Here is a 72089-nt window from a genome sequence, read left to right as displayed (position 1 = left end):
CATGGATTATGACGCAATACCATTGTTCGGTAGATTGACTCTTTTGCCTGGGGACTTTAGTAATTTATAGTGGAGCGGTAACATTTTGGACAGTTGTATTATGAGGTTTTGCCCTGGTTGTGGGGACAGGTGGACTGGATAAACCACTATAAAGGCTTATAACTCTTTAGCAGTGTTTGCATGTATGGCAAGGTAAAGGAAACTACACTTAAGATGCATGAATATTAGTATATTGTGGGTAAGTGCTTACCTTCCTGCTAAGAATGCTTAACCTGACTTTCCAGACTAAAGCTATGCAGTATTTAAGGGTTAATGTATGTTGCTGCTTGGCATCTCTGAAAAATGTTCACTTTTTAAGAAGCAGTGATCAATGTTCTTGTTAGTTTTTGATAACTAACAGATACTCTTAATTTTGTCAATTACCAACTGAATAAAAAATAAAAGAAAATGATTTTTGAAGTAAATAAAGGTTGAAAATGAGATGATAGGAAAATGTCCCTTCAACCCATGAACATTTATTGAGACTGTAACATATAAATTTTTCTATAAATATATTCAAATACATTAAATATATATTCAATATTTAATTATTTAGAAATGTTATATGGAAAACCTGGCTTTGAGGTCTTAGGATTCCATGCCTACAATTTATTTTTATTTTTATTTTTTCTTTGTCCCCAATTTTTATGCCTTCACCTATAGAATGAGTAGTTGACAAAGCAAATAAATCTGGGTATTCATCCTGAATGAAAAATCTTCAAAAAATACTTCAGAATTATTTATTGAGAATTTGTCCTCAGACATGATTAAAAAATGGTGCCGATTTTTCAGCTCTGCAAGATAAAATAGTGAGACATTGTACAAAATCAGAAATGGAAAAGTGGAAATTGAGCAAGAAAAAATCAGTTGGTGGAAACTAAGAGACAAATAAATATGCTGAATGTATTTGCAGTTGAATTTTTAACTATTCTTGTTAGGTAGGAAGAAATTGATGAAAGCTATTGCAGAGGAAATGAAAGGATCTATCAGGCAAACAGTAGGCAGAAAATACATCTTGCAGTGTAATTCTGAAAAACCGAGGGGAGTCACTTCTTAGTCAAGTGGATTAACCCCTGGGGGAAGGGATGCAGGTAACTAAGTGAGAAAAGTTTGTAAATTTCAATAGTGTGCAATCCAGTATATCATCAGTGTATCTCGTAATCTCATAAGAAGAGAGTTAGTGTTTGGAAGGTAGCCAAAAGAAGGAATTTTTTTCTTTAGCTTCTTAGCTCTACCAATTTCTCTGGAATTTTAATTAAGAGTCAGATAACTAGCCATAGAATTCAAACAACCTACATTGACAGTATCAATCTATATGTTAAGCTCAATGTAATCAAGCCTATTTCTTTTCTTTTCTTTTTTTTTTTTAGACTATATAGTCGAGACTGACCTGGAAGTCACTATGTAGCCCAGGCTCATCTCAAACTCACAGTGATCCTCCTGCCTCAGCCTCCCGAGTGCTGGGATAACAGGCGTGCACCACCATGCCCAGCAAGCCTATTTCTTTTTAAAAAATGACTTTATTCCTAGTACTTGTGAAACAACTTATGTTAATGGTGTAAATCTATATATTAAGCTCAATGTGCTAAGCCTATTTCTTTTTTAAAATGCCTGTTTATTCCTAGTGCTTGTGTTCTGTAAGACATGATCAACAATCATGGTAAAATAATTTTGTATGTCATTGGCTCCACTGAGTAATAGAAAAGCTATCTAATTGCTGTAAATACTTTCAAGAAGGTTTCTCCACCTGCCTACCTTTCTTGGTATTTTTATTTTGCTTAACTTTCTAGAGTGTATATAAAAATCTAGTTATTTCTGTCTTAAATCTTCATCTGCAAATTTTTGGTGTATTTTATATAGAATTTAACGAGCTACCTGCATAGATAGCTTTTATATTGAAATTGTATTCTTTAATATAGTTTTCTTTTGTCATTTTGAATAAATTATTTTAAAAAGCAGTTATCTATACATGCTTCATTTTTTTTTTCTTTTTGGTACTGGAGCTTAAACTCAGGACTTTGCGCTTGCGAGGCAGGTGGCAAAACCACTGAGCTACATCCTTGGCCCCATGCTTAAATATTTTAAGAGAACAATTGGTACATAGAGCAGATTGCTTTTCTTCCCCAGGTAAAGTTATATAATTTCTTATGTTATAAATTCTGAAATGTAGAATAGGCTAACATAATAGAAAATTGCACTTAAATAATGAAAAATTACGAGCCGGGCGTGGTAGTGCATGCCTGTAATCCCAGCACTTGGGAGGCTAAGGCAAGAGGATCACTGCGAGTTCGAGACCAGCCTGGACTACATAGTGAGTTCCAGGTCCATCTCAACTACATAGTGAGATCCTGTCTCAAAAATCCAAAAAAAGAGGCCAGGGATTTAGCTCAGCGGTTCGGTGGTCTGCCTTGCAAGTGCAAGGACCTGGGTTCAATCCCTGGTACCAAAAACAAAACAAAACAAAAACCCCCCCAAATTACGCTTAAAATATAGATGGATTTATCTGGATGTGTTTGATTGCAATTTTAGATAAGGGCCAAATGGCATTTTAGAAAACTCCCTGCATGAAGTGTTTCCTAATATGTTTACTTGAATTATTATTCAACTGTATTCAGTATGAGAAGAAAAATATAAATCAAGCTATATCTAAGTATGTGACACTACAGCAACAATAAATGCAATTCTAGAAAAGTGACAATTGACAAATTGTTGTCACACAGTTCCAGAAAATATCTGTGAGCAGGCAGGTTATGAACAGAATCAAAAAGTGCTGTGAATGTTTTAGTGCAATATTATTGCCAGATATTTCCCAGTCACATTTCTAAGTATACTTTTACTTTCTTTTCATTTTCCTCTCTTCAGTGTATTAAGTCACTCAAATAAGGCTTTGATGCTATAAGAATACCTTTAAAAATAGATATTATTATCACAGCATCTAAAAGTGAAAAGAACTTGAATTCTTTTATTCTTTTTATATATTCAATGATGCAAAAAAAAAATGATCAGAACAAGACCCGTTTACGATGGTCTTCATCAAGTTTTGCTTATTCCTGAATTTATATGATAGCTTATGATTGCCAAAAAGCATTTGAATTCTTTTATTCTTTTTATATATTCAATGATGCAAAAAAAAAAAATGATCAGAACAAGACCCGTTTATGATGGTCTTCATCAAGTTTTGCTTATTCCTGAATTTATATGATAGCTTATGATTGCCAAAAAGCTTCCACAATCCATGTGGCTCTGATTTTAGTGGAAAACTGCTAGAATGTTGATTTATTTAGGATAGTTTTTATAAGCAATCTGCTAAATATCAAACCAGTCATCAATATATATATATATATATATATAATTTTTTATTTATACTGAAATTATTTTTAGAAATGTGTGTGTGTGTATGTGTCTATAAATCATCTCTTGAGTAGAAGCAGTGGCAAATTACTTATTTCGAGGATAGTTTTTGTTCTTTTGTAAAATATAAGTTCTGGTTATAAAAGAAATTGGTGTTTGTCATAATATTGGGAATTATTTCTTTCATATTACGAGTATCTTCACTTAACATTATTTTATAATTTCATGAAAAAATTCTTTAAAACTATGATTTTTAAAAACATAAATTTTAGTCATATGTGATATATAATCCCAATGACTCAGGTGGCTGAGGCAGGAGGATCACAAGTTCAGTGCCATCCTAGAGAATATAATGTGACTCTTCTTAATATAAAAAGTAAAATTAAAAATAAAAACAATGAATTTTAAATATTCTGTTTTGTAGCTATCCCATATTTAAGCAGTTTATAATTTTTTGATAAACATTTTGGTTCAATGACCTTTGACCACTTTTCTGAATATTTTTTAGAATTCCAAAGTGAGACTACTTATCAAAAGTCTGCAGGAGAGCTGGGCGTGGTGGTGCATGCCTTTAATCCCAGCACTCCGGAGGCTGAGACAGGAGGATTGCTATGAGTTCAAAACTAGCCTGGGCTACATTGTGAGTTCCTGGTCAGTCTCAACTACATAGTGAGACCCTGTCTCAAAAAAACCAAAAAAAAAAAAAAAAAAAAAAAGTCTGCAAAAACATATGAAGCTTTACAGCATTGTGTTTGAGTCTTAATTAGAACTCTGTTCAATTTGAATCAAGTAAGCTGTCTGGATTTTACCAGATAGGGGCAGGGATTGAAGAATACAATTTCTTTCTCTTTCCACTTAAAGATTAAGTGATGTTATCATGGTTAATTATTCAGTTATCTATTAAACAGAGTCATCGCTTGTATTCCCGTGGAATAACCTTATTTTTCTCCTACTTGACATATAAGACCAATCTTATTTGATCTTAGAGTATATAAAATATACATTTGTGATATTTTCAGCAGGTACATAATAGTTGAAGCTATATATATATTGACAAGATGATCTTGTATATAGTGAAAAGAAAGGTCTGAAGTTGGAACTCTTGAGAATAACAACATTTAAAGGTCAGGCATCTAAAGAAGACTTCGTTATGGAGACCAAGAAGTAGCCAACCTTGTAAATGATAGCCAGAGAGCAGAGGATCAGAGATTCCAGGAAAAGAGAACATTTCAACTGTAATGGAGGAATCAGGAGTGTCAAATACCTCAAAGAGATCCAGCTAGATAGTAATGGAAAAGTATTATATGTCAATACAATTTTTCTGATACATCTCTGAGACTAGAATCAGTAAAGAAGTGTGCAAAATAAACAAAATAAGGAGACTGAATGGGGAGATAAAGATGAAAATGTGGAAGCCACAAGTGAGGCAAATTTTTCTTAAATCTTTATATTGAAAAGAAGGAAAGGGGAAAGTATTGACTTGGGAGGCATTTTAACTGTAAAATACTTCTGTCTCTTTGAACAGCAAGCAGTGTATAGACAGGGAAGAGTTGAGGAACAGGAAAAGAGAGTGAATGGAAATCTTTGAAGAAGTCAGGGAAGAGTGTCAGATTTATCTCAAGAACAAGGAAAGATATCTTTTCTAGTTGACAGGAGGAAAGTTGCCCCACATGTTTGAATTGAGGAGGGAGATATCTGAATAAATCCCTGAGTGATAACTCTTTTTTCCCCCATGAAGTAGAAGATGATGCAATGGCCAAAAAGTAAGAAGGGAGGAAGAAGAAGAGCTTTTAATGAGTGTCAAATGTGGGATAGAACTAGCCAAGATCACAAAATGCTTAGAGCTGAAAAAAATCGATTTGTCTTAGAAATCATGAATTTGAATTGACAGCAATCTTTGAAAAGTGGGTTAGTTTTGAGTGTTGTAAGGGCTAGGTTCATGTTTTTCTTGTTTAGCAGTATATCTTCTAACCTGGCACATAATAGACAATGCTTTTAAAAAAATTTTTTTTTCTTTTTATTTTCTGATGGTGTTCAACAGCATGTAATAGGAGATGAGATAGCAGAAAGTATATGCAGTCCAGAGGAAGTTCTTCCCCTAAGTCTCAATGTTTTATATCTCAGTGTGTGAAAATATATTACTAAAGGTGGCTGTTGCAATTTGTGTTATTTTTTTTTTTATTTTTGTACTGGGGATTGAACTCGGGACCTTGTACTTGCCAGGCAGGTGGCAGAACCACTCACCTAAATCCCCAACCCTTTTTATGTAAAAAGAGAAAAGAACCACCTGTCCAAATTAGACATTAGATAGTGACAGTTTGTATCAGAAATATAGCAGGGATTATTAAAGAGAGCTAGTAAAGAGTGGAAAAGCTATGGGTTTGAACATGAAATTATGATTCATTCAGTCATTCTAGGGATCAGTCTTATGAAAAATATACCCAAAGCCACATTCCAAGTTTTGATGTTAAACTTTGGAGAATTCTTGAATTATATGAAAAGGATTCTCTAAAATCAAAATGGGGGAGGCTACAGAGGAGGTGGCCAGGGCACCCAGAGACCCTGAAACTCACCAGAATGACATTTATCTCTCAGCCACATCCATGTCTATAGATTTTGTGTCCTGATAATTGCTGACCAACTGTGAGCCTGCTCTATGTTTTGTTTCCTCAGCGTGGAGCAGGAGAGGCAGCAACGGAGAAACCCGGAGTGTGTCCATGGCTCCAGGAAAGAACAGATCAGGCCAGCACAACTAGGCTCAAGAAAGTCCCAGTAACTGACTCCCTCACATTGCAGGCTAGAGTTGGGAGATGAAATCCAGAACCGTCTCTACCATATTTGAAAGGGTATAATTAGGAGCTGGTTTTGGGAGGGTTAATAGTTTATGACTGAGCCACAGAATACTATAAAATAATTTCAGGGCTTCTAGTATTATCCTACCACAGTGACTGGGTGAGAGACAGACACGAGACAGTTGTGGAGGGGGTGCAGGCTAGACAGATCCACTAAGTTTAAACTCACGCTGGGAAGGACACAGGTTCCTATCCTCAGTGAGAAGCTGGAACCAGCACATGTGGCCTTCCGAGGTGGCTGGACCTAAAAGTGCTGACTCAAGTTCAGCAGTCTGCTTGAACCCCTGTCTTGCTACCTACATCTAGCACAGAAATGAGCAGTCTGAATGCTCTCCTCATCTGTCAGTGTGAACAAGGACATGCCTTGGCTTGGAAAGTTGCTACTGTCTGGAGTACATGAACAGAGGGGCCTCTCAGAGCCGGGTGGAGGACCTCACAAATGTATAGGCCATAAAGTGAGGTGCTAAGAACTGTGACTTGCTGGATTCCAAGACTTTAGATGCTGGAAGGAAACCCCTCATTAAATTCCTGAATTTCTTTTGTTTTATTTTTGTACCGGGGATCCAACTTGGGTCCTCATGCTTATGAGGCAGGCGGCAGCACCACTGAGCTAAGTCCCCGGCACCTGAATTTCTTTTGATATCTTTTCCTGGATTTTTCTGTTGGTTCTAACTTTTTACTAAACTGAACATTCATTTTGTTTATTTTAGAAGCTTTTTTCTTAGTGTCTTTTTTTTTTTTTGGTGTTTGGTTTTTTGAGACGGTCTCACTATGTAGTTGAGACTGACCTGGAACTCACAGAGATCCTCCTGCCTCAGCCTTCCAAGGGCTGGGATTACAGGTGTGTGCTACCATGCCCGGCTCTTAGTGTCTGTTTAAACTCAGTGATCATTTTGTCTTTTAAGTCCACTATCTGGCTTAATAATATCTTCTTTCAGCTCACCAAGCACATTATTTATCTGATTTTATTGTTTTCTCTTTTATCATTTTAAATAATTCAGCTGTTTGGCTTTGGCTTTCCCCATTGGTTTCTCATAGATCAGCTTTGGGGAAACTGAGTTTTTGGAGGAAATTTGTTGCTTTGGTTTCTCATAGTATGTATGTATGTATGTGTGTATGTATGTATGTATGTTTGTGCTGAGGGTCATAAGTGGAAAGACTGTTTTGAAATTATAGAGATCCCTTTAGTTAATATCTATTTTCCAGTGATGTGCTATGGACATAGCTAACTGTAGGGTTTTGCTTCTGTCTGAGATCTCACCATTATTATTAATTAAGGGAGGGAGATGCAGTGAAACTAGCCCAGTACACAGGTGTCCAGAAGCAAACTTTAATAGTGTTGATTACATAAAGATAAAACAGATATTTTCAAATAGTAAAAACCAATTAATAGCAACAAGTATGTCACCACACAAGAGCAAAGAAATTAGCCACAATATGATCAAAGACAAATTGAATATTGACATTCTATAAGACTCAATAATAGCTATGACTTTACTGTTAATAACAATAGAAAAGAGATCTGCAATAATAATAGACACAATGACAAAATAAATATTGACAAACTGTGAATACTAAATGCAACAACTATACCACCAATAACTATAGAAAAATAATGAACTTTAATAGCATAGAGTCAAGGAAGTATCTATAGATTAAACCAATAAAAATGGAGGAGTTGGAAAGGAGAAAATGAAAAAATATTTGAAAAATAAAAAATGAGGAGAGAAAAGTGATATGAGGGATTGAATGAAAAATCCAAAGACTATTAAAGTAACAAAAAACAGTAAAAAAGAAAAAAGAACAAAGAAAATAAAAATAGAGGAAAACAACAACAACAAAAAAATAAATTAAAAATCCTCCATAAAAACCAATGAAGGAAAAGAAAAATTAGTCTAAAAATTTTTACCATGTGTTTGAATGAGTGGTTTCTTTCCAGGGTTGCTGTATTGGAATCCAGATGTAGGACAGGGCTAGTGAGTTATTATTACGTCCTGTTTTGTTTTTACCCTTACATTTTTGTGTGTGAATGCTGCAACCTGCTAGACATGGTTAGTCAACTATGTCCACCCTAGGGCCGTATTCACTCAGTCCATTCCCAATTTCTTGTCCCTTTGTGTGCCTCTGTTGCAGTTCATGACCATGACATGGCACAAAAGGATGAAAAAATTACTGGAAGATTATTTAGAATCAATGTGCAATCCATACTCCAAGAGGGCCCAGAGGGGCTACCATTAACTGAGATTCCTTAGCAGGAGACCCAACTGAAGCCTCTGTGGCCTTTTAATGATAGAACCAGGAAGCAAGGATCAAAGAAAAAAGAAAAGCATTTGGGCAGGGACAGGGGAAGAACCAAGGAAGGTCAGGATGGTCTGTTAAATAACTGACAGTTAGCACTAATTTAAATGATAAAGCAGTATGGAGAGGCTAAAGGCCAGAGCATTCACTCCTTAAGGCAGTGCATTTTGATCCTACAGTAACTTGTGGACTAGCAGGCTATCTTAATCTATAACCATGAACTCCAGGAGATTTGGGGCATGTGGCTCCAAAAACCCCTTACCTCTGCATATCTATTTCATACATACCTTTGGCCCCTAGTCATGGCTTGGTCCACTTATTTTTATGGCCTATGGGTTTGTGAGGTGACCCTGCCTAGGTACTTCTGTCTCTACACCCCAGGCTGTGGCAACCATTCAAGCTGGTGTTTATTCCTGATCACATTGGCAGATGGGAAAAGCAAGCAACCATTAAACTTGATGGTGACTATAGTCAGTATGGCAGTGTGTGTGGGGGTGTGTGAAACAATCTGTTGGGCTTGAAGCTGGCACTTTCAGACTTATCCCCTCAAAAATCACAATGGGCCTGTTTTCTCACCATGGAGGGTAAGACCCCTGGGTCCTTCCCTGCTTGAGCTCAAACTTCTCATGGAGTCTATATTTAGCCAGCACCCTCTCTGTGCCTGTATCTCATGGCTGTCTCATGGCTGGCTAGTCACTGTGGTAGGATGACTCTAGAAACCCTGTAGTGTGGTTGTTTTGTAGCATGTGATTTTTAGTGTAGCTCAGTGTTAAATAACCTCTTCCTAAAATGGCATCTGGTTAATTCCTTTCAAATGTGGTGGGTGCCGGGCTGGGGATTTAGCTCAGAGGTTCCGCTGCCTGCCTTGAAAGAGCAAGGACCTGAATTCGATCCCTGATACCAAAAGCAAAACAAAACAAGTATGGTGGGTGCCACACTTGATTTCTTCTCCAATTCTAGCCTGCTATGTGTATGGAGTGTGTTTCAGACTCTGTTTTCACCATTTGTAATAATAATGGGCTTTTGTTGGGGCTAGTGCTTCCACCCTGATCTGTTGTGTCTCCCTTGGGCCACTGACCCTCTCTAGGCTTACATTGTATTTTCAGGGACAGAGATCCCAGGAGCCAGGGCTAGGTTGTTGTTTCAGACCACTTCATTCTTTTCACTGTATTGTTTTCAGGTTCTCCAGTTTTTCTGTAGTTTTTAGTTTTCCTGTTGATTCTTTCTTAATTCTTGGAGATCTATTGCTTTTACTATTCTCTAAATTGTTTTCTTAGTATCTCAGTTCCAGGTCCCAGAATATCCCAAGAGGCTGTATTTTGCTGCTGGTCTTTCTTTAATTTGCCATTTTCAATCTTTGAGAATGAGATTTTGTGGTGCATTGGTGATCATGAGGTACATTGTTATGCTAAGTAAAATAAGGCAGACTCAGAAAAATTTATTGCATTACCTTGCTGATATTCATAATCTAGAAAACTTCAAATATACGGATATTTAGAACAAAACAGTTATTGCTAGGGTAAATGGGAGAGGAAATAGGGAGATATAGGTAAGAGGATACAAACTAGCAGATATGCAGGATGAACAAGGCCAACACCTAATGTACAACATGAAAGCTATAGATAATTACATTGTACACGTTTCATGCTAAAGGCCTCAATTTTAGCTGCTCTTGCCACAAATACAAAACAAAAATGACTATGTGAGATGAGGGATGTGTTAATTTGTTTCATTAGAGTGACCTTCTTACACCTTTTTGTATCCCATAGCATTATGATTTGTACTTGAAGTATTTATAATGAAATTTATTTAAAAAGAAAAGAAAAAAAAGTAAGGCAGAGACCCTAGTTAAGAATGGCACACATACAAAACTGGAATTCTTTTATTTACCCATTCATGTGACTTATAGCTATTGAAAAATGTTTAAGGTTCCGTGTAAGGCAAGAGAAGAAGGTAGGCACTGGTAATTAAAACCACAGCATAATGATAAAAGAATTGGAGTTTTAATTTTGGAAATTGTTCACCAGCAGGAAAGATCCAGAGTTTAGTCACTAACAGGTTTGGACTGAGCTTTCAGGTAATATTTTACATGCCTCAGTCCAGTTGCTGAGGTCAGAGCGCTAAGCAAGGCAGTGATAAGTCACTTCTTTTAAATTGGTTTGGAATGTATTGTATACCTAAAATGTACAATAAAAGAATTTAAGCGAAAAAAATTTGGTTTGGAAGATGGTATCTTAAGGTGGTCAAAGCAATTGAGTTCTTCCTTATAGGACTATTATCCAGAGTTTTATTTCTTTGAAGCCAAAAGACAAGACTGAAAAGAAATATATTAAACAAAAAGACTTGGGACACATGATAGAAGTATATAGTGAATGTTTAAAATTCAAAAACCAACTGTTATAATAAAAGACGTATTGTCCCTAATCTCCTTCAAAATACTTCCCCTCTCTTTGAGCACACATCATTCCTGCCACTTTTGAAACAGTTCTGGAAGTGCTCTTTGTTGAATATCTTTACAAGGTGTGATTACAAATACAGTGAATGCTGTTGCCAAGTGTCATTCAACAGAAAGACTCATAAAAGCATCGCAGTGTATTTTCATCTACTCTATTCACCAAATCTGGTACCATGTGACTTCTGGCCTTTCCCCGAAGTCAAAATAACTATGAATGGTAAATGTCTTTAATTGAATCAAGGCATTGTGACTGCCATAAATAACAGTGTAACTAAGACCCTCCTGAAGAGATTTCCAGAACTGCTTTGATAAGTGTGATCAAAACAATGGGTAGTATTTTGAGGGGGATTAATGACAATATGTCTTTACTGTAATATTTAAAATAATTAAACATTCACCATAGGTTTTGATCAAATAAGTCTAGAATGAGTAAATATAACCTGTCTGTATCACAGTTGAATCTCTGTCTTATATGAAAAAGAGGTCTCTTCCAGTTAGTCTGCAAGATATTATTTACAAATTTTTTTATTGTCAGAGTAGATCCTTGAAATTTCTCCATTAATCTCAATAATTTCTAGCCAGAAACATATCGGAATCTGTGCAAATCATTTCACTATGATCTTTTATTATTTAGATCACTAGAGGAGGGTAGGAGATGGACTTAAATATCAATATAATCTCTAAGGTAGAAAAGAACAAAAAAGGAAGAATGTAGGATGCCCCCAGACTATCTTTGATTATTTAAAAATTTCCACCTTCTAAAGAGGATAGAATCAAAATTCTCCTGTGAACTCTTCTTCTCCTATGCTCTGTGAAATGGTAACTATATTTTACGTTATGCCACAGGCATTCTCATTCATTCAGAATCTGCTGGCTAACCTGAAATCTGTGACACTGCATATGGAGCCCAGTGAAATAATGGATTTTTACAATGTTTATGTGGTTAAACTCAATTCACTGAATAAATTAATAAAATGAATAAATTATAAATGAATTGAAACATAATAAATTAATAAAGCCTCAATGTAATATGCTGTTTAATATGTTCAGGAGGGAGTGTTTCAGCTGTGAAATGAATTGCAGTTAAATGAATTAAAAAGAAAATAAATTTTAAAATGCTCTATTATTCATTAAAGTACTTTAGTGCCTCATTAATCTATTTTAGATCACTCAGGCCCATAAGTGCTTATTGTCAAAAGCTGATAAAGTGTGAGGAATTACTTTTCATACCCAAGAGATAACTGAATACAGTAACAGTTCTAAAGGTGTTAAGGTTAAGTCTATTGGGTATAAAGTAATGTCCTTGCAGATTGAAAACTTTTTAAAACAAATATTAAGAGAAGCTATATAATTGCACTTTGAAAGTTATTATTTAAAAAATGTTTGAGTCATTTGTTGGAAAATGAATGCACCTTGAGACCATAATGTTATGTGAAATAAATTAGGCACATAAGCTTAAATATCACACCATTTGTCTTATATGATAAGCCCAAAGTATAAATTTAAAGAGCAAAATAAAAGATAGATAATAGAAAGTAAGGAGATAGATCTTTTGCAAATGCAAAAGGGTTCCAGCAATAGAGGGAGGGAAGAGGGAATGGAGGAGAATGGGAAATAAAAAGAATTAATTTATCTAATTTTATAAATATCCTTCTGCTTCTTAATAGGATCCTTTATCTAGCTTTATTCTGCTCCTATTGTTTTATTTTTTAAGTTTTTCTTCTTTCATTCTCCTTTCTCAATCTTCTGTCTTTGTTGGTATACTCTCAAGCTTTGTTAATCTTTAATTAACTATATGTTACTACTGTTGAATTTATTTTTTTAATGCATTTTTTGTCATTAGCGAAGGTATCGTCACATTTAGTAGATGTATGCTGTTGTCAATATTTGGTTTGTCTTAGTGTTTATAATGTGATTATAGATTTCTAAGGTTAAAGATACAGTATCCAGTTTGTCTTGGATGATATTGCTGATTTACTTGATATGGCCAAGGTCAGGTAGTTGTTGCTATTCATAGGTTTTCTCTGTATGTCAATACCTAGGTTGCCTTGGTGACAACAATACTACTATATACTGTGACTATTACCCTGCATCTTCTCCTCCAAAATTAACAGAGAAGTGGTTGACTCTTGGGACACAGTCAAATTTATGCCCTGAGTGCATCACTGTAAAGCAGACTAAAGGGATCTCCATACTAGCAACAAAGTATTTCTACTGTAAGGAACCCTAAACCTAAGCACAAAACAGACAAACAAACAAACAAACAAAAAACAATAGAGACATGAGTCGGCAAGCCTCAAAAAACTCCCAGATCTTCTAAAGTTGATCTATGGGGTATTGAGAGGGAAAAAAGCAAAAGAAACACAATTGATAGAGTGAAGAGACAACCTACAGAATGGGGGAAAATTTTGGATAGTTGCTTCTCAGAGGACTAACATCTAGGATATTATAAAAACTCCAAATAACTAGATCCCCCAAAGGGCTGGGGATATAGTTCAGCAGCATGAGATCCTGGGTTTGATCCCTGGTACCACACTCACAAAAAATTAGACTCCCAAAGAAAAAGATACAATGAAAAAATGGGCTAGTGAAATGAACTAATACTTCTCAGAAGAAGAAATACAAATGGCCAATAAATCATGAAAAAATGTTCAACATCTTCGAGCATTAGAGAAATGCATATTAAAATCACACTCATATTCCACCTTATTCCAGAAATAATGGCAACCCTGAAGATGTCAAGAAACAACAAATCTTGGTGAGGCTGTAGAGAAAAGGGTCCAACCTAATTGTTGGTGAGAATGTAAACTATACAGCCATTATGCAAATCAGTAGGGAGAGATGTAAAAAACTAACATAAGAAATTCCTTCCTATGCAGCTGTTCATCTTGTAGGTATCTTCCCGAAGAGTTAAATCATTACTATTATTGTGATGCATACATACCCATATTTATAACAGTACAATTTACCATAGCTGTATCTTAGAAGCAGCCTATATGTCCATCAACAGATGACTGGATAAAGAAAACGTGGTATTTATACACAATGGAGTACTAGTCTGCCATAAAGAAGAATAAACTTCAATCATTTGTTGGAAAATGGATGCACTTTGACACCCTAATATTAAATGAAATAAATCAGACATACATGCTTTAATATGACATAGTTTTTCTTATCTGAGAAGCCAAAAATATAATTAAAGAGCAAAATAAAAAATAGATAATAGGAAATAGTGAGAAAAATCTTTTCCAAAAAGGAAGAGGACCAAGAAATGAAGGGAGGGAGAAAGAAGGGGAGGGGTTGGGGATGTGTTATGTACATGCACCAATTTTCCATGATTAATGTGATCATTATGTACTATAAACTTGTACTAATAAAAAAGAAACTAGAAAAAAAATGAAATCACCAGATCATCCCACATTGCCCTTCCTAGGGAAGTCTTTGAATTCTCCCAAATATCTTGGTCTCTGTTGTTCTCTGTGTCTCTGTCTCTCTCCCTCTCTTTCTCTCTCCTTCCCTCTCTCTCTCCCTTTTCAAAGAAAGTGAGTGTATGAAATCTTTCTTTTTCTTTTAAAAATGAAATCTGCAATTTAATTCTTTCACAGTGGTTATGCTGCTGTTAAAATGGAGTCAGAAAGTTACCCATTGTAGCTTTATTTATTGAAAACATTACACTTACAGTTTTATAAGAAATTTATTAAAAAATCTTCTGATACATATTTAAAAGTCTGTAATTAAGCAAATCTAAAGTGACATTACCTAGTGTGGCCATTCTAACCCTATTACTGACTTTTTTCTACATGATAAATTCCTCTCAGAGCTTAGAATTAGTAGTTTTCATAAAACCTTGTTTAATAATTTTCCTGGTTTTACGAGAGAAAACTAGTTTGTAAGCCACTTATGTGCTTTCCTCCTTTTTTTTTTTCTTGTTTTGAATATAAGAACTTCTGAGATAAATTTGTTAATTCATTGAAGTACCTTATCTTTCATGGGTTGTATTTTTGTAGATTTAACCTCTTCTCCTTTTCCCACTTTACTTATCCATAGATTTTATTCTTATGGAATTTTAAAAAGTCTCTAGTTCTACTAACAGCTTCAAATTAATCAAATAGTCTGGTTGTAGTCAGGTTAGAGGTTTTACATATCAGAATTCAACTTGGCAAATGAAATGGTACACTGTGCAATTTCAAAAACATTTCAATTCTGATTCACTTTTTTCTCCTATCCACCAGTCCATCCATTCATACCTTTATTTCTTCCAAGTAAATAGTGCAGTTTTCAGGAAATGCACATAATGAGGAAGCATACTGTTTTCTAATCTGTATTCTCAGATATCAGATTCTATGCAAAACTGGTCCATGTTCATAGGGTTTCTTTAAACTTCTGTATAGTGTGACTCTTGGGGATGACATAGGTCTGAAGTTACTGTACGGCATTTCCCAAACATATTTTAAAAGTATTTTTTTCCTAGTACAGGTATTAACATATAGAAGAGCTAGTTTTGTAAGAGTCCCAGTTAGAGAAATGCCTTAAATATAAATAAAATCATCAGCAGGAACAATCAAAATGGAATAAATTATACCAAAAGGAAAATAACAGCAGTGAAATACTGTCAAGTCTCAAATGAATAAGGTGTAAATTTGATGTTGGCCTCCGCAGAGGTCAAAGCAAGAGAGAAACAGGGTTTACTCACAATTCTTACCATAGGGAAGGAAAAAAAAAATCCACATTTTTGTGGGGCGGTCATCCTACTACTGAGTTGTGGCAGTTGTGTTTCAGTTGGACCACGTGAACTTTTTCAGTCTTTACAGTTTTTTTTTTTTTTTAGTTTTCCTAATGTCAAGCTATCCATGACAGAGAAAATAAAGCGAGTATGTTTGACCAGAACCAGTGTTCCGGTAGTCGGGCAGTTCCTTTCAGTTAACGGAAGTAAGGTCTACTGAAGCCACCTGAAGTGCAAGCAGCACACAGAAAAGAAGCAGAGCCAAGCACCAGAAAGATCCAGAGACCTTGCGGAGCGGCTGCCCATCTCCACTCCACAGCCCACCACGGAGTAACCTGAGTCAAAAGCAAATGTTATCTGTCTACCCACCCACGCATTCAACTTCTGTTTTTCTGTCTATTCATCTATTTAAGTGATGATGTATATCTCTTTTAAGGCATCATTTAAATTTTTAAATTAGTGTTAGTGTAGATTTATGGGTCATGTGTTTGAAGAACTTTAGAATACAACTGTTGACCCAATCAGTAGGTATATAGGACTCTAGGATATGAGCATTAGAATATCTCGAGGTAAAATCACTTTTCAAAACAAGCTACTTTCTAGAACTTGTCCAATTTCTAAGAATACTAAGTTGTCCAACCCTATTTTTTTCCATCAGACATGGAACTTTATTACTAGTTCAGTAGTTTATTGATGGGAGTAGTTTACTGTGGGAGGATAATTATGCGCTATATTTCTTTATGTCATGAAAATAAATAGTTCTTCATTTATCATTATACCACAGAGCCTCATTTGAAAACTTCAGAGATTAGAGCAAATTTTCAACATTAAGAAATATTAGATTTTGATGGGCTTGATGTCAGCTACACTGTCAAAGTTCTGTGAATTTAGGCAATATACTAAATAAGAGCTTCATTTTCCTTATGTGCAAAATGGGTGGTGAGGAATACATAAGAAAATTCCTGGAGCTTGGCACGTAATAACCAATAATTTTAGTTATTTTGATGGTGATCAGGGCTTTTCTGATGAAGCATAGACTCACTGATGACTGTAGCATTGTTTTCAGAATTTCATAAACAGCACACCATTCATTTGCACTCAAATTGTCCAGGGTAAGATAAACTTTTCCTTTGTCTTAAGTTATTTCAGAGAAGTTAGTCACTGTGAAATAGAAAATTGGTCTATGAAAACAATTTATTTTTGAAGCATTCTCTTTCCCCAGCCCAGACCTGCCGACTGTAGAGCACATTGGCATTTAGCACACAGTTTCTGGTGTCCAAGTGGGTTTCCACTATTTATTTAATGACAATTTGACATTTTATAGAAATTATAATTTTATCCTTTCTGTACCAAATACTATTAAGAACACAATCTCTTAATTTTAATGGTTACTTTTAGAATTCATTATTATTGCTATTTTTTGGCAGTGAAGCATATGTTTATTGAAGTCAGAAGAGAGACACTACAGGGTAAGATCTGGTCAATGAAAAGACTTACAGCAGCCCAAGAATAAAAGAAAGGGGTCTTTTGTATCCACATTTCCTGAATACACTTGCCCTTGTGCAAATAAAGGATAGAGACAATTATCCTGTCAAAAACTCACTTGGCCTGGCACCAGATTTAAACTGATCTATTAAAAGAGTCATTTGGCTTCCTGCCAGATGTAAATGAAAGCTTGAAAACAGCATTTTTATTTTATTTTATTTTTTTGGTACTGGGGATCAAACACAGGTCCTTGTGCTTGCAAGAAGAGCACTTTTTTTTTTTTTTTAATTTTTTTGGTACTGGGGATCGAACTCAGGACCTTGTGCCGGCAAGGCAGGTGGTGGAACCACTGAGCTAAATCCCCTGCCTGAGAAGTGCACTTTTTAATTGGTCCCTTGCAGAGTGCTCAGGAGTTGTGGAGTCATTTTGGGTCCTATGTTTTATTATAACTTTTGACACATTTTGCCTACTTAGTTGACCTGTTTGCCCCAGCTCTAATCTCCTTCCTCATTTTCCCTTTGAGAGACATAATCCCCATAATTCTTTATGGGATGCTGAGAGAGTGGAGATCTCTTTCTTCTTGTATCTGCTTTCTGTGGAATCAGGCTGTAGGCCTTACCTACTGGGGACTATATGCTCTGTGACTATCTTGGGATTTGAGCCTTCCTGGATGGGCTGATAAGAACATGTCAGAAGACAGTGAGAAGAGTTAGGGTCTATGTGTTGAATTGTGGAGCTGCATTTTCAGTGGGAGAAAGCTCAGTGAAGTTTTCAGGAGAGTCATGACTGTAGTCTGCACTATCCTCTGAAGCCTGGAATGGACAAACTTTCCTATTAGAGGAGGCAAGGGACAAATGTGAGAAGAAGCAGAATGACCACAAGTGGTCCTAAGAGAGGGAGGAAGCCGGTGATTTGGGGAATGTAAGGTTAAAGAGGATTAGGGCTATTTGAAAAATAGGTTAGAATATTACCTGGCCTATTTTAAAAAGTGGGCTACGAGAGATCCAGAAATTAGAGATTATTTTTCTCTGTTATTATTTTGGAGTTTACTGATTAATTTTCTTCCTGTGTTCTCTGTGGAGTGCAAAGCATAGTGTCTTAATCATTTTTTTCATTTTTGAGACAAAATACGCACTACCCAAAGGTTTATTTTGGGTCACAGTTTGTAGAGGTTTCATTTCATAGTTGGCTGGCGTCAAGGCAGGGAGGCATGGCAGAAGAGCGTCACGGAGGAGAAACAGTTCAGAGCAAGCAGGCAGAAGGCAGTGAAGCAGGGAAGTAGCGAAAAAGCAGCCGCAGATCTGCCTTCTTTCTGTCCCTTTATATCCATACAGGCTACCCACACTTCGGGTGATACCGCCCATGCTCAGGGTTGGCCTTCCCGTTATCCACACCCAGAATTATGCCAAACCAATCAGTGGACTAATTTAGTATTCACACACCCTTAATCCCCGTATCACACACTTAATCCCAGCATCACACACTCTAGATCAGCCACTTCTGAAAAGCTCCACCTATGACCACATGAGGCTTGTTGGGGGGGCATGTAGATAGATACGAGCCATAACGCATGATGAAGAGAGTTAGATAAACTACCAAGATCCTGAGAGCCATAGGCCTAGCAGGCTAACACATATTATGGATCCTACTAAAAACAGGAGTCCCAAGTCAGGTGCATATGTAAGCTGTCATGTATCAGGGTTCATTAATGTCTCTGCTTATCTGCACCAGGGACAGTACTGGAGTCTTGATTTTGTTTTTGTATTTTTTTATTAGCATATATTTGCAGTGCTTCACAGTCATCTTGGGAATTGGGTACAAGTATATAATGCAGTTTGTGTCTTTTTAAAATCCCCTTCCCCTTCCCATCCTCTTCCCTCCCTACTCCAAATCCCCTTTCCTCATTTTCATGGTTGCTAATATTAGTAATCTTAGTTCATATTTGTGAGATATAATATTTACATTCATCAAGGTTAATAAATTCTTCTACATGGGATATCTTTATTCTACTTATTTCCCTTTCCCCTTTCCCTTTCTCCTTATCCTTAGTCTCCTGGACACCTTCCCATTTGCAAGAGATCTCCTTATCTCCTTCTATCTATCCTTTATTATGCTCTTTCTTTGTACTTTGCCCTACTGAAATGCGATACACTATACTCTAAGGTTGTGTTTCTATTTCACTCAACACTGAATTTTTCAGTTCTTTTCTTACAAATGTATCAAACTTGTCCTTTTTATAGATGAGTTCTAATATGCATAAATACCACATTTTCTTTATCCATACATCTATTGACGGGTATATAGGCTGTGGATTCAGCTATTATGAATTGTGCTGCTATAATCATTGGTATGGATGTATTGCTGTATTGTGAAGTCATTAGTTCTTTGGGGAAGATACCTAGTGGGGGATAGCTGATTATATGGAATTTCTAATTTTAATTCTTTGAGAAATCTCTGTACTGATTTCCATAATAGTTGTACTAGCTTACATTCCCACCATCAATGTAGGAGTGCTCTTTTTTCCTCCGCAGCCATACCAGCATTTGTAGTTTTTTGATTTCTTGATAATTGCCAATCTTTTTTTAATAGGATAGAGTCTTAGTATTGTTTTAATTTGCATTTCCATAGTGGCTAGAGATGTTGGCCATTTTTTCATATATTTGTTGGTCATTTTCACGTCTTCTGTAGAGAAGTGCCTGTTTATTTCTTGATTGGGTCTTTTATTTTAGATAGTCTGTATTTTTTTGAGTTGTGTATATATTCTAGATATTGGTCCTAGACATTGGAATAGCTGGTAAAAATTTTTCCCATTTTGTAGGTTTGTTTCTCCTCTACTAATTGATTCCTGTGCTGTGCAGAAGCTTTTAATTTTGATATAACCCTATTTGTCGATTCTTGCTGTCATTTTTTGTGCAGTTGAGGTTCTGTTTAGAAAATCATTTGCTATACCTATGACTTCAAGTATTTTATCTTCTTGTAGGTTCATTGTTTCTGTTTTAATGTTTAGATCTTTGATTTATTTTGATTTTAGTTTAGTAAATGTGGAGAGATGTGGATCTAATTTCAGTCTTCTGCAAACAGATACCCTTCTATTTTTGTCCTAATTGGCCTACAGGAGTTACTTCTTTTCAAGTTTAAGGGGCACTTGATCTCCAGGGCAGACACTGGGTTTTCCCCCTGAGCTAGGAGCTGGCAGGACTTTGTTTAATAGCTTGTTGTGCTTGGTCCATATTAAGAGTCTTATAGACTCTGGATCCATTGCCATATCAGAAAACAGAAGAGGCCTCCTATAAAGCATCACAAATAGACTCATATTTAGCCTAATTTGGAGATGTTTTAAATCCTCATGAGAGCCATTGGCAATAATCAGAGTCTAAGTGTCACAAGTTTCTTGGCATAGTTTTGCTAGAGTTTATTTTAGCATCTGATTGGCTCTTTTAACCTTTCCACAGAATCAAAGTCTCCACACAAAATGGAGATGGTACTTTATTCATAAAGCTTTTGCTAGATTTGGAGAACCACTCCTAATTTCAATAGTACATCTCTTCATAGAAATAGAGTAGGGCACTGGGGCTATTAAAATGTCACGATTGAACATTTGACCTTTGAAGTGACACATTGAGCCAGAGTAAAGAATCTCTCACCCGGACTCTCTTTGACTTCAATAATGGCTATAGAGCTACAGGATGGTTTTCTGGAGAATGAAGTTAAAACAGAGTAAGATGCCTCTATATCTATAAGAAATTGAACCAGGTTGGGTGGCACACACCTGTAATCTTAGCACCTGGAAGCCTGAGGAAGGAGGAATGCTGCAAGTTTGAAGCTAGCCTGGGCTATAGTAGTGAGTTCAATGCTAGCCTGAACTATATCGCAAGACCTTTTCTAAAAAGAAAGAAAGAAAGAAAGAAAGAAAGAAAGAAAGAAAGAAAGAAAGAAAGATATTGAATTTTTGAATTTGCTTACCCATGATGTCCAGGGCTACTCAGGGCTCCCTGCAGGAGATGGAGGTATCTGTGGATGGGCCATTGCAGTTTGGCCCTAAGCCCCTTCAGTCCTCTTTGTCAGAGTAGGAAGCAAGCATTTTGGATGGCCTAACCTCTCTCTGGAAGTGTGGACAGTCAATCCTTCAGTGCCTTGAATGGATCAAATTAGCTGCCTGACACATGGAGCAGGGCCTGGGCAGCTTACTTCTGCCAGTGTCTGGTTTTCCTGTATTAAAACAGCAACTCTTTCCTTGATTGGCCCTTAGTTTCCCTTGTATGAATCGAGTGTGCTTGAAGCTGTCATGTTGGTCGGCCTTGTCCTCAGTTTCTCTCCTTTTTACTGTCTTCCATACCCTGATTATGGAGCACAAAAAAAGGGTGCATCTAGCAATTAGGTCAGAGGGGTCTGAGGACCCATCTGGTTTTGTAATTTGCACTAAATATCTGGGGCTGATTGACTAATGAAATGCTGGGTGATGAATCTATGTTTGTATATTTATGGAAAGATTCTTCTAATCAGCTGTGAAAAAATAGCTGGATTTTCATTTTTACCCTGTGTAATCTCTCTTATCTTTTCATAATTAACAGGTTTCCTAATCTACTTTTTTTATTCCTATGACAACTGTGATCATCTTAGATCTCATTTCTACTCCATCCTCAGTATTATAGTTCCAATTTGGTTCTGCCAGAGGAATAATAAACTGCCTTGGGTGATTCCCTTCTCTTCTTGCAAAATATTGTTCATCTCCATATCTTCTAGCCTCTTCTAGGATTCTTGTTTTTCATCTGGGGTACAGTAAGTGGCAAGACAAATTGGACTTCTCACCATGAGAGATCAAAAATAAAGGTCAAAGAAACCCACAATGTGGAAAAAATATTTTACCAGCTGTTCCTCAGACAAAGGTCTACTATCTAGAATATATAAGGGCCCACTATCTAGAACATATAAGGGTCCAGTATCTAGAATATATTGAACACAAAAAGGGGCAAGTGGTGGTAGGTGGCTACTTAAGCAGGAAACCAAATCACTGAAAGCTGTTCATGAAAGAGAGAGAGAGAGAGAGAGAGAGAGAGAGAGAACTGAATAAAGTATAGGGAGGAACAAAACTGGGGGCAAAAGTGATATATTAAACTTTAGGTCACACACACACGAAACACAAACCTGTGTTGTGCCCAGTAGAGGCTGCAGTGCTCCATTCCATGACCCAGTTATCCTGTCAAAAGACTTCTCAAGTGGCAGAGCCCTAATAGTAGGGTATCTGGGTCCAACCCATGCCCACAATGAGGGGCCAAAGATACAAAAGATGAACAAAAAATAAAGAGAAAAAAGAAAAATAATTTCTCAAAGGAGTCTTACCTTTTGAATCGGCTCTTCAAGAAATGTTAATGGATGGAGGGTCTTGTGGGGATTCTTTCCAGGTTCTTGGTGTCCTGAACAAAGAATTAGTCAAGGCACACTGAAAGGGCAGCAAAAGTACATTTATTGAAGGCAGAAAAGACGTACAATTTACAAGGTGCGAGTGAGCCGATGAAAAGCTCACAGTGGCCCAGATTCATTACTGTCTTAGAATTGGGAGAGTACTTACTAATTGAACTGAGGGAAAACTGGAAATTTAGTGTAGAAAGTGGGAAATGTTAGAAAGAACAAGAAAGGAAAAGAAACAGCATGTGCAATGGCCTCAATGTCTTTTTCTTTGAATGTTTATCAGGAATATCATTGTCACTTAAAACAATTTTATTATATTTATATGTTTTATTTTTTATGAGAAAGATATTCATAGTAGAATGAAGCCAAAAGAGATCGAGTTACATAATTTATTAGAGTAATTGTTTTTATTGTTGATGCTCTGTTAATGGACCAAATAATCAATTGATTTTTTTATATCAACACAAAATTCTAAAGCAAAATATGGCCATGAAATGCTTGAAGGTTATTTAACCAGACCAACGGATCACCTGACCTATGCTAGCTAGGTATTGTTTCTGGAGTTCAGTAAGCATAAATTCTGTACAGCATAATGATTGGCAAAATACATTTTAGCATATTGTATATATGAATTTTTTTGTTGTTGTTGTTTTGTTTTTTGGTACCAGAGATTAAACTCAGGACCTTGTACTTACCAGGCAGGTGCTGTGCTGCTAAGCTAAATCCCCAGCCCTGTATACAGTTTATTTGCACAACCTCAGCAACATCTATGCTAACTGGTACTTGAAAGTCCCAGAAATAAATACTATGCCACAGTTTCTAATCACTCCAAAGAGTTTTGAAAGATCCCATAAAATGATTAGTAATGTTCGTTGATATATCTGCTTACTGATAACTTTTAAATTAAAAGCTGAATAAAAAAATCTCATCAGTGTTAAAAAGGCTAATTCTATATGAAAGTATGACAGCAATTACACTGATTATAAATATTGTTCATATGTGTTCACAATAGAGCATTTCACAGCTTCTTATTTGTTCTGAAGAATTTTATTAAAAGAAATTATTAATCAACCTTTATTTAAAGTTACTATTTCATTAAGAGCAGGGATGGTTAGTGCTATTGTTCGTGTAGATGCAGCATATCATTTGGGAAAGCCTAATTTACCTGACTTCATTGATCTTTTCCTTTCTTTTAAAAATTTCAAATGGAATCTCAAGCGAATAAATTAGTAAATTTATCATTTTCTCTGTAACACTGTCGTAAGGACAGTTTGATAAAATAGCTCATTATAGTCAATGATGTGAAATATGAGTTCCATCAGCATATTTTCATCAAATGCACCCACAAAAATTAGTTTACTATTATCAAGGACTGTGGAATGCAAAAATAAAATTAAGCCTGCTATTATACTGGTTAAAATTTGAGACTAACCAAAGTGAAATAAAAAGAAAAAAAATCTTGTTGTATCAGCAAAATTGTCAAAGGAATCACCCTAAATGAATTGATAAAAGTGACAATGCCAGTCATATAATGAATATATTTGAAGTAAATTGTCCTCCCTTTTATTTATTTTTTTTGTACCGGAGATCAAACGGGCCCTTGCGCTTGCAAGGCAGGCAGTGGAACCACTGAGCCAAATCCCCAGCTCCTCTTTTTAAAGGTAGCCTTCAGATCTGCCTTTCTTATGCAGCCATGAGCATACAGTATCATTTTAAAGTCTTCTTTTAATAAAGCAAACCAAAGTCTATACATAATAGGACTGCTTATTTTTTTTCAGCTTTAATTGTGTTTATTGGTACATTTTAGGGATACAGTACAGTTACATACATTGTTGGGATCTTGTATCTCTACATGACAAGTCTTGATACTCATTTTTTCCCCTTAGCCCTGCCCTCCCTTCACCCCCTCCTCCCCTCCCCATCTACAAACACTTTATTTTCATCTTTTCATTATCTCACATTTTTTTCTTTTCCCTTATTACCCTTCCCCTACCCATCCCACCTTCCCTACACCTTTAGCTCCTTTCTTCCCATTTCTAAATGTCAGTAATCTTATTAGGATCTTATGTATTATTGCCGATTATTCACACCAGGGAAACTATTCGGTATTTGCACAAGTGTGACTTATTTATTTCACTTAGGAGAGGACTGCTTTTTTACTGGAGTTGTTCATGTAAACTAAGCAACTGGAGGTACCTAACATACTTGAATTCAGAACCTTCACTTTTCTTAAAATGAGACAGTTAAGAAGGATTAATGGGGAATCCTTAGTATGTAATTTTGACTAGTATGTAATTTCTATAAGGTGAATATGTATATATCTAATATGACATGATTAGTAATATTAGCACATTTTTCCCTGTAAATCTCCATATCAGTTAGTTTTTGTTAGAAAAGTAGCAGTATGCCCCAACTTGTGGCATATGACAACACGCACTTATTTATACACACCTGTACACAACTGTGGGTAGCTTACTGGAGTTGGGTGTTCTTGGTGAGGGTTGCTGTCTGTGTAGGTCAGTTCTATGAATTTTTCATGCTTTTCCTGGAATCAGCAGAGTTTTCCAGTCATGTTTTTCTTATTACAATTGTAGAGATATAGGAGAACAAGTGAAAATGCACAAGGCTTCTTTAGGTCTGTGTTCAGAAGTGGTACACTATCTTTTTCAGTATTCGTCATGACAAGTCAAATGTTCAAACCCAAAGTTAAGAATTGAGAAAATATATTGCACCCTTTGAATGAGATGAACTGCAAAATCGCATGTCAAAATTCATGAATGCCAGGAGGGGTGAAGAATTGGGGCTGGCAATTTGATTTACCATAACATCAATTCCTTTAATATAGCAGTCAATCCTTTTCAGAAACAACTCTCTTTTTCTTTTCTTGTGGGTAATACAAGTCACATTTATTTTATTTCTTTCCATCTTTTGCATTTATAAAGAGTGAAAAGTTTTATAAGGTTTATTATGAAAAATATCTCTAGACCCTGCCCTCAACCTTCCCATTATCTCCCTACCAGAGACAAACATTTTCATAATTTTTTAGTTGATGCTCTTGGCATTTACCTCCATAATCATATACACTTTGTTTAGATAATTTTTACCTGATAGTTTCAAAGCTTTTTAAATTTTTTATTTTCATTAGTACATGGTTGTAGTACATAATGATTACATTGAACATGTGCATAATATTTTCTTTTCATGTTCTTCCTCTCCCCTCTGTACTCCTACCTTCATCTGTTGCTCACTTTACTCTTGGAAAAAGAACTATTTCCTGTTTCACATTATCTATCTTTTACTTTTCTCTTTAATTTACTTATACATTGGGTTTCTCATATAAAAGAAACCATGTAATTGAGATATGATTGAGATACAAAAGTTGTACATATTTAATATATACAACTTGATTAATTTGAAGAAAAGTATATGAAACTATCACCACAATCTATGCCATACACTGTCCATCACTCCAAAAGTTTCCTTCTTATTTATTACTATTACTATCAAAACAGTTAAGCTCTACCTCTTAACAAACATTTAAGTGTATAGTATTATTGACTGTAGGAACTATGCTATATAATAGTCTCCAGGATTACTCATTTTGTATTACTGAAACTGAACTCCTGCCCTCAGTTCCCCATTAATTCACTATAATAACCATTATTTCTCTCTCTGCTTCTATGTGTTTGATTGTTTTAGATTCATCATGTACATAGTATCATATATTCTTCTGTGCTTAGCTTATTTCACTTACTGTTGTGTTTTTCTTCCAGGTTCATCCATGTTGTCACATTGGCAGAATTTCCTGCTCTTTTGGAGCTAAATAACATTTCTTCACATGTACATACCACATTAGCTTCGGTTGGCAGACTTTTGAGTTGCTTCCATGTCTTAGCTACTGTGGCTAATGCTGTGGTGAACATAGGAATGCAGGTATCTCTTTGGCACTCTAACGTCAATTCTGTTGAATATATGCCCAGTTAATGGATTTGCTAGATTATATGGTAGATTGATTGATTGATTGATTGATTGATTTTTGTACCGGGGATTGAACTCTGGTCCTGGTGCTTGTGAGGCAGGCAGCAGAACCACTGAACTAAATCCCTGGCCCTATTTTGAATTTTTTGAAGAACATCTATACTGTTTCCCATATTGGCTACACCAATTTACATTTGCAGCAGTGTATAGTTGTTCACTTTTCTCCACATTCTTGCCACACTTGGATTTTCTCTCTTTCTTTTAAAAAAATTAATAGCTTTCATAACAGGTGTGAGGTGATGTCTCGCTGTGGTTTTAAGTTGCATGTCCTTGATGAATAGTGATGTTGAACACCTTTTCGTATACATGCTGTATGTCTTTTTCTTTTTCTTGATAAATGTCTATTCAGTTCTTTTGCCTGTTTTGTAATTGGGCTTTTTTCTATTGAATTGTGAGATACAATTGACACATTGTGTACATGGGTTTCACATCTATGGACTCAGCTAACCAATGAATGGCTATTTAGCACCCCCCATTCATGGGAATCTAACTTCCTGTAAGGACCCCCCCGCATACCAGGCATTGAACTCAGAATCTTGCACTTGCCAGGCAGGCATGGTGCCACTGAGCTATATCCCTGGACCTAAATCACTGTAATTTAAATTCCTACTATTTTATACTTTAAATGAATCAGCTATAGAAGTTAGAAAATAAAATACTTCCTATAATATTTCACAGAAACCTAGGTTATTTGAATAGGCACACAAAATATATGTATGCTCTTTTGATTACAACAGAAGAAAACTCACATGCTCTTATTGTATTTTTCAACTTAAAAATTTAATGAAAAATGTTTATTTCCCTTGTCTTCATTTTTTATCTTGGCTTTGTAACTGAATCATAAAAGTTAAAATTATATAAAGTATCATTACTCCTCTAGCCAAGTCTAAATGTAAAATATAACAGATAAGCCCTAGAAAGTGCTGTCTTGAAGTATGTATAGAATAAATCATTAATACAAATAAAAAAATTAAAACTTTTATAGAGGTACCCTATTATTCAGTGAGCAGAAAACCTTATATTGCAAACATCTGGAATCATGTCATCTTTTGAAAGTTAAAAAAAGAGAGATGAATCTATCTGCTTTATGTAATATCTAAGAAAGTGTTAATGAGAAGTGTCTTAGTTACTTTTCTCATTGCTGAGACAAAATACCTGATGCTCAAAGTTAAGGGAGGAAAAAAAGTTACAGGCTCATAGTTTTTAGAGGTTTCTCCATATTCTGCTGGCTTCAAGGCAGGGTGGCAAACCAGACAAGCATCACAGAGAAGAAACAGTTCATGGTGGGCAGAGGTGGAAAAACAAGCAAGAGATATTTTTTTTCTCCTGTTAGCCTACTCTATCTAGGCTACCAGGATTCGGGTGGTGGCAAACCAATCCATGGACTGATTTAGTAATCACATACCCTTAACCCCAGCACCACACACTCTAGATCCAGGCACCTCTGAAAAGCCCTACCTGTGACCACGTGAGTCTTTGGGGGGACATTTAGATGCAAGCCATAACAACTAGTGAACAAGGAAATGAGTGAAAATAGTGAAAAGTAGTAGAGGATGCAAAACAAGTTGGAATAGAGCATGGCAAAGAGAACAAATGTCAGAGGAGTGTACTGAAAATTACAAAATTAGGGGATTATGTGCTGAAGTTTTCTGATGGTAGAGAAGGAGTTACTGTTGCAAAGTCAGAAGACAGAAAAACCAAAAGTAATTTAGATTTTAGTATTTGGCAGCATTGTGTCATTATAAAAGCATTTCATCTATGGGGGAGATTTTCAGAGTAGAACAGAGGATATTTATGGAAAGGTAAACTAAATGTCACTGGATGCCGTTGACATATAGGTTTATGTAGTTGAACTATGAGGAGGCTTTTTGTCTGAGAAGAAGTGGCCAAATAAGTTACAGCAACATAGAAGAATGTAGGTTATGTAACAGCATAAAATTGAATATGCATATACCAGAAACAGAGTGACTATATCATTTCAGTTTGTGACGTAGGATATCATCTTTTTCCCAGAAAAGACAAGTGAAAAATGTTGTGCTAATTTTAACAGAGAAAATGCGATATGAATATGACTAGAGAAGTAAAAATAAAGGGAGTTCTATAAAAAAAACAAAGGGAGATCTATAAAAAAATTGGCAGATCTATAAAATACTGACTGGTATGAATTATATAATTTAAAAAAGACCCAGAAGGAGTAGCTTAAAGATTCTTTGTGAAATTCAAGGGCACTAAAGTGACAAAGTATGATGGTTAGCAAGAGCATGGACTTTAAACCCAAATAGGTGTAGTTTTTTCTTTTTTAAACCTACAATGAGTGATACTTGGCCAGTCATTGAAACAGTTTATCTCAATTTCCTCATCTCATATAAGGATAGTAATATTTATTTGCTATGTCTTGGGTATCCCCAGAATTCATGTGTTGGAGACATATTTGGTAATGGGGCTTTTGGGGGATAGCAAGGATTAGATGAAGTTATGAGAACACCTAACCCATGATTACATTAATGACTTTGTATGAAGAGGAAGGGAGACCATGTGATGCATTGCCCTGCCTTGGGATTGTAGAGTTTCTACCTATAGGAAGATATGGCCCTTCAACCTTGGATTTTTTTTTCAGTCTCCAGAATTCTAAGAAAAAAATGTCTTCAAAAATCACCTAGTCTGTAATATTCAGTAATAACAACAGAAAAGGGACCAAGACATACTTCATAATCTTGTGAAAATATTCGAGTATGTATTAAAGGCATGTAATTCAGTGCATAAAATCTCAACACACATTAGCTGTTATAACTATTATCAAGTATTGAGCTAAAACAAATCATTTAGGTTTACTTTTTTTTTTGGTACCAGAGATCAAACTGTGGTCCTTGCGCTTATGAGGCAGGTGGTGGAACCACTGAGCTAAATCCCCGGCCCTCATTTAGGTTTAAAAGTATATATTTCTCATTCTTAGGAAAAAGAACAAAGTGAAAAGACTCCTGCATTTGACTTATTGTTAATTAAAATGATAAAAGATTTTAAAGAAATATTGGTTATCAGTTTGCTATGTGAGTTTTCAAAAGACTAGCTATGGGTTCCAAAATCAGATATCACTTGAGAATCCCACATCAACTGTTGTCAAAGAGTCAGTATGTAAGGAAACTATGGCACAATTCAATGGCTTTTTCTTTGTTCCTACTCCTATGAACTCCTGAATATTTGATGTTGATCCAGAATAAATAAAAGGTGGCCAGATTAACAAGGACTTCTATCTTTATTAGGGTATGTGCTACCACACAGCATTGACTGTTTTTACATGGCCTCGCCTCTTTATAAACCATAAGCACCCCGCCTTTTTTTTTTTTTTTTTTTTTTTTTTTTGATATTGGGGATTGAACTCAGGACCTTGTGCTTTTGAGGCAGGCAGGTGGTGGCACCACTGAGCTAAATCTCAGGCCCAACCATAAACCCTTTTGGAGACTGGAAAATTTATTTCACCTGGAGCATTTGTAGTTAGTATACATTTAATTGTTTATCATTCAGAAGTTAATGCCTGGAGGGGGTAATGTATTTTTAAAAAAGATCTTACTGTTTCTGCCATTGGTAGAAGGGTCTCATTTTTATTGCTAGACACTATAAAATTTAACTTGTGGAGTCACCTAAAGACATTGGGAATATTTGTACATTGTCCCCATTGTACTTTATTGTTTTAATCTATTGGATGATCCTGTTTTTTTTCAGGATGACATATAACTAAAAAATATAAGCATGAGAAATTTTATTGCTTACCTAGACAGTAGATAGATCTTTATACTTCTCATAGCAACACACAAGGAAATTTAAATGTTGCCTGCCTAGATACTCTTAAAAATAAAGGGCTTTTTGGCAATTGTGACTCAACATTATATTTCCAGTGGCAACTTTTACAATTTTTTTCAGCTTTGAAGTAAGATGTTTTCTTCAAGTCAAATTTTTTGACGTATTGATGTATCCCCCTGTTTGAAAACAGCACAATTCCAAGGGGGTTACAAAGATAAGCTATGGGATACTCTATTTAATGCAAATCCTCTTGGCTCCACAGTTTGGTTTTGCTTTAGTGATCAGTTTCTAGAGGTTTTGGTAGGCTTCAGGTGGAATCAAACATGTGTGTCTCATGTCAAGACAATACATTCATCCTCTCTGTTGCAAGATGACATAGGATATTGTGGAAATCATCTTAGCACTCTCTAAGGTCGTGGGGCTGAGTTAGCATCCATGGGGCCAGTCTTGATGAGTGGGAGAGGAGTGTTGATGAATTGTTCCCAGGCGGACAGTTCTGAAACACATTTTATAAAGGTCCCAACTCAGTTATGCATTTTTGTATTGACCGTTCCACTCCTCTAGACTCTCATTCTTGATTCATCGAATCAAATTTTCATCTTATATTCTGTCTTTAGAGAACACAGTCTGAGAAAACCACCAACACTTATATTTGGGATTTATTTTATAAGGGATGAAACATTTCTTTCTGGGGTGCACTTATGTATATTAGAATCTATTATGTAGGATTTTGTGAGGGTTGAATAAATTAATACATGAAAAATACTTATAAATCAATAGTGCACTGTAAGCATTTAGTAAATGTTAGTTGTCGTTGTTGCTGTTCTTCTATTTAGTGCCCAAGGATTTTGACTGTATGTGCTTAGTGGATCCACTTTGGTACTTCTTAAGGATGCTGGCAGAAACCATTCAAGTAAAATGCTTTTGAAGCAAAATATGGTTGACATTTTGAACTACTATTCATGCTTCCAGAGTTAATCAGCAAATGTATTTCAGTAGGAATTGGTGAAACAAGTCTGGAGTATCTTTGTATGTGTGATTCAGAGTCTCACCCTTATCCACATTTCTAGTCATTTTCTTTTTTCTGTGTCATCCAAGCACTGACTTCATTGCAGTAGTGATGTCTCATTAGTGGTTCACACATCCAGGTTGGGTAGTCAGAGGTGATAGGATTGTTACTTGCTCTGCTGATTGTCCAGGTTCAGTCATTAAAGGACAAATATTCAGAATCAGTGAAATAACAGCCGGTGCTTATTTAAAGTTACTATATGCCATGCTGTATATATGTTTTTACATATATTAACTAATTTAATTTTTATGTTAAGCATATTAACCAGATACTGTTATTATCTCCATTCTACAGAAAAATAACTGTGCACAAAAGAGTTTAGTGACTTGATTTCATATCCTGAAATGACAAAGCAGTTTGGCTGTAATTTCTGATTATAAGTACTCCATTCTCCCATGCTCTGTTAGCAGAATTAATCTTTACCCTCTTATAGTTTCACAAAGTTATGAAATGAGAATTTTTGGAGGTGTTACTCTTTTTCTTATGAATTCTCTGTGAAAATGCCCGAGAAGAAAAGCTGCTCTCTTGAGCCTGTTTAGCAGTAAGAAACAAATATCAGAAATTGTACCAGAAAAACAGAACAAATTAAATTTTTGGCAGACGGCTGCCCAGAACAGTCTTTTCCATTATTAAAAATTCACTTCAGGATCTTAATTTTTCCCTAACTACACTTTCCACAAACACAAGTGTGTGTATTTGAATTTGTGTGTTTGTATGTGTGTGTATAAACATTCAGACATTCAGTGCATTATAAGTTACATTAACTTAACTTTCCTTAATTATACCTTTCAAAAATATAAATGTGTGCATTCTTGCTTGTGCAGACGCATACATTCATCTTGTAATGGTTTCTTGTTGTTTAGTATTTAAATTGTGAATACAAATCTGCATTCAGCTGGTTTTTCTTTATAGGAAAGTTCCAACTACAAAGACATTTGTAGAATTCTTTAAAATTTTTTTGAAATGTAGAAAACTTCATTATATATTTGAAAATTTTCAGCCTGATAACTCTTTTTTTGTTTGTTTTGTTTTTTGAGACAGGGTCTCACTATGTAGACTGCTCTGGAACTCACTGTGTAGCCCAGGCTGGTCTCAAACTCACAGCAATCCTCCTGCCTCAGCTGCCTGAGTGCTGGGATGACAGGCACGTGCCACCATGCCTGGCAGCCTGATAACTTTTTTCTGAAATACTTTCAACCTCTTCAAGAAATATAGATGTGTCCTACATTTTAGAAAAGTTTTCTCTTCATTTTTCCCCTGTTCTTTAGGCGTATATTGGATCTCCAATGGTCTACTCTGTGTTTATCATTTTGAGTCAAGTTGCTGTTCTTTTCTTTGTGTTTATCTAAAATCTGTCCTCCATGTTGTTTATTAAGCTTCTGAAGTACTAAGTCCATTCTTTGCTATGATCTGTGGAGGGAAGACTCACCACAGATGAGGCTTCCTCACTTCCTACATTCTGCACTTTGGTTGGTGTCATTGGGAGCCTTGAGAGTTCTACTCTCTTCCTGCACTGCTTTATGGGGCTCTTAAACTGGAAATGGGACTGCTGCTAGTGTCTGTGCTCAGCTTAGTCTAAACTGTAAATCATATAGAACCGAAAAGTACTGTTTGTTTTTGTGTGTGTGTGTAAGATTGAGTTCTTTCTGGTATTAGTACAGATTAGTTTGTTTAAGCTTTTTTGTTACTTTAGATCTTTTTTGGACATTAGGGAGTGTTTGAAATAAATGTGTTTGCTCCAACCTTCTTGTAAAGCATCTCTGATACATTTAAAAGGATTTCAGTTAAGACTTGCTAAAATTACAAAAAAAAGGTTAAATTACGCTTTCATTATCAGGGAAAAATGATTTTTTTTTAGTACACCTTGCTCATACCATAATTCCCTCATTAACTGAAACTTGCTGTTTTGCAGGCTCATCTCTAAATACATTCATTATACATATGCATTCTTATAAATATCATTTATTATCCCTATCAACTCAAAGGTTTCACAGATTCTTAAGACTACTTTTGTTAGTTTTCTGTTATAAACCAAATGATGAATTTAAATCAGGTAAAAATTTGTCCTTCTTGCTCATATATTTAACTGAACTTACATTTCCCCCCAATTCATTATTATATTCAACTAGATATGAATTATGGGAATTACTGGGGTCATAATAATCCATTCTCAACTAATTTAATTTTCTATCATTTTATACCATTAGTTTCATATGAATCTATTCTGATTTTAAAATATTATTTTTATAATTTTTAATTTATTACTAGCCTAATGATGATGCAAAACTCTCAAATAGTACTCATTATAAATATCAACTTAAATTGATATTTTCGAATGAGAACCAAGACCTGTCATGTGAAGGTACAGTAATGAATGTAACTGTATTGTAGATCTAGTTTATTGTACCAATAAACTCAATAAAAAGAAAAAAAAAAGACCCATAAGAAGTTGAGGAGGCCTGAAATACAAATCTATAGAAATGAGTTAAAAATGAAAGAATGTCTGACATAAAATGAACTTTTAATCAGTACATCATTTAAAACTGATACAAACATTTTGTAATTATTTGAGCAATTTGATGAAGATGGAGAGCCAAACTGGATAGTACAAGTAAAAAATGTCCACATGGGGATAAATCGCATCACAGATGAAATATCAGTTCAGGAGGACTGAATTAATCTTGCGTTTGGTAAAACTGCTATTCATATACTCCTTTTTCATATAGTGTAGGAACAAGGATTAAATCATTTGAAAAAGGCCACATGGTGCTATCAGGGGAGCTGGGATAAGCCCTCATCATTTCATATTGTTAAGGCTACTTAGCTATTCTCCATTTTCTAAAGTTCACAGGCTGGATATATCCTGAGGTAGTAGTTTGATTTTAATGAATCATCCAACAATGGACTAAAATATTCCACCCAGAAAATGTATCTTTTGTGTGTGAAATCATCTGTGTTTCAGAACTGTTCTTGCTCTAGAGAATGAATCATCTTTTATTTTGAAGATTATATTTTCAAAGGGTTTGATACTTGGGTCCATCAGTCCAGTTTCTCTTCCCATTCTCTTTTTTTCAAGGGGTAGCATCCTGTGCTGTTCTATTATCTAGATGAGAAACACAGAATCTTCCTAAACAACTGCCACCTCTACCTCTTCACTCCATTTTTAAAAATTCATCAACCAATCCTGTTTGTTTTCCTTTCCAAATGTCTTTTAAATCCATCCACATTATTATCATCATCATCATCATCATCATCATCATCATCTTTGTTGCCAGTACGCTGCACTGTTTCTGTCATCTTATCTGAACAGTTGCTGCAGCCTCCTTACATGGTCTTCCTCTGTCTTCTGTAATGTCTTCAATCTATTTCCTCTGTTACTCATTGAATAACTATGATGATCTTTTCAAAATATTAGAAAGATCAGTCTCGTGCTTACATCAGGTTAAGGTTTCCCCTTTACTTTAGGCCAGGCACCAACTGGCATGGGCATTTCACATCATTCTTTCCCTTTTACCTTCACCCACATGAAACTTCTTGTGTAGTATAAACTGACCTGGTGTCCTTGTGGTATAGGGACTTCCTAAATGCCATTCATCTGGAGACTCACATCTCTTTGTTGACAAATATCTAGGTGTTTACAGAGGTTGTGAGGAAGGAGATGATGTCTGACCAAGAAGATTAAGCATGGAAGATCACTAGCATGGGATAGTATTGGAAACATAACATAACTAAGCAAATTTAATTCATGAGGACCTTGATTTTTTAATTGGCAGATAATAATTGTAGTCTTTATGAGGTATAGTGTGACATTTTGTCCATCTGTACATTGTGTATTAGCTGAGGATATTTAAGTTATCTACATTCTAAGACATTATTTCTTGTGATGAAAATATTCAAAATCTTCTTTTCTAGTTATTTGAAATATATGATATGTTGTTGTTAACTATAATTAGCCTTCTGTGTAGAATACCAGAACTTGTTTTTATTTATCTGAGACTATGTTCTTTAACCAATCTTCCCTGTTCTCCCCATTCTCCCACTCATACTGGCCTCTGTTATCCCCTATTCTTTATCCTGAAGATGGTGAAAGACTGTTAAAGCCATAGGTTTTATTATGCACAAATGTTTGGAGGAGTGAATCATTATTTGTGTATGCACATCTATAATTCATTTATTTATGGTGCCAGAAATTGAATTTAAGACCTTGCACATGCTTGGCAAGTGTTAAACCTTTGAGGTAAACCCATAACCCCAAAATATATTTTTTAAAAAGTAAAATCGTGCCTCATACAAATACAAAATGAGTATTTCAAAAGTTTCATTAGCACATGAATTAGGAACCATGAAGATATCACAACTGATTTAAAAGGAAATTAAAAAACAACACGTAAATGTAAAGCAATCAGGAGCAGTGCTATACATTTATGAATAGATGCAAAATTAGTCAATATCCCAAGGACAAAAATTAACTTCATATCCCCAGGGTATAACTCATTTGCATTAATATAAGCAAGACACATTTGCATTACAATCAGTTTTCCATAACTTACAGAGTTGAAAAATAACTTAAGCACAGTGAAAGGTGAAGGTAATCTGCAAGAGCACGTTAGGATACCTAGTAATCTTTTCCTCTCATTTTAGTCTTTCACAATTGTTGCTGACCCATTTTATGTGCAAAGAAGTATAAATAATTTATTTTTATGAAGTAATATGTATGAAGGGAGGAGTGATGGAAAATAAAGCTTGAGATTTTTGAAGGGCCTTCATGTTACTCTATTTTGGATTTTATATTGAAGGCGATGGAGGAGCCATTAAAGGACCTAACTAGAGGATTTTCTCATGCTTTTCTTCATGTTATTACTAATTCAGCAATTTATTCCTTAAAAGACACATTTCTTGAGGGTATTTTAGGCCAATTGTGAAGTTCTCTTGGATTTAGTACTTTCACAGGGTGAGATGGAGATTAAGATGGTCATCTGCAAGGAGGTTGTGTTGAAAGCCTATCAGTATCCAATGTTTAAGCGGTTGCTGATCTTATAAACCATAAACAACTAGTTTGTAGTAGTTGTATTCTACAGCAGCTGTATCATATTACATACAAATGCTTTCTTGCCATTTCTTCTGCCAGGTCTTCCTGCCCATGCATCTTTATCAGAGCAGGTACAGCACGATGAGGCTTCCTGCCAACACTTTGCCAGTCCTGGAGATACAGGTGGTGTTTAATGAAACCTGGACCTTTCCTCTCCCCAACTCCTGTACGTTATTTGCACGGTAAGTTTTCTCCACAAAGAGCCTCCTTGACATCTTGGAAGTCCTGTGAACCTGGCTCCTTCCATTCCTGGGTACTGTTTCTCTTTTGGGTTAGATTCACTCCATTCTGACTTTTGAAGAGAGACTTTTCACTGAAATTACTAACGTCTTAAATCTACCATGTGTGTGATTATTTTTAACTCATTCCTACCACTTGTTTATATTACCATTGTAGGATAATATATCAAAAAACTGTGCTTATCGATAACTTTTCACTAATTCTTATTTTAGCAAAAAATACAAGTAGGCTTTTTAAAATGGTTCCCTACTGCATGACCACTATCGGCTGACCCAGTTATAGATTTACTTTTATTGCATAGCAACATAAAACTATATCCATATTGTGTTCATACACATCAGCACACAGGAAGAGGCCACCCTCTTTTAAGTTACAAAAGTGACAGGTTTATTTACATTAAGCTTAAACTTAGAGTGCACTGGAGGTTTTCAACTGCAGTCACTCAGCTTTGCACACCAAGTCCCAGAGAATCCATTAAAGTCACCAATTTGTCTTTTTTATTTCATATTAAAACTATTGCTACCATATAACTTATAGTGTATGTTCCCATAAGTTCATAAAATGAACAGGCTAGGATATAGATATTATTTCTGGATTTTGCCTAAGTGGCCTCTATTTTGTTTAAATGGTGATATTTGGATGCTAACCTGCTGACCCTTGTGTAGAAAGATTGTGCAGTTTCACTTTTGATGCCTTCATTTTAACTTTCCAAAAACAAAGCATCTATTGGAAATAAGATGTAGCTGTTTAATATGCAGGGTTGTTACACAGGGGCAGAGGAATTACCCTCTATTGCTCTTGGGAGGTTTTAGCCAGCTAGCGTGCCATCATTTCAACTCCTGTGCAGGGGCCTCATTACAGGTCCTTACAAGCTTGTTGATAGCAATTTCCTGTAAGAAATAACCACTGGCACCATGCTTATTGTTGGCTGAGAACATTCCCCAAGCCATGAATTGTAATACTTCAGGGTGCTTCAGTTATCCGAAGAGATACGGCAAAATTCTCAATCTGGTCTCTAAAAGAAAAATTTATCTTAATTTATCTTTGTTAAGGTATGTGGTACTCAGTAATTTATTTCAGGGAAGGAGGAAGAGAATTGTACTTGTTCAGAAACTGGAAGAAGAGTAGTTTTGTCAACTCCTAATCTCAGGAATCAGCCTGAGAGGAAGGACAGTTAGTTTCTTTAAAAATGGTTGTCTTGGTCTCTGATAGGCCTTTTGTGGCATTTTCCCAAAGGTGCTAACTTCTCTAATCTGCATGGAAGTCAGAAATAGTTCTATATGGCCACTGTTAAAATTTGAGTAAGAGGCTTTGTTTAATACCTTTGCTTAATATCGGTATATTGTTCAGGTGTAATGCTGATTAAATTCTGCAAAACAGTGGAAATAATCCCCAAATGTCTTTAGTTCCCATGTTGAAAAAATGGCATTTGCATGATAAGAATCAAGTCGAACTTCCTGCCTTTATACTCATAAGCAAACATGGTTGTTGAGATGTAATTAAATGGCCCTTACAGAGTGTTTTATAAAGTCATGTAGGAACTTGATTTAAAATTCAAATTTTGATGTAATAAATGTATTTATTATTATTTCAAAACCTTACCTGCTACCTTTATTTGTGACCTCACTGAGGTATGAATCTAAGCAGATATAACCCTGACATTCGACTTTATATCTTTGTGTTCATTGTTGACAGTATTTAGAGAAAAGACAGTATGCTGAATGGAAATATGTACTTACTAACTATATTAGTTTTTAGGTCTCTTGTGTATTAATGTGTATGTTGCTACCTTATATTTCTTGAGAGGTCCTGAGAGCCTGATCTTTCATAATAAAACCATGTTTCCCTGGTGGTCTCTAAAATCCCCCCAGAATAACTGCTAGGGATCATCTATTTTGTTACTGTTTAAAGCTTTTAGTCTCATAATGCACTAGAGTTTTCCCGTTTATTTGATTAATCTAGGATTTCCCAGGGATTTAAGGAACAGGATTTGAAACAGATAACCTTTAAGTGTAAGAAAAAGATGAGAAATCAACGTCATACTTTTTACCACTGCTTTTCTATTCTGTAAGTGTAATGTTTGTGGAATACTGTCTTGGAGAGAATCAGCTTTTTAGCAGGCAGCCAGCCTTGCTTAAAATCTTCACCTTTGAGTCTTTGGATGAAAGCTCATGGATGGAGTTACTCCAGGTAGTCAAACTTTATACATTAGGCATAGAGAGAGGATATACTACATTTTATTTATTTATCACCAACTGATAGATTTTGTTAATAAATCTTATTAATAATGCTGTCAAGAATATTTGCATAAAAATTTTATCATAGATTTCAAACATATACAAAAGTAAGCAAAACAGCCTAGTAAATTCCTATGTGCCCATCATCCAGGCTCAACAATTAGGAATTTATGACCAATCTTGTTCCTTTTCTACCTACTTCACATTTCCCATGTATTATTTTGAGGTAAATCTTTAATGTACTATTGTGGTAACTAGAGTAGAGTTTCAATCTGATTTGGCTTGGGTTCCACCCAGGAGATTGGTGGAGTATACTTCTGGAGGTGTCTGAGTCGGTCATGCAGGCACAGCTTTTGGGTCTGTGTCTGGTTCCTTACCCCTTCTGCTGTGCCACTCTTCTACTCTGCTTCCTGGCTGCCATGGGCTGAGCAGCTTTATTCCACCATGCCCTTCTGCCATGATGGCCCTGCTTTGAAGCCAGATGATCGTGGATTTGAAACTGAGCAAATTAAACTTTTTCCTCCTATGAGTTGAGGGTGTTGGGTGTTGTGTCAGTATGAGAGCTGACTAATACATTTACCATTCTATTGTAAATTATATATATATATATATACATATATATACATGTATGTAATTTCAATATGTATGATAACTCCCATTTTTAAAGCATAACTACTGTACCATCAACATACTGAAAAATGGCATTGATTGCTTTTTTCTTTTATCTAAATCTAAATCAGATACCTACTATGTCCACACTTTCAATTTTCTCATAAATACCATAAATTTTAGAAAGTTTTTGATTAAGTACCCAAATAAGATCCATATACTGTAACTGATTAGGTAAATATTGTACACTATTTTTTTTAAATGTAAGGTCTCAGTCATCCCTGTCCTTGTCTATCTCTCAGAGAATTTGTTTGTTGAATAAACTGTATCATTTTTCTGGGGACTTTCTTCCAGTCTGACTTTTCTGGATTGCATTCCTATGGTGCAGTTTATGTTTTTGTGTCTTGCATCCCCTATAAATTGGTAGTTGGAGCTAGAAGTTTGATCAGATTCAGATTTCATTTTATTTTTTCCAAAAATATTTTGTTCTTCCATGTGGAGAAACATATACACATTTTTCTCTTTGTCTGATATTATTTCCTTTGAACCACTTTAATTCATTCTTAATTTATTGAGGGTTACAACATGGTAATACTATAAGACTCCATAGCGTCTACTTCTACAGAGAGAAAATCACCTCATTTACTATTTGGTTATCCAATTAATAAAAGAAAGGGAAGATAAATACTCTATTCTTCTTTCCATTTTTTTCTCAGTTTATAGAATAGCAATTGTTTACGGGCTGGGGATTTAGCTTAGTTGTTCCACCACCTTTGTCACAAGTGCAAGGTCCCGAGTTTGATCCCTGGTACCAAAAAAAAAAAAAAAAAAAAAAAAAAAAAAGATTGTTTATCTCCCAAAGGTGACCAAGTCACATATTAAACATAGTAATACACATTCCATTTAGTCACACTTAATAGAATTCATTTTAATAGAGACTGTATATAATAATTTATATTATAACTCAAATCTACTTTTTTGTCCTCCGTGTGGTAGAGCTTGTCTGACACAACTCAGATAGGTACCAAACTCTAGCCATTGTACCTACCATTAGTCTGTTTTTGCTAGGAAAAAGAAATAGTTGTGCAGCTAAGTGTGAAGTAGAAGAGGCATTTAGGCAGCACATTTTGCTCTATTGACGATTCAAAACTGTTTTCAAAATAGCATGAGAGAACTTTTAAGGGTGATGAAACTTTTTACACCTTGATCATGGAGATGACTGTATTTGTCAAAACATCTAAAATTATACATTGCGAATAGTGAATTTTCATATATAAATTATACTTAAAAGAAAATTGTAATTCTAACTTGATTTTAAAAGTGTGCCTAGAGTCTGCCAAAAAATGTATACACACTTTAGGAAAATAAAAATAGTGTGATATTTTTTCAATACATCTTACCCTCATATGGGAAACCTTGGAAGATGTTGTATATTATTATATCCCAGAAAACCTTCTATGTTGCTAGCTCTTAGAGAAGAAACTGAAAATGCATATGCAGCAGTGTCAGTGACCAAGGATACCTGAGCATCAGTTCGCTCTATTAATAAATGTCTGGAATAAATGTTTGGACGCTAATGGCCACCACTTTGAGCACCTCTTGTAATTGTAGAGGCCAATGGTAACTTGTATTAATCTTATGTCTCAATAAATTTAGTATTAAAATATTTATACAAAATTTTCTTTTCTTGAAATGTGAATACATGTTTTTGGCAGACTCTGTGTATTTTATTTCTCAATTACTTGTAAGAAGTTATTAAAAAATTTTAAACACTTTAATTTAGGGGAAAATGAACCAAAAACTTCAATAACTTTAACTTTAATGACTTTATGACTTAAAGTCTAGTGCTTTTTTAAGATAATGTAAAAATTTGAGTTAGGTAAGGGCTAGTAGTTCCCAAACTTTTCTTCATATCAGTCTCATCTTTTTTTCCAATGCAAAACATTTTAATAGATTATCTCATATGTTTTTTTTTTCCTCATTGAGTTTATTGGTACATTTTAGGTATACTATACAGTTACATTCATCATTGGGATCTTGTACCTTTACATGAAAGGTCTTGGTCCTCATTTTTCCCCTTACCCCTGCCCTCCCTTCACCCCCTCTTCGCTTACCTATTTACAAATACTTTATTTCCATTTTTTCATTTTCTCATATTTTTTCTTTTCCCTTATTTCCTTTCCCCTACTCTTCCCACTGTCACATATGTTATTAAAATGATCTAAATACTACTTAAAATTGGTATATTACATTCAATGATTCTATAAAATAATGACAAAAACCACACATTAACAATAAGCCCTGCAGTCCAAGAATACCTATCAATAATACAAATTACAGATACACTAAAAAGAAAAAGAAAACTAAAGATGTTACTTAGACATTTAAGCCAAAGTGTATGTGACTAGATTAAGTACATTCATTAAGTACAAAACAATTAGCACTGCTGCACATAGTCACTAATAACATAATTTTCAGTGCAATTTCACATGCTTTCATAAATCTTCCAGTGCAATTCCTAAGTGTTTTGTGCACCCCTTCTTTATTTATATGCAGGTGTATCGTACATCATACTTAAAGACTATTTAACTTTATAATGAAATTGCTTATATTGTATGTGAACACTGGGCCAAAATTTAATCCCAATGAAAACATTTAAAAATTAAAATTATCAAAAGTATATGTTTTAATTGGGTGAACATTATTTCTCTTTACTAGAGGCTGTCCAAAAATCCATAAAAATTTAAAATTACCAAAGATGGTAGCTTCAACTCCCCTAAAATATTTATAAGGATTTTAAGTTCTTGCACAGTTGCTCTGTGAATCAAAAAGTAATTTCACATTGCCATACTTAAAGTATCAGTAATTATTATTATTATCTTTTGATACTGGGGATCAAACTCAGGACCTTGTGCTTGTGAGGCAGGTGATGATACCACTGAGCTATATCCCCAGCAAAATATCAGTTACTTGAATTGAAACTTAGGCTTAAAATATTTGCTTGTGACTATGTAACACAATGTTTTTCACAGTAATGTTATGTTAAAGACTACTCAAAATGGGAAGATATGTAAATGTACCTTGACCAGTAAGAAAAGTGAAAAATTAAGGCTTTTTCACATTATCTATACTACCTAAGCCCAAAAAGTCAAATGATGCTGCAAAACATTACTGCTACATTGCAATTTGTAGCCTCATCTGATACTTTTGGGAGCATGGGATTGGGCTAAAGATGGCTGGCACCTGGTCTATGTCCAGTAAATGTTTTGAATGAACTAAGAAGCATGGCCTCCAGAGGCAGGCCTGCTTGTTTCCCAAAGCATTAGGTAATTGCTGCCTCTTCACATACCCAAAGTTACAATTTTTAAAAAGAGAATATTTCCTGGTCTATTCACACATTCTTGAAACTAAAAGAAAGAGTAATTGAAGCAGTAAATATACCAAATTAAGTTCCGATCAAGCGCTTCTGATACACAGCACAGTTTGAGCCACAGTTCTCAGGAAATTTTGGTGGTTATTTCTCAGTTATTTGTGGTGGAGTTGGACAATTTCCTTATTAAAACCTGAAGGCTTTTACAGATATTTGGCCCTTCTGAGTCTGAACTCATGTCAGAGAGATGAGAAAATTATTTTAAACTTGTTTTGACAGATTTGATTGCTTATGTGCCCAGTGGCATTATGAATGTGGCGGGGATGTAGGAATGGCTGTCCCATTCATACTAAGCTATTTTAACAAACTATGGAAAATGTGAACAATGGTATTTTTTGGATGCACCCAATTATGCTGCATTGGTATTAATGTGGCCTAGTTCTTGCTGATTCTGTTGTAGAATCTGCAGGTCTTGCTTTGTTTGACCAGCTTTTTTATAAAGAAAAAAGGTGAAATCTTGTCTTGAAAAAGAACTACATTTATAATACAAAGTCCTGACACTTCAATGATTTTTCATCATAATGTCCTCTCTTTCAACATTGCTTCAATGTTAGATTTTACTGTTGCAGGACTTCATAAAATGTTTAAAAAGACAATTTACCTCAACTACATTTATCCTGATTTTGAAAGATATAAACATGTGCATACTAGAAAACAGTACTGTATAAAAATGTTCTGTTCCATCTGTGGGCAGGCAAGGACAGGGATCCAATAATTTAAAGTCTATATTCTCAGGTGACAGTGGAAATGGCTTTGAAATGAAGCCATCATATGGTGCTGAAAATGGACATGAAAAATAAAATTGACTTAAGATTCCTATTTTTAAAATTTTAATTTTGATCACACAAAACTATATATATATAATCTGTGTATATACATACACACATTATATATGGTACCATGTTATATTTAAATGCAAAAGTACATCTTATAGTGTTCAAATATGAACATAAATATATTTATTCAAATATGAATAAATATATTTATTGATAAATGAAACTAAAGATATAAAATTTGAATATTCCTATGATACATGACACTTCATGTGCTTCTCCCCAAAAGACCTGTAGATTCTAAAACAGAATCATATTTCACTTCTTCCTCTCTAAATATTTTAATATTTCAAATATTAATTAACAGGATAAAGCAGTAAAACATTTCTTAAAAATGTAGCCCCAGCCACTTTGTTAAGAATGTATACCACCTGTATGTTGAATTTTACTAATATAATTGGATGCATGTTTTTGCATTTTGTCTCAATTCAATCTTCTTTGTGGGTCAGTGACAATAATTTGTGAATAAAGGATTTGAATCAGAAACTTTAGGAATAAATTGAAGATTGTAAAGAGATTAAGATTATGGACTGTTACAATTAAATATTTTTATTAAAAAAGATCTTGAAAGATTAGTGTATATTTAAATCCTTATGGTCCAAATAGTTTAATCTGAATATTACTTTGAGGTAAATAGGAGAAAATAAGTAACAATCTGTGTAGTCAGATTTTTGTCTCCGTGGCAAAATACCCAAGATAAACAAAGCAGGAAAGGTTTATTTTGGCCCTGTTGTTTTGGGCCTGTGGAAAAACAGTACATTCTTATGCTTTTAACCTATGCACCTTTGAGGGATATCAGCATTTAAGATCCAAACCATAAAGTAATTATGTTACTTTTTAGAGTAATTCTTGGTTTTTGGATGGCAATTTAGATTAAGAGATAGAGTTGAATATTTTAAGGCTTGAGTGTTAGAAGTGAATTTAGGAATGGTGCTTATGAATCAGAATAAAAATCTTTGTTGGTAACAGTTTCATGCTATTTATTTCTTATAGTATTGAAAGGAAGTTTTTCAAATTAAATCGTGGGTTGTACTTTTCACAGAAATAATAAGCACTTTTTAGCAACTTTTTGAATGCCTTCTCTGTAAGTGACACTGTGAGATTTGCTATGCCAGCTGCAACTTCTGGAGGACCTGTAGGAAAATTCTCTAGGGTGGCTCAGGGCTCTGGAGGCACAGTGATGGGAATGTGACTTTGTAAATAGCAGGTACAAGATTAGCTTACCCTCTTGGGATGCACAGATCTAAGCACCCTAGTTCTGTAAACATGAAATCCAAATGTATGTGGGTTCTTCTGTCAGAGCTAAAGTAAGGGGTACTTATAATCTTTGCATTTAGGAATGCAGATATGGCCTTAAATTTAACTGTAGGTTGACTTTTCCTTCAGCTTGCAGTGAAAAGAAGAATTTGAATTTTCACCTCTCTTTTTTTTGAGGTATGGAAATTTATAGCTATTGCAAAGAAGAAGGAATTGTATATATGTAAAGGAAGATTGGATGGATATGTCTTTGGGTATGTAGAATATGCAGTGTAGACTGTTTGAAAGTAAAGTACAAAAAAGGAAGTGAATAATTTGAGAATTATGACTTTAATCTCCTAGAACTTAATGTAAATTTAGTTTAGCTAAGGAGATACATTTTGATGGAAAATTGTGTTCATTTATTTTATACTATGATATTTTATTCCACTCCTCAGGTTCTTTGACTCTTAATCTGCATCTTTCAGAAAGACCAACTCAGGTCCTTGTTTAATTTTGTGCCCGTAAATTTGTCAGATAATATTATTGCTTAAAATGACTCAGCTTCCAAATGCCCAATTTTTCTTATAAGAAGGAATGTAAGAATTTGTAAACTTCTAAGAGCAATGTTTGTTGGAGGCTTGTTTTAGGTCTGTATTTTAAATCTGCAGTGCATTTTTTGAATTCTCTGAAACAAAAAACTGCATTTCTACTCTGTATCCTGGTGAGATAATAAATTACATTTACAAGTTACATTTACATTGGGGCTAGCTCCTCTGAAACACTTCTAACATTTTTAAGTTCTAGTTTTTCATGATCAGTGTGCCTACCTTTTATTATGCCAGCACTTTTGTATCAGTGACACATAAACCAAAGCCAAAAAGAAAAGCTTAAACAAACAACAAAAACCACTTTCAAAATAAACTCCTGAAGAATATTAGAAAATAAAGGAGACAAGCCCTTATATCGTATTTGAGCCTCTGAAAAACACTTGATCATTTTATTTTGGATATTCAAATGGGCTATTGTACATGTATATGTTATCTATTGCTGCATAATGAATTGTCCTGAAATCTATGAATTTAACACAAACATTTTTGGTTTCATACAAGGAGCGCCTTACCCAGATGGCTCTGACTCAGAATCAGTCTCTTTGATGTTTAAGATGGGCTGGGCTGAAGGCCATTCTGGGACTGAAGGATTCATTTCCACATGGACAACAAGTTCATGCTGGTGTTTGACAAAGGGACCTCAGTCTTTTCCATGGGGACTTTCCCAAGGGCTGACAGAATGCCCTCATGCAAGGCATCTGCTTCCTCCAGAGTGGGCGATCCAAGAGACATCAGGGTAGGACCTAAATGGTTATTACCTAAGTCACAGCCTGTCACTTTTACAATATCCTCTGGTTATTCAGTTTGATGCTATTGTATGTGGAATATTAGAATATTGGAATATTAGGTGTGAATATTAGAAAGTAGAAATTGTTGGGGGCCAACATGGGGGCTGGTTAGCACAACATGACACTCCAAAAATTGTGAAGTAATTTGAGACTACTAGGATTGTGGTTTCAGAATCTTCTAATAGACTACAAAAATAGATTTTTCTCTACTTTAGGAAACATATAATACTATTACTCTAAATGTCACACTTCAGCTTTGGACCCTGTCTTGGCTTTTAAAAAGAAGAGACTTGAGGACAGGCCTGTGGCTTATAGGTGACGTCACTTTCAGGACAAAGGAAAATAAAAATCCACTACAGGTCAGGCATGTTGTTTGAATTCTCTTATTTATGCAACATTCAAGGTGAGCAGTGTTAGCCATATTTGGCAGAGGCAAAATTATGTTCTGGAAATTAAGTTCAGAAATTTGTTTATAGCCACATAGATACTAAGTAGTTGAATCCTCATTCTAACCCAGGTGTGTCTGATGCCAACCGTATGTGGGGTTCTCTTTCCTCATGCAGAGGTACATAGTATGCTCCAGATGGGTGGATACCGGTGCCTACCATCTGCAGTGGTGACACTGTACCCTGCCGATAAATATTTATTGTGGAAGTGAACTTATTAATGTATGTATGTACTGAAATCACTCTCTGAGAGATGCATTTTGATCTTTCTAGATCATCCTTTAGATAAATTCAAGACTTCAGATCTAGATGAATTATATCTTAGCTCGCTTGAAAAATTTTGACTCATAACTTGATGAAATAGCATATATAAATGTGGCTTACATTACCTGACATATATAAGGTGTTCCAAAATTGTTTCATTCTCCAACTTACAATTGTAGAAATTTGGTTTAAGCCATTGCATGATCAAGACAACAGATCAGTAAATTATTATAATCTATAGTGAACATCACATCAAAGATTTTAATAAAATATCTCTCAACATTTTTGCTTTCAGTCATAGCTGTTAGAAAGTTGATGAATAAGTATGTTTTTACCTTGTGGTGTACATTAAATTTTCTTTGTAATCAATGAATTCACAGAAGCTATGTGTACTAAATTTTCAGTTAAAACAAAACTTGGAATTAAGACTATTAGAATTAAAAAAGATCAGAACAGGTAATAAAAATGAACAGTGATTATTTATTTAAAAATTGAATTAGGGTATATATAAATTGTTGTGCTCAGTTAAACAATAAAGTGAAGGGAAGATCTTATAAGCCTCCATTCTGTAAGAGATGGATAAGAAAACTAGAAATGTTCAATTTGGGAAAAGATTTAGGAGATAGTTTTTTGGGGTATTATTTAAAGGCTAGAAAGTGGAATAGGGATTAGATTTATTTTGTGTAATCTTTTACCTATATATAAAATCAAGACTTGGAACTTTCAAGGAAAGTTAGACTTTGATAAGGAAGAATATTTCAGCAGAGTTGTTCACAGTGAAATGGGCAGCTTGAGAAATACTGACCTGTCTTGTTGCCATATAAAACATTTAAACCTGATCTAGGTGACCATCTGCCAAATAGATTGATGGGAAAGTGAATTGCATATTTTTTAAAGACCTTCACGAATCTTTGAATTCTGGTAGTTTAGGAGATCTAGGGACTAGTTTCCAGGAGCTTAAGGAACCCAAAGATCAGATCCTCAAAACAAGATGCTATAGCAGGGTCAATAATAGCAGATTCCTCAAAGGACAGATACTCTGTCCACAATTTTGACATTCTCATCAAAACAGAAGCCAACACAATGCAATTAAAGTCAGCAATGTAAGTACCTGCATACCCAGGCTCATTGGAGCAAAATTCATAATAGCCAAGATATGGAACCTGCCTAAGTGTCCATAAACAGGTGAGTGGAAAAAAAATCTGGTATGTAAACACAATGGAGTATTCTTCAGAGATAAGGAAGAGCAAAATTCTGTCATTTATAGGCATATCTGTAAATCATCATGTTGAGTGAAGTACGGCACACCCAGGAAGACAAATACTGTATGTTCTCCCTAATATGTGGAATCTAAAAAAGATGATAAGAAAGCAGAAGGTAGAGTAGGGAGATAGAGCTTTGTCAAATGGGAATTGGATCAAGAGATGAAGGGAAAGAGAGGACAGGGAGGGAAAGATGATTAAAAAAAAGGAAAGGGGGGAATAAAAGGAATTAAGATGTGTTAAGTACATATAGCAGTTCCATATGAGGAATGTGAAGATTATGCACACCAAATATATACTAACAAAATAAAAATTAAAAAAAGAAGAAGAAAAGAGAAAGGGAATAAGAGAGGGGAAGAGCTGTAAGGATAAGTAATGGGGACGTATAAAAGTAAAATATATTCTATGTAATGAACTACTCCCTTAAATGTGAAACTCATGGTGGGTACCAAGCAAAGCAGGTAATGAGGGTGGAGAAAATGATCAAAGGATGTATCTGCCAAAAATGAAACTCATTAATTTATATACTCAATAAAAAAGAATGAGAAAAAATATCAAAACTCTTCAACATTAAAAAAAATAGCGGCCAATCTTAGTGGCTCCCTGATAACAAGTGGAATGCAATATGATGCATGTTGAAGCCAGCTTGAAAGGTGATACAGCTTCTGCCTACTGTCTTGGGACACTTGCCTCTGGAACCGAGCCTGTGTTCTAGTCTAGAATTATACTTACTGAGTAACTTTGCATAAGGCATTGAGCTGTACTAAATTTAACAGTGACATGGGGAGACCTTGTGTTAGGTATTCCAGTCACATTTTCAGCTTAAGTCTAAGGTAAGTGTCAGTATCAACTGTCAGGTGTGTGAATGACTAAGCCAACATTCAGATGATTCTGTCATACAGACTTTGGTCACCCCGCTGTGGTGAGCAGAGATGGAGAGCAGAGATGAGCACTGCCAAAGTTGCAAGATTGTTTAGTGTTTCAACCATTATACCTGGGGTGAGGCACAGTGAGGTCCAATGCAGATAAAGAGAGAGGAATTGGAAAGGCCTTAAGAGTTTTACTATACTCAAAGGTTCCTGAGGGATACATGGACCACCATGCACATAGCACAATCCACAATTATACAGAGTAACCATGGCCAAGGCATTTAATTCCCAGGTTTAGTTTTCCTGTATGTAAAAAGACTATAGGTAGTGTGTGTGTGTGTGTATGTGTTTGTGTGTGGCATGTGTGGTGCTCAGGACAATGAGTCACTCAGGTGAAATGGCCTGTGGAGGAACTGTTTATCAAGGTGGATTTTTCATAATCCATGGAGTCCAGTGTTTTCTATGACCTGAGAGTGGCATCTTCTTTCAGGGCAAGACTTGTTAACCAAATTCATGACAACTGATCTATAAACCAGAATGAAAATTTATTAATTTAGAGAAATAACTGTGAAGGTCACTGTGAATGGACAGTGGTATTCTTTGGCTAATCTATATTATCTTTTTTGTTTGTTTTTTTTTTTTTTTGAGACAGGGTCTCACTATGTAGTTGAGACTGATCTGGAACTCACTATGTAGCCTAGGCTGGTCTTGAACTCACAGTGATTCTCCTGTCTCAGCCTCCTGAGTGCTTACAGGTGTGCACCACCATGCCCAGTTTTAATCTATATTATCTTTGTAGGCAAGCTGTTTTGGAAAATTCAAATCACAGAGTGTTAAGTGAGAATAGGATACAAATCAAGGTAGTTGGTTACGTATTGAATTTTGGAGCACCAGAGTAGAGTAGCTCACTGTATCCTTTTCTTCCATAAGGGATATTCCTCTCCTTTCAAGCTACCATCATCTTCTCTGCTTGACCAACGGCCTTCGTTATAAATGACCTGTTCATTGGCATATATCTTCAAACTTGCCTTATGTATTGTCTGAGATTCAGTCCACTCTTAAATCATCTATGCATATTTTATCAGTATGCATTATATTGATTTTGCAGTGTGACTCTCAGAGAGAATTTTTTTAACGCTGGAAGGGTTATTGCAGTTTAAATTATATCATTAAACTGATAAACACTGTGTGAGTTATTCTTGGTGTTACTAGATCATGGAGTCTAATAGGCTCTAGAAAATAGAGGAAAAAGTTTGATAACCAATGACATAGAAAAATACTTTCAAAAACGTGTTTCTCATTGAATAGTTAAAGGGTGTTTGTAAACATGGATAGAAGTGTTTGTACTATTTTAGATTTTCATTAACTGAGTGGCTTGCTTAAAACCAGACAACTCTTGATCAAATCATAAATTGATTGCAAAAACATTATGAAAGACTTCATTAAAAATTTCCAGGGGCCAGGGTTTTAGCTCAGTGGTTCCACTGCCTGCCTCACAAACTCAAGGTCCTGAGTTCGATCCCCTGTACCAAAAAAAGAATTTCCAAAGCTAGTAATGGAGCAAAAAATATTTATAAATATGGGCTTATTGAATATGAAGTGAATTTTTAACTTATTGAACACAAGAAATATTTTTCAACATCTACACCTGACAGAAATAGAATAAATGTGGACACTGGGAAACCATGCCACTTAATTACCTTGCTCTGCAAACTAAAAAGTTGCCTGACTGTGGCCAATTACTTTCTGGGATTCAAGTTTCCTCAACTGTAAAAAGAAAACTAGTTTAGCTAATTCTATATTTTAGCCCTAAAACTTTTGATTCATGGAAGTAGGAATCCTAGGGTGGGAGCAGTAGGAGTCAAATAATTTAAAAAATATATATATTTTGGAGGGCATTGAGAGATGGGGAGAGCTTTAATTATTGTGGAAGGGAAATTGCTAACCATTATTATGGAAAATTGTCTAACATTTTTATATTTTTTAAAACATACATTTGAAACATGTGAGGAGCATAGGGCATAGGGTGCTCCTAATTATGGTGACCAACCGAGTTTTCTTGGAACTCAGAAGTTTTTCAGAAAGTAGGACTTTCACTATTAAATTGGTAAAAAAGTGAAACAAGTTGGTTTCCTTACATCTAATATTCAGTGTGTAATGTTTCAGTGTAGGTTCTAAGCTGTCCCTGTTGATTACAACCAAGTGATGGAATAGATGCCACTGATAAATTCTAAGCCTTGCAGTTGGGGTTCTAAAAGCATGTAATGTTTAAGCAATGAATAGAATGTCTTTTTTTTTTCTTTTTGATACTGGGGATCAAACTCAGTTCCTTGTGCTTGTGAGGAAGGTGCTGGAACCACTGAGCTAAATCCCCAGCCCTTGCAATGAATAGAATTTCAAAGTCACATGGTCGGGAATGTACAGAAAGGAAGGCAGACACAGAAGTAAAAGGCCAGAAATAAGTTTTTCTGTATTTTGCATGTATTTGTTCATTCTCATCTTTAGTATTTCTGAGTACATCCTCTGTGTGAAGCACAGTGCTAGTTTCCAGGAATTACAATAGATGAACAATGACAACAACAAAACCCCCACAAATACAGTTACGTCTCTTGTAAAATTTATTTTAATCTTCCTTGTTGTTATTAAACTTGTTTTCCTATTCCTCTCTCAAAGCGCTATCCTGTTAGCACTTCATGACTCTTGGTATTGAGCCCAAGGTCTATTACTTGGTAGGCATTCAACAAATATTTATTGAATTGGATTTCTGTTATCCCCTTTGTTCTTTCTGCCTTTAAAAAAGTCTTTTCTCTTCATTGTCTCAAAGGATTCCTGTAATATTTTTTCTCTAGGACCCAAAGCACTTGGCAAACATTTTCTGAGATCTTTACAGCCTGTCTCTGGAATAGATAAGAAGTACCCTGATAGCAATTGTACCCATCACTGGCTATGGTCTCTCTTGGTTCTCTTATATACCATTACTGATGGTTCATTTGAGCTTCCACAGCAGGTCAAGACACAGTTTAATAGTTCTCCTGGCTCAGTTTGGGCATTTGCAGGGCAGTAATCTCAGGAAATATGTGGACTTCAAAAGTACTTATCAGAGGCAAATTCGGATCAAAGCAAGAAGCTCAGTGAACACTCCAAGTGTGTGTCTTACGTTCCATAGCACAGGGCCTACAAAGGTCTCCTGAGGATATAAGCCAGAAAGTGCCACCTGGAGTTGTAATTTTCCAGTCCTTCTGGAGATTTTGGTGAGGTCAGTGCTGTTGATTCCATTTTGAAGTTTGGCAGCAGGAAAGGATTTTGGGATTTAACTCTCTCTGAAGGTTCCTAAGTGAAAACAGGACTAAAGAATAAGACATTTATGACAAGGCTATTTGCTTTCAGCATAATGTCTGGCATTGAATATATTAAATATAGTAAATATATTACTAGGTTAAAATTATCTCTAATTAATTCTTATCATATTCTAGTGGGATATATGAGGGTTTTATTATTTTTTAATAGAAAGGACAAAGGAATCCTTTAGTAATTATTGAGAGTCACATCAAATTAATTATAGCCATATATTCACACAAACATTTAGTATAACCACCAAAAACATTTCTTGGCTTCAGCAGGTTGTGAAAATTTGAAAGTATCTAAAATGTTGGATTTTGCTTAGATTATAGGGGTACAAACCATACAGTAAGTACACTGTTTTGTTTTATTTACTTATCATCCATCAGTTTGACCTGATACTGCATTGTTAATGGCTTTTACATTTAGGTCTAACTGATTGCCCCAATTTAACTGGGCAGTTTCTGGATAAATGTTCTTTTTTACAGTTAGGCAAACTCCTGCACAAGGGCAGGAAATGTCCTTAAACTTAAAAATAGCAATTGAACAATTAATTATCTCATTATCATAGCAGCCAATTTTTCTGTACAAATACATGTGTGTGTTTGTGTATTACAGTGTATGTATCTTATTTACCTGATTTTATTACATATCATCAATAACTCTTAAAAAAAGAAATACAAGCAAACAAACAAACAAACTCAGAACTGCTTGTACTTCTACAAGGTTTTAATAAAGACCTACCGGAGAGCATTTAGCTCAGTGCTCTCTAAGTGCTATGTTGTAGTTCTAAGAATCACAAAGTATAAAAACCATATAATGGCAAGTCTGTCTCTTACTCTTTGTTTCCCATTTGCCAAGATGCTTTAGCCATAGGTAAGCACTCTTTTTAATTTCTTTTTTACCTAGATTTTTAGAGTTTTAATAAGTATATGTAAAATTTGATTAAAATAAAGTTTATTTCCACTTACCTTTTACGTAAAAGGTAACCTATTACAGAGGCTCTTCTGCAGATTATTTCCTTCATCCAACAAAGTATCTTCGTTATGTTACTTTATCAACCCATGGACAGCAGCATCTTTTTATTGCCAGGCTGCAGTGTACTTCATAGTTTTAGTTTATGTTTTATAAATTTTAGTACATATCATAATTACCTGAAAAGCTTATCAACATAAGGCTTATTAACATAATAGGTTGATGAACTCTACTTCCAAGTCTGATTCAAGAAGTTGGGGGTTGAGTCTGAGTCTTTGCCTTCCTAATAAGTTCCCAGGAGAGACTGAAGCTGTTGTCTGTTAACCACACTTTGGACATCACTGCTCTATATGTACCATACTATGGTTAGCAGGTACATAGCAGAGATTTTCCCAACCTCTTTGTATTACAGACTGTGCAGCAATTACTACTCTTATTTGTGTACTATTTCAAACATATATAGGCATTTTTGTAGGATGAGTTAACAGCAGATCTTATAGTTCAAAGGTTATCTACATTGTAAACTTGATATATAGTTACTCGTCTACCATCAGCATATTAAAATGCTTATTACACTATTGTAAAAGAGTTTTTTTTTTCCTTTGGAGACAGGGTCTCACTATGTAGTTGAGACTGACCTGGAAATCACTATGTATCCCAGATTGGTCTTGAACTCACAGCAATCCTCCTGCCTCAGCCTCCTGAGTGATGGGATTACAGGCATGTGCCAGCATGCCTGGCTTAAAAGAGTCTTTTGTAAAGCTTTTCTTGAGAGTCTGGTAGATAAGAAATGATTTTAATTTGCACTTATCTTTTCATGTAATCTAGAACAATTTGTATTTAATTTTTTGAAATTTAATGTAAGTTATTTAATCATTCTTGATCTCAGTTTTTAAAATTTGTAAAATAGGAAGACTAATGATTCTTAGGAATTAGGCAGCTCAAACTACTATGGCCCTATAACTTTATTTTTATTTCTAAATAATCAGTTAAACTCCACTTCATCCCACTACACAATTTCATTCATTTGTTCATTTTAAAATAAGTAAGCATCTACAGTATGGTAAGTTCTGGGAATGAGGGGAAAACCTTATCTTTGAGGAATTTATTATCTACTAGAGGAGACCAACATGCAAAGAATTTTGTGGCAATAAATTGGTGACTATAATGATGATTCCTAAAGAACTGAAGGAAATAAAACCTAATTTTCCCTGGGGGCATTAGGGAAAATTTTGTACAGGAGGTAGCTTGGTACTAACATTTAATAAGGCAGAATTTTCCAGATGGACAAATGGGGAAGAGTGACTCAGACAGAAGAACAATCTGTGCAAGAACAGACATGGGGGAAAAAAAGGCTGTTCAGGGAACCATCATGTAGATGCTGAGAGATCAGGAGAGAAGGGACACTGACTTTCTAGTTAACATTTGAGGTAGAAGAGGATCTCAATCTCTTCAAATGGGCTCATTGAAAACCCGAAACTATCATATATATATTTCTCTCATATTTTCAGTAACCAATTTCCTTTCTATTAATTCTCTTATCTGGTTCTCTTTTGACCATGGCATTTGTAGTTCAGACTATTCTTTGTTGCAAATGAAGATTTATTTGTGGCCTTGCTGCATGAGCTTGCCAATTTAATGTTCCATTCTCTACCACATAATTCTTAATGAGAGCATAGAGGTTAATAGAAAAGTAACATAGAGGGAATATGTCTTGTGTTACATCTTTAAGAGTACGTGTTCTCAAGGACTATTTGCAGAAGTGTGGAGATGCTCAGAACATATCAAGAAAAGAAAAGATGCAAAATCTAATGACATAGCAACTGTTGTTTTCATTATATTTCACGAGTTAATATTATCTGTTGATCTTATTTGTTTATGCAATTTCTATCTTTTATATTTTTTTATCTTTTAAGAAATATGTAGATATCTGGATATCTTTTAGAAGCTGTCTATCTACCCACTTTTGGCTGCTTTAACTATCATCTGTTACATCACTGGGCAGATGGACCTCAATGTGGTTGTTTATTCTCCTATTCTTAGACATTTTTGTCTGTGAACTTTTATTCATACAAGCAATGATAAAAAACAAATTATTAGCAATTTATTCTGGATATGATTGTGGGCAGTAATGAATTATAAAGTTAAAAATAGTTTTAAAAAGATGAAAGGTGTTGATATAGCATGAACAATAAATAATGGGCACAGTATAGTTCACATATATTTAACATTGTGCCTACCATTATGTTAAGAATCTGGCATGTTTTAGATTTTGGCTGCTTAGTTCTCCAAAGGCCATGCTGTGAAAGACTGCTATTTGTACTCTCTGACACGTGGAGAGATTTTGTATTTCAATAGAAAACTGTAGCACATGTGGCAGTTATCAGATTGACTAGTCTTTGTCTTTGAGCTATATTGTATCTCTTCATGAATTGCAGTAATTTATAATTGCAACCTCTATCTTCTCTGGTAGAGATTTATTTCTTCTCTCACTGTTACCTACCAATAAGTTGTATCTGATCCTATCACCTTGCATTGTCAACTCTTTCAAATGTTCAGTTTTTTTAGATTCCTTTAATATCTGATTGTGGTGTAACTGGGTTGGGGGTGCACTGAACACTGCTCACTGCTCTGGTGCAGGGACGAGCACCAATGCCCTGTTGTGGGGGTAATCTCTTTGGGATTCATAAACTTCATATCAATAAAACATTAGTGATACAAAGTTTAAGGAAAAGAAGACATTTTATTGGACACTTTATTTGAAAGAGGGAAAAGGAGAAGCAATAGCTACCACATTAAATCAAAGTGGGGGCCTCCAGAAAGTTGGAGGACCTGAGAACCCTTTGTTATTGGGTGTTAGGGCCTCTTCCTCTATCTAGAAATTGTAATAATCTCATTAGCTATTTTAGGCCCTAGGGCCCTACCTTTGGTCCTATTGTCTATGTGCAGGTACCTACATGAACTTCATTTGGTTTCTATATCCTGTCAGAAGAATTTATGTGTTTGTTAAGAGGACTTTAAGTACAAAGTCAACTTTGAAAGACTTGTCACTTCAACAGCCCACACATATGCTGGGCTTCTCTCTGGGCAAACCATTGGCTGGGCCACTAAGCAAGTCTGGTTCAGGTTATGCATGCCTTTATATGAAAGGTAATCCAAACTGAACAACATAACCCAGAACATTAAAATTTTAGCTTCTAGAAACTAAAAGAGTACTATAAAATAAAAATATTTTCCCCTGCCAACTGGATTATATACCCTCAGGGTTCAACTATTTGCTATACTATATTTTATATTAATATTTTTCTTTTAAGATTTCTATTCTTTAGAAACCTGAAACAATTGAACTTTGCTTCCATTTCTGAATAGATGGTTCAACTCTTTTTGCAGGAACAATCCTGAGTCTGCAAGAGGCTATTTGTTGAGATCGTGTTTTAGCTTTGAGATCCTGTTTTTTAGGAGGTTTATGGTTGCCTCTGAGTTGTTCAGCAAATAATGACATTTATGCATCTTGAACAAAAAAGTAAACTGACATTGATAAACTAAACCTGAACCCTGTGCTTCTGGAAAATAATGAGGGTTAAGGAACTCCCCTTCTCTTTTTTGTTCAGGTAAATAGTTTTAAGGGAAACTGTAGCTTATGGCAAATGATATATGAGATATAGGAAAAGCAAAGGCAGTTCCTCCTATCATATTCTTACAAAACGGATCACTTCTACATGTGATATTCCCACGTTTGGAATATTTCTCTGTCCAGCACCCAATCAGTTTGGGAGGGATTTTCACAGCAGGCACCAGCTATCATTCCATTCCATTCCATACAGTTCTGACACTGTCTATCTGGAGATAGCATCAGATCCCATAGCTCAGTCTCACATATTTGCTTTCCACTTCACACACCAGTCAAAAGTAGTAGGTTGTCACCTATGGTTTTGACCAGGTGATTATAAATCTTTGGCTCCCATGACCCCCTTTTCAGTTTTCATGAATTTGCTAATGGAACTCAGGGAAACACTTTACTTGTTTTTGGTTTATTGAAAAAATATTTCAAGTGAAATAGATTAACAGCCATATAGAAGAGATGCAAAAGGCAAAATGTGTGGGAAAGGGTACAGAGCTTCCATGCCCTCTTGGGGTGCATTACCCCTCTACAAACATCCATGTGTGCAGGTATCAGAAAACTCATCTGAATCCTGTGTTTGGGGGTGGGGGTATGGAGACTTTGTTATACAGATATGATTGGCTGAATTATTGGCCACTTGTAACCAGTTTAACCTTCCTGCAGGCTGGGGAATGGGGTGAAATTCCAAACTCTTTAATCATGCTTTGATTTTTCTCAGTGATTAGCCCCTGTCTTGAAGCCATCTAGAGCACTTTGGTCTTGGTCATTTATTAGCATAAAAAAGACCCTGGTGTCACTCCAGAGGTTCCAGTAGCTTTAGAGTGGTATGGCAGGAAATTGGGACAAAAACAAATATATCTATCAAAGTATCACAACCATCCTTCCCTATATGACTTAGATAAGATTCAAGGATGAACCCCTTTTTACGTAGGGCAGAGCCATACAAAAACTCTCCAGATTCCCTTATCTCATACATGTTTAGGTCAAATATTTGTCTCCATTGGCCAAATTGAAAAAAATACAATTAGCTTGACCTGACCAAATGTTACTGAGACTTCTGTCCTTCCCCTAGGCACTGAACTGTGGCCCACTCTTGAATATTGGAATGTGTAACATCTCCCTTAATAGAGTTTTCGGGAGAAGCAGCAGACCTCAGGGAATCTGCTCCTTGATCACCTGTCCAAACAGGCCATCCATTTCATTCCATGTCCCCATTCTCACTTCTTTGTAGGATATTTCTTTCTTTTGTAAGTGCTTCTTCTGCTAGATCTTTGAGATACTTATAGATGTTATAGTCGGAGTATTCTCTTACGATATGAGCTCTTCTTTCTATTCAATAATCCTCTAAAACCAAAGTGAAAACAAACAAACCAAACAAACAAACTTTCTCTCCTCATTGAAATAGTCTTCTAACATAAAGTCCTTTTTAAAAAAATTAAGTCTGGATTTAAAATTTTTCTTTTTAATAGACTTTTTCTAGACTAGATTTAGGTTCATGGCAAAATTGATGAAGAACAGAGATTTCCTGTATACTCTGTTCCCCACGAATGCGCATGTATCTCACTGTCAACTTCTTGCACCACAGTGGTACATTTATTATAACCAATCAGTCTACACTGATAGGTCATTATCACCCCAAATCCATAGTTTACATTAGAATTTACTCTTGGTGCTGTAAATTGTATAGATTTAGACAAAAGTATGATAACATGTATCCTCCATTATAATATCATACTAAGCAATTTTGAAGCTTGAAAAATCCTCTGTGCTCTACTTACTCATTTCTCTCTTCTAACCTTTGGCAACCATTTTTAACTGTCATAACAGATTTCTTTTGCTACAGTGTTATAGAATTGAAATAATATAGAATGTAGTCTTTTGAGATTGACTTCTTTCACTGAATAATGTATGTTTTTTTCATGTATTTTCATTATTTGATACCTGATTTCTCTTTAGAACTGAATAACATCCAATTTTTTTGACTTATCAAAGTTTATTCACCCATCAGAGTACATTTTAATTTCTTCTGAGTTTTGGCAACTATCAGCAAAACTGCTGTAAACATCCATGGGCAGATTTTTGTGTGAACAGAAGTTTTCAACTACTTTGGATAAATACTAAGAAGCATATTGCTGAGTTCCATGGTAACGTTTATTTAGTTTTGTAAGAAACTTCCACTTTGCCTTCCATAGTGAGTTTGCCAGTTTACATTCTTATCACCGATAAATGAGAGTTCCTGTTGCTCCACATTCTTGTGGGTATTGGGTGATGTATGAATTTTGGCTATTCTAACAGGCAGTATAGAGGTATTTTATTGTTTCAGTTTGCATTTTCCTGACCATGTGTGATGTACCATTTTTATATACTTATTTGCCATGTGTTTCTATTTTTGATGGCGTGTCAAAGTATTTTGCTAATTTTATCGTTAGTCTGCTTTCAAATTGATCTTCAAAGATTCTTTGTATATTTTGGACAACAGTCCTTTATTAGACAAGTCTTTAGTAAATATTTGTTTTCCTGCCTATGGCTTTCCTTTTCATTTTCTTGATGGATTTTTTTAACGTTATAGTCATTGTCAGAAAAATATTGCAAAAGGTTTTGAAATGATAGAGAAGGAAGAAAAGATTGTTCTGTTAGTGCACTCTACAGGGTTATCTTTTTGTATATTTTTTTATCTTTGGGCTGATGACCCTAGAAACTTTAGATAATGAATAATCATGGTTTTCCTCCCTAGAAATGCAAATAAACTGCATATAAAATATAATGGCTTATTGCCCTGAGGGTAGATAAAATCTGTTTGAAAAATTCAATTCAACATTCTCTATTGCAAGGATACGTATAGTTTTTTCAATTATCCTTTGAATTTGTCAAAATATGTTACTGGTTCCTTCATTAATTCATGAAGTAAGATCTTTGACACATGTTCTATGTGTATTCATTTATATGAAAAGTCATGATTTTACTTTAAAAAATTATTCTTTAGAGGAAATTTGGTGCATAGGTAGTAGAAACTCATCTCACACACAAGACTCGTCAAAGTACATGCTCTTACTTACCATGTTATGGTTGGAAGCAGAAAGCTAAAATGGGAAACAAAAAGAAGCTGCTTAATAGGACTAATGTGCCAATGGTTAAAGCATTGTTTCCCATTAGGAAATAAAATTGAAAAGAATAGTAAATCAATTTACAAAAAGTTGGAAAAAAAATTTATGTTTCACCCAGAATATTTTCTACCAAAAGCCTCCACTAGCATTTGGAAATCAGAGCAATTAGCAAAGAAATCAGGCTACTCTGCTGGTTTTGAGGACATTTCCCAAGCAAAGCTTACTCTGAATATGGAATTCTTAATTAACATTCTAAGAAGGTGGTCACACGGGGCTCTGTGCCCAGGGTACTGTAGCAGTTGTTTGTTTGAGTGAAGTCCCCTAGTGTTAACAGTTGGATATCTGGAGATTAAGTGCAGACAGTATTTGGACAGACAATTGAAAAAGTAATTTTTTGTTGTTTTCTCCAGCTGCTGCTGACAAATTAGCTGGGATGTAATCCAGGTTCCTTTACTGTAGCAGATAAAAGTTTATGAGAGGCACATGTAAGTTTCTGCACTATTGTTGATTTAGTTGGAATAAGAACTTTGAAACACTGCTGCGCTCCTTTTATGGGCCTTGAGTCAGCTTGCTGGATGTTGCTTTGGAAGGGAGAAAACATATTACCACAGACAGATAGATTATTTTTAAAAATCCATACAAAATGGTTATTCTAATTGTCTTCCTGTCATCCATTCCACTTTATCTTGCTTTAGGGCTACTATAATTATGTCTCCTACATTGGGAAAGAAACAGGTAAAGTGCCTGATAATTATCCAATTTTTCTTGCCACAAATGATGGGAACTCTTGACCCAGGCAGAAATCAGTATGTAGATGCTATTCCCTTTGGTAAGATAAATTGTTTGGGGTGGTTCAAGAAGAGTAAAGATTGGGAGTTTTATTCAGTTGTGGAAAATTCTATCTACTTCTTCCTTGAATATGTTGGAAAAGAAACTGTATTCCCCAATTTTTTTTGTAATAATGCTCTTATGTCCATGAGAAAAGCCATCTTGAAAAATCAGTGGTTAGAAAACAGTGTCAAAGAATCATAGGAAAAGAAAACTAAAGCTCTGATGAAATTGTACTATTTGAATTCTGGACTTTTAAGTGAACTTTGAACTTGTAAATTCCCTTTACCTTTTTTTTTTTGGTACCAGGGATCGAGCTCAGATCCTTTTGCTTGTGAGGAAGGCGGCAGAACCACTAAGCTAAAGCCCTGGCCCTCCCCTTACTGTTTGAATCAGTTTGATTTTGGTTTTCTGTTACTTGTAATAGAAAATTCCTATCACCAAATATTGTATCTTTCTGTAGTCCTAACTGGCTCTCTTTATGTGGTGCTGAAGTAAGTATGAAAAGTAAGTATAAAACATGATTCTAGCTTGAATCTCATTCTTTTTTGTTTGTTTGTTTATTGGTACATTTTAGGTATACAGTACAGTTACATTCATTACTGGGATCTTGTACCTTTACATGACAGGTCTTGGTTCTCATTTTTTCCCCTTGTCCCTGCCCTCCCTTCACCCCCTCCTCCCCTCCCCTTTTACAAACACATTATTTCCATTTTTTCATTTTCTCATATTTTTTTCTTTTCCCTTATTTCCTTTCCCCTACCCCTCCCACTTTCCCTACACCTTTAGCCCTTTTCTTCCTATTTCACATTGTCAATTATCTCATTAGGATATTATGTACTATTACAGTTTTTCACACCAGAGAAACTATTCAGTATTTACACGTGTGACTTATTTCACTTACGAGTATATCCTCAATATGTATCCATTTTCCTATGAATGAATCTAATTTCTCATTCTTAATGGCTGAGTAGTATTCCATTTTATAGAAAAACCACATCTTCTTTATCCAGTTTCCAACTATGGGTAAATGGGCTGTTTCCAAGTTTTAGCTATTAAAAACTGTGCCGCTATAAACATAGGTGCGCATATATCACTGTGATATGATTCTTTTAATTCTTTTGGAAAGATACCCAGCAGAGGGATGGCTGGGTCAAATGGAACCGCTAGTCCCAGCTCTTTGAGGTATCTCCATATTGATTTCCATAGTGGTTGAATCTCATTCTTTTTTTTTTTTTTTTTTTTTTGGTACTGGGGATTGAACTCAGGTCCTTGCGCTTGCAATGCAGGCCACCGAACCGCTGAGCTAAATCCCTGGCCCCTTGAATCTCATTCTTGATGAAAGAGCTGAAGTTGTGTTTATTAATCTCTAGGAGCTCTCTTGTTCAGTCTTGGAAGTTCTTCATCTTTTCCAGCCCTAGCAGTTGGAGGTTGAGTTAGGCAGCTTTCTACTACAATAAAAAAAATACTTAAGATAATCAAGTTAAAAGAGAAAATACTTAATATTTTGAAGGATTCAGTCCATGGGAAGTTGGCTGTGTTGCTTTTAGGCCTGTGGTGAGGCATCACATGACTGTAGTTCATGGCAAGGTAGGTTGCTCATCTCACTGCAGGCAGGAAGTGAAAAAAGAAAGAGAGAGAAAGAGACCGGCACGCAACAATCCCTAATGACCTAAAGGTTTTCCACTACATCCTACCTGCTAAAGCTTCTAGTAGCAGCAAGCTGAGGACAAATCCTTTAACACATAGGCCTTTAGACATGCCAGATCTACACTACAGAAGAGGTAAATTCTTGGTATTCTGTGATCTTCAAAGGACATGAAACTTGAGAAGAGAATAGGATTGACCGTACTTTGACAAAGCTGGGAAACTCTGAACAGTGTTTCATGGAACTTTCCCTAGGAAACAAAATTCCACAGTTTTATAGAGGATTATGCTCTTATTTATATTCCTTTAAGCATAAAGGAATCTTTAAGCTTGTCTCCTCTACCAGAACTGTCAGCTTTCTTGTTTTCTTCATAGCCATGTCCCCAGCCTAAGATTGTGTGGTTGGCCCTCTAGGATGCATTCAATAATTATCTATTAAATTCAAAGGAAAAGCAAATAGTCAGGAGTCAAACGGTGTAGGGTTTTTTGTAGGTTTATTTTTGTACTTGTACTAGTAAGGTTTTCATTTAAGAACCTATAACTGTAGGGTCCCAGGTTTTTCTAATTAAGTTTACTGTAAATTTTACCCTTCCACCCAATTCTTTGTTCAACTTTTTCTTTGTGTTCAAAAGAAATCCACCATCTGAATTTCTCTAAGTTGTTGTAATTGCAACTATTGAACGAATGTTGATTTGATGAAATCTCTATGTGCCAAGGGTAAATAATTAATAATACATAGTTATACAGAGAACTATATCACATTGAGTGTTTTCATAGTGAAATAACTTGCAAAGTCAAGGTCCATGTCTTTGAGCTGTCTGTGTGCTTTTGGTATTACTGGTTCAGCTGTAAAAAGCTGAACAGAGTAAAGACAGAGTGAAAAATGTCATTGTTAACTCTTTTTCTCTGCTATATTAGTTGAAATATTAACTTTTCCCATAGTTAAAAGCACAGAAACCATGAATCTAATTCCACTAACTTCCAAGGAAGTCTAGATAAGACCCATTCAATTATAGGTTGCTTATTTATCTAATTCTCTTGGGAGGATTTGCTTTTGGTGAAACAAATCACCTGTTGAAGAAAAAAAAGCCATTTAAGTGATTACAATCTACTTCAGCTAATTTCCTCTTTAACTTATTTGTAAGCCAGCAAGAGCTGATAATTGTAATGAATAGTTCTGATGGGAAGTTTTAGTTGACATTTGGATCTCATTAGACTTTGAAAAACTTCTGCTGTCTTATTCTTTTTTAGCTCTTCTGCTAGAATTACAGTTTTCAAGGAAGTCTTTAGTACATGAATTTACTACATGAGCTTTGAAACTTCAATGTGTGAAATCCAGCTTTGCCATTACAAGATGTGTGAACCAGGACAATTCTTAATTTTTTAAGCTGAATTTTTGCATTGTGAAATGATCGTTTTGATGATTAATTAGGCTAATAAAGGCTGAGTGTAAAGTGTAAAGTGCTTGACAGTGTACAGCATATGATGAGCATATGATGACAGGGCTCATTATTAATAAGACATGAAATGGAAAAGATGAGTAGATAAAGAATGGTTGCTAGAAAAACAAAGCAGTTTCCTCTTTGTAATAATCTTAACTGCTAGAAAATTTAGCATGTTTAATAGAAACCTGCTCCATTTATCAATACTAGAAACATACATGTTCTTATCTACTGAATTTAAGTTTGATACATTCAGAATTCTTAATAAAGCATATCTTAATTTAGGGGATATTGTATAGTACTTCTTGAATAAGAATACCTTACACCCAGTAAGGAATTAAAATAGATAAATATGAATGTCAACTCCTCATCATCATGTTAAGTATATCATTTAAAGGTTAAAAAATTATGAAAAAGAAGTGCCTTCAAAGGCTGGTGAATGTAGATGTTATTAAAAAGTGTGAGAGAACAGCTGATAGATTCCAACAGAAGTGTATTTAAATTCTCCAGTAGCTGATGCTGGGCAGGGCAAGGCAGTGGTAGGGCTGGGTTGTTAAGATACAAGCTCCTGTATTTTAACCAGTGGTTGTTGGGAGGTTTGCCTGAAGAAAACAGTCACTTCCCTTCTTTGAAACGAAATAAACTTTTAAAATGTAATTTTTGTTCATTAAAAATGGGAGAAAGTTTCAATGTCCCTATGATAGAGTTCTCTACCATACAAAATGGCCCCAATGGTCCAACATTCTAAAATGGCTCTCATTCCTGAAATGGTTACCGCTTATGAAAATGACCCACTTCAGAAAAGTGAAACCTACCCCCTTTGGAGAAGCAAAACCTAATCTAACGTGTCGCTCCACCCTGCTACCCAGGTGATTCTCCCCTTCTAATCACTGCTGAACAACCCGGCCAATTCTCAACTCTCATGATTCTCTCCCTACCCTACTTGCCCTATAAAAACCTCACCCCACTTAGTCTCACCCTCTCTGGCCATTGTTCGAGGTGGCTGGGGAGCTCCTTCCCCCAATAAAGCCTTGCCTTGGGTGCTCCTGTTTCGGCTCATTTTCTTTCACCCTAGCCACAAGGGACCAGTTCCACTGAGAAGTGAACAGTGGGAACGCAAAATTTTGAAAACATTTAGGAAAAGAGAAAATTATCTTTCTGTTAATTGGCAAGTGTTCCAGTGGGGATCTGTTTTTGTTGGGATGTGCTATGTTGATGTACGTAAACCAGAGCCTGTTGAGTTTTATAAAGTTCAAAAAAGATGGGTGGAAAAATCTTGATTTTTGTTAATTTCTCAAAAGCCCACTGAAACTCTGGAAAAAAAAAAAGGTGTGGGAGAATGAGAGAGACATATAGGTTAGTAGCTTCTGGATAGGAAGGATACATGGGGGTGAAATGATACATATCATTGCTACTCTGTGGACATGTTATTAACTTCAAGTTTTACCTTTTTTTGAGGTTAGAGACTATAAATACTATTCTCAGGCAAATAACTTTTGATTTTCTATGCAGATTCTTTATGGGGGTTTATAAAGCACTAATTTAGAAACACACCAGAAATTTCTAGTGTGTGCATTTGTGAGGGCAAACATTTACAATCTCAAGATATTTTTGTTCATGCTAACAATAAGGTTAATAAATGTTTTGACCAGATCAATTTTTTCTCCTGTTAAGGTCAGTTTAGGCCAAATAAGATAAATTTAAAAGTATGCAAGTCATCCTTACTGTAAGTAATATAATATACAAAAGAAATAATAGAGGGTTCCATTTTTATTTTTTCAATGTTTTTCTTTGAGTTTAAATTTCATCTCTTTTTTAATAGTGGAAGTCTATGGAATGTTTCCTTGGTCAAGAAGTGGTTTAGCCTAGAGGTAAAAAACAGAGTTTTTTTCACTTTAAAAATGTTCCTAATAATTTGCTAACTAGATATAACAAAATCCTGTATTACAAAATGAGGAAATATCTGACCAGAAATGAAAACATGAAGCAGTCAAGCAAACAGTTGGATTCTGGGAAGCTGACCCCTTTGTATGCTTCTTGCTTTGTTATGTCTCTTCGTATGACTAACATATATGTTTTAGTTATCATTTCTGTCTTGATAACTAATCTTATCAACTTTTTTTTTTAATGCTGGCTCCCTCAGCACCAGTTTCTAAAATGGCCTCCTAAATACCATCTTACTCTTTTGAGTGAAGAAGCCTTTATTGTTCTTTGTTAAACTAAAAGTAGGCTTAAAGAAGCCTCTGAGAAGCCCTTTTCCCTTATACTCTGAATTCCTTGGTCCCTGATCAATTCACATAGATATATTTCCACTTGAGAAAGTGTCCCTTCATACTTCTTCTATGACAGAGCTTCATTTAGCTCCTGCTAAATCTCTTTTGTCAAGGAACTTACAAAGTAGAAGTTATTTTGGCTCTTGTGTTTGTGTCAAGTGTGTGCTATTGAAAGATATCAGGGCTGGGGAGAAAGAGGGGGATAGAAAGAATTAGTGTCTGCAGTTTTCATAAACAGCTGGGGCTATGAGCAGACATTTTCTAAATTGCACATCTGAAAGTAGCATCTGGAGAATTGGGAAGAACAGAACTCCAGGGACTGTGGAAGAAGTAAAGTAGGAGAGCTTGTCAGACTTTTAGTATTTTTGACACCAGACCTTAAGAATAAAATTAGCAACAAGCAGTTAATGAGATTTGCTCTAGCATTTCAGGAAGCACGGTAAATAGAACATTAGCCTGAGTGAAAGGCATGTAGACTGTGATCAAAGAAATATTAGGTACCGATTGTGATAAATTAGTTTGAAAGCAGTATTTCTCAAGGTGTGATCCCTGCAACCACTAATGTCAGCATTATCTGAGAACTTGTTAGAAATCCAAGTTCATGGTTTCCAACTCAGATCTAATGAAACAGAAACACTGGGGTTAAGGCCAGGATAAATCAGACACACGAGCTTAAATATTACATGGTTTCTCTTATATGAGAAAAGCAAAATGAAATAAAGAGCAAAATAAAATATACATAATAGGAAGTAAGGAGATAGATCTTTTTGTTTAAATGGGAAGGAGATCAAAAGATGGAGGGAGGATGGAGGAGTGGAGAAGGGAATGAAAATGGGATTGAGATATATTATGTACAGTACCAGTTCCCCACAAGGAATGTGATCATTATGTACTGCAAACATGTACTAATAAAAAATTAAAACTGAGAAAAAATAAAAATAAAACTCTTTTATGCTTCTTTAAAAAAGCCTTCTGATGCATGTTAAAAATTTGGAACCACTATTTTAGGGCATAGAGACCACTGTTTCCTACTGAACTATATAAAGGAGGAAGAGGTGGTCTTATTTGTTGTCTCCAAAATTAATTGTTTCAGGCATATGAGTGAATAAATATGTGAATAAAAGATTCCAGAAATAATGGAAGAACCCAGAAGGGCTTTGTTATTACCTTTCATTATTTCAAAAATAAAATTAACAGCATAGTAAATGTGGCCAAAATTTCAATCAACTTAATTGCATTTTGTGTACAAGATGGGAATACACAATATGCGGTTTAACTTAAAAAGTCTTTCCTATGTCAATGGAAAAACAGTTCAGATGAATTTAGGCTAGTGTCTTACTAGCCTTTACGCGTGAAATGAAGCCATGCAAGATGCTAGTATGCATGCAGTATGGCCTAATCTAAAATTCTACATTGAGTCTACAGTGGTGCCCTAGTGATGATTTCTGATAGAAGTGTTTTTTGCTCACTAGCTGAAAATGAGAGTTAGCTTTTGTCTTTGAGGTCATGAATGAATTGCATGTATCCTGTAAAAAGTGAGATATATGCTTAATTTAAAAATATATTCACCACTTTAAAAGTGCCTTGAAATCCTTTTTTGAAAGTTGGAAAATTTTCTTTTAATTGCAAGCTAAACAAAACTCAATTTATATGCATCCAAGGCTGGTTTTCTAGAATCATTATAAAATTTGGCAGACTTTTTTTTTTTCCCACCAGAGCATTATCTAATTTATTTTTGGTGACTATTGTGGGAGTTTATGGTTATGAAAAAGAATAATATATCACTAAGCTAAAAATTCATTGTAGAAATAGATTTTAGTCCATGGATTTCATACCAAAATTCTCAAGAATGAGAAAGCTAAATGATTCTTATTTCTTTTCTTAAGGAAAACCTCTAACTCTTTATGTCTCTTTTATTAAACTGTTCATTAATTGTGTGGCAATCATAAATGAATGAGAGTTATCAGTTAAATGGATGGCCTAGTTGAGCCTATTTATTTCTGCAGAATCATTATACACATTTGGGTCAAACTGGGTCATTTTCAGGCCCTTGGGAGTCTGCTGTCAAATGCTGGTCCAGTTAAAGTTAGGTGTCCTTGAATGATAGCTGCTGAAAATTCAATCAATAAGTGGTGTCAAAATGTCAGAGAGAGCTGTGTAAAGTGGGGACAATTTGAGACAGTCTGCATGGTTTGATTCTGGGTAGTTGGAGTTTAAATCTGACTTGGGAAAGAAATAACTCAGCATCCTTAATCCCTAAACATTATGTATCATCTAGTTCGTGGACTTATTAAAGGTCAAGCAATCAATATGTTTGGCATCAGCAGAAATAGGTTAGAGGAGGTATTTTTATTTCTTAATTTTTTTCTGTTAAGTTTATTGGTACATTTAAAGCAAACAATAGTTACATTTATCATTGGGATCTTGTGCCTTTACATGATATGTCTTGGTTCTTACTTTTTCCCCATATCCCTGCCCTTCCTTCACCCCCTTCACCCACCCTTTGCTTTTTACAAAGACTTTGTTTCCATTTTCTCATTTTTTTTACATTTTTTCTTTTCCCATATTTCCTTTCTCTTCCCCTTCCCACTTCTGCTTTAAACATTTTCTTCCTATTTCACACTCCCAATTATACCATTTGAACTTATTTACACTTAGTTTTTCACACCAGAGAAACTATTTGGTATTTACTCAAGTATGTCCTATTTATTTCACTTAAGAGTATAGCCTCACTGAATATCCATTTAGCTATAAATATCTCTAATTTCTCATTCTTTATGGTTGAGTAGTACTGTTTTATAGAAAAACCACATTTTCTTTATCCAGTCTCCATTTGATGGGCATTTGGGTTGTTTCCACGTTTTAGCTATTACAATCTGTGCCACTATGAACATGGGGGCACATTTATATATCACTGTAGTATGATTCTTTCAATTCTTTGGAAAGATACCCAGCAGAGGAATAGCTGGGTCAAATGGGACCTCTAATCCTAGATGTTTGAGGTATGTGCATATTGATTTCCATAGTGGTTGCACCAGTCTGCACTCCCACCAACAATGGAGAAGGGTTCCTTTCTCCCCATAGCCCCAACAGCATTTGTTTTTGGTTGATTTCTTGATAGCAGCCATTCTTTCTGGGGTGAGGTGGAATCTCAGTGTTGTTTTTGTCTGCATCTCTTTAATGATCAGTGATGTTGAACATGTTTTAATATGTTTATTTGCTGCTTTTACTTCTTTGTCTGAGAAATGTCTGTACATTTCAGATGCCCATTTTTGAATCTGGTCTTTGTGTTTGGGTGGGTCTGATTATTTTGAGTTCTTTTTATATTCTAGATGGTAGTCCTTTGTCTGAGGAGTAGCTGGTAAAAATTTTTTTCCCACATTGTAGGTTGTCTCTTAGCTCTGTTGGTGGTTGCTCTTGCACTGCAAAAACTTTTTAATACAATGAGATCCCAGTTATTGATTCTTTGTGCAAGTTCTCGTGATGCTGGGGATTTGTTCATAAAGTCTTCTCCCATGCCAGTGCCTTCGAGAATTCTACCTAATTTACTTTCCAGTAAGTTTAGTGTTTTTATTTTGATATTTGGTCTTTAATCCACTTGGATCTTAGTTTAGTGTGTGGTGAAAGATAGGGATCTAGTTTTAACCTTGGGCAAGTTGAAAGCCAGTTTTTCCAACACTATTTATTAAAGAGGCTATCTTTCCTCCAGTGAGGATGGTTGGCTACTTTGTCAAAGATGAGGTAACTGAGTATTTCTGGTGCTGTTTCTGAATCTTCTAATCTATTCCATTGATCCTCAGGTCTGTTTCTTTGCCGGTACCATGCTGTTTTTGTCATATTGGCTTTGTAGTATAGTTTCAAGTTGGGAATTATGATAGGCCCTGCCGTGTCTCTGTTGCCTAGAATGGTTTGTGCTAGTCTATGTCTTTTCTAGTTCCAAATGAGTTTTTGGATTGTTTTCCCAAGTTCTGTGAAATATACTATTGGGATTTCAATTGGGATTGCAGGGAATCTGTATAGCAGTTTTGGTAGTATGGCCATTTTCACTATGTTGATTCTTCCTACCCAGGTGCAAGGAATTCCTTATAATTTTCTTATATCATCTGTTATCTCTTTTTTCAGAGTGCTGTAGTTTTCAGTGTAGAGGTCTTTTGCTTCCTTTATTAGATTGATTCCTAGATATTTCATTTTTTTGGATGTTATTGTGAAAGGAATCATTTCCCTAATTTCTATTTCAGTGAGTCTGTTATTTGTGTACAAAAAGGCTATTGATTTTTGAGTGTTGACTTTGTATCAGCTACTCTACTGAATCTGTTAATTGAGTCTAGCAGTCTTTTGGTGGGTTTTTTTGGGTGTTCTATGTAGAGTATCATATCATCAGCAAATAGTGACAGTTTAACTTCTTCCTTTCCTATCTTTATTGCTTTATCTTTATCTTGTCTAATTGCTGTAGCTAATATTTCTAGAACTATATTGAACAGGAGTTTTGATAGTGGACATCCTTGTCTTGTTCCTGATTTTAGCATGAAGGTTTTCCATTTTTGACCATTTAGTATGATTTTGGCTATTGGCTTTTCATAAATAGTGTTTATCAGATTGAGGCAGAGACCATATATTCCAATTTTCTGTAGAGTTTTATCATGAATGGGTGTTGAATTTTGTTGAATGCTTTTTCTGCATCTATTGAGATGATTATATGATTTTTGTCCTTCACTGTCAATATAGTGTATTACATTTATTGATTTACATATATTTTAACCATCCTTGCATCCCTGTCATAAATCTGACTTGGTCAGGGTGTATGATCTTTTTGATGATATTCTGTATTCTGTTTGCCAGTATTTTACTGAGGATTTTTACATCTGTGTTCATTAGGGAGATTGGCCCATAGTTCTCTTTTTTGGTTGAATCTTTCCCTGGTTTTGGAATCAAAGTAATACTTGCTCCAGGAATGAATTTGGAAGTATTGCTTCTCTTTCCATTTCACTGAAGAGTATAAAGAGTAGTGGTGATAGTCTTCTCTAAATATCTTGTAGAATTCCGTGGTGAAGCTGTCAGGACCTGGGCTTTTCTTTGTTGGTAATGCTTTAATGACATTTTCATTGAATGTAATTGGGGTGTTTAGACTTTTTTATGTCTTCTTCTTTGAAAGTTCACATGTATCTAAGAATCTGTCCATTTCTTCTGTATTTTCCATTTTATTACAGTACAGGTTTTCGAAGTAGGTATTGATGATCCTGTGGATTTCTGATGGATCTGTTGTGACTTCACCTTTTTTGTTCCTTACTGCATGAATGTGAGCCTTTTCTTTCCTTTTTTTGATAAGGTTAGCTGAGGGTTTATTGATTTTTTTACTTATTCTTTAGTAAAAGCAACTCTTAGAGTCCTTGATTTTTTTGTATCATTCTCTTAGTCTCCATTGCATTCA

This window comes from Fukomys damarensis, unplaced genomic scaffold (genome assembly GCF_012274545.1).
Source record: "Fukomys damarensis isolate Sample0158 unplaced genomic scaffold, DMR_v1.0_HiC HiC_scaffold_28, whole genome shotgun sequence".
Taxonomy (NCBI): Eukaryota; Metazoa; Chordata; class Mammalia; order Rodentia; family Bathyergidae; genus Fukomys; species Fukomys damarensis.
The sequence above is the reverse complement of the archived record's forward strand: the minus strand, read 5'-3'. Positions refer to the sequence as shown.